Source organism: Olea europaea, chromosome 10 (assembly GCF_002742605.1).
Source record: "Olea europaea var. sylvestris chromosome 10, O_europaea_v1, whole genome shotgun sequence".
NCBI lineage: Eukaryota > Viridiplantae > Streptophyta > Magnoliopsida > Lamiales > Oleaceae > Olea > Olea europaea.
In genome coordinates, this window is record NC_036246.1 from 39,439,101 (window position 1) to 39,511,189 (window position 72,089).

A 72,089-nucleotide genomic window follows, 5' to 3' on the forward strand; every position below is an offset into this window, starting at 1 on the left:
GATTGAGACAACCATGAAGCTTATTATACTCTTTATAAATTATAAATAGGATTCATAAATCAACAGAAAATATAAAATCACGTAACTCCAGAAGCTCGACATTTTTTGGGGTGAAAGAATCACCTTTATACTATACATCTAAGAAGTAGCAATCCACATCTGAAGTATTAAGGGTCACTAAAACATTTCTCTAAGCAAGAAGCATTAAAATTAGGTCTCCAATTATTAGCAAGGTGTCATAAACACCAGAGAGGGAAAAAAAGCTAAGAAGCACGCATCCAAACCTGGATATGCTTGGACACTCTTCAATACGTATCGGATATTTTTCTTTTAAGACCCGTGGTGGTCCCCCCCCCCCCTCCCTCGACCACCCGGATCCCACGAGTGAATTGAAAGTTGGTTCTACATTGGATTTCACCCGAATCGCCCCATCTATCCTCTTGAGGAAAGGTTTGGTTTCAAACCCCAGTTCTTATATTTTATATATTTGCTAAATTTCCGATACGTATAGACACCTTAGGACAAGTAAAGAAGAAAATTTTCATAGGTTTTAAACTATTTTAAAACTCAATATATTATTATTGGCAATAAATGATGGTTTTTTTTTATTTAATAGATAATTATTGTTATTATCAATAGCTCAATGAATATTGATAATATTTATTAATTAACAAGGAATGCCTGCTCTTTCGTGTACTACGTACACTTTATGAGTACGAATAAAATAACTCCGTCATGTTCACAGTACATCTTATGCTTGGAATATGCTCATTATTTATGCTAAATCAATTTATCACCTCAGACAGAAGAAAAACACACAATTAGTGCTCGTCAACTAAACGATATACCTGATATCTGAAACAGAGAAATAGGTGTGATATGCAAATGTAAATGTAAAAGGCTTTCCATCAGTGTTGGTATTCCTGATACGAGAAGTCAGCATAAGATCTCCAGAAGGTCCCAAAGTTACCCGTAAGCGGAACTCAAAACTGACAAAAAGCAATGGAACACCAAAGATAAGAATCCAAACAATAATCTCAGTAAAAAAAAAAAAAAAAAAAAAAAAAAAACCAACCCAGATTAGTAAGCATCCCACCAATAAAAAGACCTCAAATATCTACCTATGAGGCCAGATTTTCATGTCCTCTTCAATGGGCTTGAGAATCAAGTCAACAAACGTCTTAGTGGAGGAGTTGGTTGGAAATGGAGGGGGATTAGTGTCAATGCTCCAAAACCTGTTTCTAGCAAATCCATGCTGCTCAAGAAAGCCATAGTTGGAGAACTGCAGATAGAAGTTCAACTCATCAAGACCAAAGAGTAACACATGCAAGTGGAAAGGAAAGAGGTTGTGGACATACTTGGGGAAAGCATATAGGGATCCCTCCACGAATTGGCTTTGGAGGTTTGAAAATGGCCTGCAAGATATGAACAATGCCACTACTTAAACTAAAATTGACACTATAAACATGACTTTGATCCGTCAAATACTTCATTCAACAGAAGATAAATACTGTAGTAGGTGTATCTTTGCCCGAGAGATTGAGGACCAAATGATTATATTGCCTCAATGAAATTCCGCGTCATCCAAGTGACAAAAAAATTGGAACGAAAGTTGTATTACAACTGGCCAGGAATTAAAACTGGATGAAGGAAAGATGGAGGACTGCATAACATCTTGCAGTTAGTACAATGTCATAGCATTGCAAGAACGGACAGCTAATGAGAATACCATGTGAAAATTATTACAGTAGAAAGCTCGACTTTCTACAACAAAATCAGATGCTAAATCATTGGAAAGTACTACACAAGTAATACACAAATAACAATATAATGGTTGGGCATGCAATCTGTAACTAAACACCATTTTTAAGTCTGGGAAACACCTTACTACTCACGAAAAGCAACTCCTCCCCATGATCATTCTTCCATGATGTTATGTGACCTCCATAAAGATAAACCTGTGAATGAGATTAAGATTATAAAGATAGCGGCTCTATAAACACAGGCAAAGTGCATTTAGAACAAAAAATTTGATTATCGAATACTTTGTTTTAAAAATAAATCTAGAAAAGCATTTAAGTAATCACCCAAACACATCTGCACACGGAAGAGTGGAATTTCAAGGGCTCGATAGGGAGAGATTATACCCAAAAAAAAAAAAAAGAGAGAGAGAGAAAAGAAAAAAGAAAAAGAAATCTTCCGAGTCAGAAAGTTTTCAGGTACTGTGAAAAACCACTGATGAGATATCTTGTTAAATTCATCACTTTATAATAATATTTGTAGAAAACTGAAGGGTTGTCATAGATTAAATGAAAAATCTTTATTACCGTGAGAGACTAATAAACGAAAGCAAGAAAAACACATGATTTAAGGCACTTCACTCTTCATGCAACGGCTACATCTACTTGTAGAATTGCACTATATCAAAAAAGAGAATTACAATGTCTTTTGTACTCATTCCTTTTTATTTTCTCTACTATGATACACATAAAGAAGACTCGCCCTAATAACCTTTACATACGAGGAAAATATTAGAGCGACCTAATACATGTGAGAATCTCCTAACATACCCCTATGAAACAAAAAAAGGGGGCTCGTCCCAGACCCATCGTCGACCTTACCACAGACCAGGGGAAAAGTGTACAATAAATTATGCTCCACAAAACCAACAAAAGTATGACTAAGGCAAATCACAATATTTCCCAACATTTTCCTTTTTTATTATAAAATAATGCTCAATGTACTTTAACCTGTTTGACAAGGACATTCAACTTTAGAAGGGGGATAGTTATGCAACCTCTAACAGATCAAACATCTTAGATAGTTATCTTCATGAAAATATAGGACAACGTGAGATCAACCCTTGTTAGGTGTCTAAGGGTAGATACTTCAATGCATGTAGTAGTCTGTAACTATTTAAGGTAATAGCTAACACAAATGGCTCATAGGAATGTATATTAATGATAATCAATATAAAAAATTAATAACAATATGCGATGGACTGTGCCATCCAAACTTCAAACAATTAACAACACTGAACTTCAAAAAGGAAATATTAGAAGTACGCCTAAATGTCTAAGCATTCTCCCCTCTATAACACTGCCAAATTACACTGCCCATCCAAAAGGGAGCTGTTGTACATGCACTAAAGCACAAAGCTCAACGATGATGCTGTTGCGCTTTATTCTGTACTTGTTGTGCCATGCTCTTGCATTATCAAAAGAACCTCAAATTACGAACAAATGTCTGATGAAAACGAATGATTCCTCAGTTGATTAAAGAGCATATCTGTATCCAAATAAACAGCCACAGGAAAACGCACGCACATATCTGTGTAAATACTCATGTATAGGGATCCGATTAATTAGACAGAGCAGATCAAAGGATATAAAAACGGAGATCAATAAAATTCAATAGCTCTTCACATCATTTCCATTTTGCCAACAAATGCAGATTAAAACTCAATAAAATAAAATATCACACTAGAGAAGGTGAAACCAAGATACGGCGTCGTTTATATAGGTATACATGTACCTCGGCGGAGCTTCCGCGGGCTTCTCGAAGGACGACCTTCTCAAGGCCATTCATTCCCTTGCAAATCTCAACGGGCACCCTCTCGATCGCTGCCGTTACCGCCGCCGTCGATGACATCTTGTGACGTTACTAATAGACAACTATCAGTATCTATGAATATCTATATATACACGTATTTTGTCGGTTGCTGTTATTTCTAACGCATTTAATCAACAAATATTCCAATTATGCAAACTCGTGAAGAATTTCAGTTTCAAAATTTTCCAACGATATTTTTAATTATCAGATTATGGTACAGAGCGTGATAAGAGTGTGATTTCACACGTTTTCTGTGGGTTTCAGTTTTTCTATTTTGTGCGAACGCTGAATGTGAATCCGTTTCACGAGTTAATTGTTTTAATGGTTACTGATCTTTTGATCATTAAAATTTAAAATGTTGAGTGTTGATCATTGAAGTTAGATTCAAGTTTTCGATTATTCATTGAAATTTAAAATATCGAGTTTTAATCGCTGAATTTTGAAAAATATTATACATTGTTTACTAAATTTTGAAAAAATATTGTACATTACTCAATGAATTTGAAAAAAAATACTATATATTACTTACTGTAAACTTGATATTTTTCAAAGTTCAACAGTTACACTAGTAAGTAACATAAAGCATATTCCAAAGTTCAGTGGCCAAAACTCAACATTTTAAATTTCAATGAGCAATCTAAGACATATACCCAACTTCAGTGAGCATTCGAAAACATTGACCTAAGTTCAATGACCAAAAATAGATATTTTAAATTTTAGTGACCAATTAAAGATATGGATCAAAGTTCAGTGACCATTGGAACAATTAACTCAATGTACCACACGATTCTGTTTTATTTAGTAATTTTTCATAAAATATTTCATTATTTGCATTGTATTTTAATTGCATTAAAATTTTCAGTTTTAGTACATTGTAATACTTATTTTCAATTTTTTATTAATCAGTAAATCACATCTCTATTAAGGATTTTATTTAAAAAGTTCAGTGGAATGACATAATGACTTATTTGTCCATCATATTTCTTACAAAAATAATACATGCAAAAGTGTCAAAGATGAGAAAAAAGAATTACGAGCATAAATGTTACAGTGAGAAAGATTGAAGACCTTACATGCAATTATTAAAAATTGCTGTGTGAATTTAATTACACATTAATTAATTCTCTAATTTTGAAAATACAAAAATACCCTTGTGGGTAATTACTAATTACGATTTATTTTTTAAATAAATATATTCACACCATAAGTTTTATTAAATGCACCATATTTTAATTGCATTTCCAAATTTTGTTAATTTTTGCAATTATTTTTCTCAACTTTTTTATGTTGCATTATTATTGTTATCCTTCAATTGATTTGTAAATTTTGTCCCTGATGATAGCATACGTACAAGTATTATGTTAGCGTGTTAAAAACTATTTTTATTATAACTGATGATGTGGACGTGTTTCAAACATGATGTATTTCACAAATATTATGAACGGTAACGTTGATGAGACAATCACTCCATGAAGAAATGTTGCAATTGAATTCCCTTATTTTATTTTGTGCTTGATTGGTAAAGATTTTGATAATTGATTTTTTTATCGTTAGAGATAAAGTGGATTCTATCTGTGAGAGAAAAATTCAAAAACGACCGCGTAAATAGTGAAATAACGGTCAAAAAAATTGATTTTAATTGGCTTAAAAGCTCTACCATACAAACTCTTAATTGTTTCATCAATAATTAGAGATGGACATGATTCAATTAAATTCAATATCGAAGAGAAAACTATTGAATGAGATACCAATGATAATTATTCATGCGCAATGATGGAAATGGGCTTGGAACCGATTGTTCCCGATCTAATTCTTTTTATGTTTCGGAATACTATATGAATTTTCTTGTTTCACTTTCATACTTTCTATTTCAGGACAATTATTTTTTTTGAATGCATATAAATTCATTTACTCAGGTGTGAGATCCGAACTGCAATGGTGGTTGTTGGTTCTAATACCCAAAATTAGTTAAATTTTAACCTCCATTTTAAAAAATTTATAAATTGTCAAACTTTATTTTTCAATCTCACCATCTAATGGACCCACAACTTATTTCTATTTATTTATAAATTAAACTGTTTATAAATTCTTCCGAAATTTTCATCCTGTTCCGATTCCGATCCAGTTAGGTTGGTCACACTAAAAATGATGATCTTGATGCCATAGAAGCAAGTCAATTTGTGATATCAATCTATTTCACAAGAATTTTGTTGAACTCATTGACAATCTTTTATATTTGTGGATGTGGTAGGTGATTTCGGGTTCTAAGTTGGACATTCAATCTTCCAATGAGTGTGTTTGCTGGAAATGCCGTCTGTCAAAAGATATTGTGTCAAGAGCATGTATCTCATAGCCAGCCGGAAAATAAGCTCTCACTCACAACCACGTAGCAAACACTACTTGATATGTCAAAAGTCGAATATAACATTTAGCATAAGATTAAACCCGGAAACAAAGATTTATAGTGGAAAAAATGGGTTACATGAGATGTAATCGTAATCTAAAAAGATCCAATGATTGTGCAGAACTTTCAGTGGACACTTTGAAATACACAAAAACCAAATTTAACATATTAGGAACTATGGCTTCCTGTGTGTCTTAAAAGTTTCATCATGGTTTGATTTTGAAGCCTGTTCCATTTATGTAAGAATCGTTCGGATTCTTTAAACAGTGTAGTGCTGCTGGATAGTTTCAATATCCAGTCCTTTCAGCTTCACGACTGACTCCACATGACCCTTGAGTGTGTGCAGCTCCCGAAGCCTATAAGAATGGCGAAAAGATGTTAACAGTCTTAAGCAAGAATGGTGCTTAAACAGACGGTACAATATTAACGAAGCCAGTTCATACCTTGCAATCTCAGCTCGCCTCTTGGCCTGTTCTGCAATTTCAGACAGCTCTCTATAGCCATTCTTCTCGTTGAAAAGATTAGTATTCTCCGTTGTTTGGAGGCCGTGTAAGGTCCTCTGAGCAAGAGCCCATTGAGCTTCTCTCTCTTCTTTTCCATAATCCTTCTTCGTGGTGAAAGCAATCTGTTCCAAAAAAATCATCGTCATTAGGTAAATAATACGACTTTTTAAGTGTAAACAGGCTTGTGAGAACTCCAAGGCATAGCCTTCGAGGTGGTGATGTTTGGCCAAATTCCATCATTAGACTATTAAACGAGCACCCTTTATTTGTCTGCAGTACGTCAGAATTTGTAAACGTACCCTGTTTTCATACAAGTTCTGCCATGCTTTCCCGCTCAAGATGTATCGGATAGCAAACTTCATTAAGTCGAGAGGCACATAGAAAACTAAGCTGTAAAGCCAGATTACTCCGGCCCATCCCCAACCACATCCTTTAATTCTGGCGAAACCCCAGTCAGCATATACGGCTATTAGAGTTGCAACCTAGAAGATCAAATCGGTTTTCGCATATTAGAGCTCTAAATACATCTGGAATCAATCTTTCTTACCAGTTCAAGAAAATGTAACTTTTTCCATAATGTTCAAAAAACAGTGCAAGAAGTTTTCAAGCAAAAATAACTAAATACGCAAAAGAGACGTTGAACTTTTACCATTTGTGCAATGAAGAAAGCAGTCAATAACAGCAGTCCAGGGCGTTCGATAAATGACCAACTGCGTGATCTGGTTACGAAAATTAGAGCTTGACTAATGATACTAACTTGAAGGTATAGAGCAGCCATCATTTCGTCCTCACTATTTCTAATGGACCTAACACCAAATTTGTCCTGCATTTGATATAAAATGAAAATTTGTATATTAAAGCACAATAGCAATTCTTGTTTCAAATGGAGAAGCATTAAGAGATGGGAAAAGGCACAGAAGCAAATTTTGCCAGTCCTTACAGAGAAGAAGTCAGTTCCCTTCATGATCCAGAAGAATATAACAGTCATCAATGCTTGGTAACCTCCGAGTACTATTCCAGTGGCAAAAATCTCTTTCAACTTCCAGCTATCTGGCAATGGAGATGGCTTAACTCTATCCTTCGAGATTGTCATGATTGTTCCTGAATAGAAAATATAATTTGAAATATTAGAGCCAACGAAGTTTAAGTAACTGAATAGAATATTTAAGGTACAAAAAATATTAGGGAGAATCATACCATCATTGAGGATGGCAATGATCAAAACCATGAATGGAGAGAAATCAAACTTCCAAATCAAAGCAATGAACATAAAACCAAACTGCAAAACAAGAAGGGAACGTCATAAGAATTCAATTGAAATAAGTACTATAGTAATCGTCTCTCTTTTTTCAGTGCAACAGTCAACTTACCACAATACGGATAGTGATCGAGACAGCATATATCTGCCAAAACAAAGATGAAAGATGTAAAGAATTAAACCTGTTTCAGCCAAAAACTACAACTTCAGAACAGACGTAATAAGGAAAAAACTAACTGTGTAGTTTTTCATTCTTTGGAAAATAGCTCGACTTGTCAACACTGCACTGATAATAACACTTAATCCCGGTTCAGTGAGAACAATGTCAGAAGCACTTCTTGCGGCATCAGTAGCATCAGCAACAGCAATTCCAATATCTGCCTTCTTTAAAGCAGGGGCATCGTTTACTCCATCTCCAGTCATTCCAACAATGTGCTTCCTCTCCTGCAACTTCTTCACTATCTCATATTTGTGCTCTGTACAACGAGAAAGACTTTGAATTTTCCTTCCATGGTTGAAAGAAGATTTGGGAATTTTCAGATTTGATACGATATCGCAGATGCAAGAAACTAACAATGCCTACCTGGAAAGACTCCAGCAAAACCATCCGCCTTCTCAATCAACTCTTCAATGGGAAGGCCTGCTATAGACTCATCCTTGTGTTGCCCAAGCAAAGAAGCAGATGGATACATATTTGTTCCCATCCCAAGTCTACGCCCGGTTTCCTTACCAATGGCAAGTTGATCGCCTAGAATTTACACACCGATATGAAGATGCATTTGGTTATGAAGGTAAAAAAAAAATGGTATGAAGGTTTCATTTCGAGGGTAATGAAATATGAACTTACCAGTAATCATCTTTACATTTACCCCAAGGTTGAGAGCCCTGCGGATGGTCTCTGCACTATCGTGTCGAGGAGGATCAAACAGGGATAAAAGCCCAACAAACTGCCATGGACCACCAGGGGCGTCTTTTGATTTCTCTGGCACTTCCTGCATATATATACATCAGCCTTAGTCACGGGAATAATTTTGCTAGAGAAAAATCGAACTTAAATAAGGAAGGGAAACTAACAAAACAAATGTTGGAACGCATACATTGAACTACCTCATTTAAGGCTTAAACTATTAGAGAAAGACACTCCCCTTTCACATGTGTACCAAATTCGTTTTATTGAAACAGTATTTCCATAATTGGGTAGTAATGAGACATGAACTTAAGACTTCTGCATGTTTTGCTAACTCAATCACCATTTCGCCTAAAAGTTTAAGTTGTTTGAGAGGAGGATGATTTATTTACGAATATTTAAATCTACGATACACATGGATGTAGGAGAAAATATCTAGCAGCAAACATTTGTATAGCAAACCTGTCTTGCAACAGCCAATGACCGAAGCCCGCGCTCAGCAAATTTATCGATTGTTGCATGAACCTTTTTCTTCAAATCTTCCTTGCAGTTGCAGAGCGTTAAAATCTGATTCCAGGCAAAGAGTTGATAGATTACCAAAATTTTGCTTAATATTCATTTATTCATTTAGTACAGCAAGAATAAAAGAAATTTAGAATTAGAAAGAGCACCTGTTCAGGAGCTCCCTTGCTAGCTCGATGCCAGTTTCCATTGGAATCAATGTAAGTCAAAGCAGTCCTCTTGTCCACAGGATTGAAGGGCAAAAAATGGACCTCCCTGATACCAGCTCGTGCCTAAGAATCAAATACATGTATTTTGAGCCCGTGTTTCACCTTTCCAAATTTACTCAGTGTGAATAAAAGGGAGAAATACCTCCTTCGGATCAGCTAGTGTACCAACAATAGCTGCATCAATCGCATCTTGATTTTCAGTTCGAGAAGCCCTAGCAGCAGTGAGCAAAACATGATCGGGATCTACTCCCTTTGCAAATACCTCAATCAAGCTTTTATCGACAGTTAACTTATTAAGTGTCAAAGTGCCGGTCTTGTCACTACAGAGGACGTCCATGCCGGCCATCTCCTCAATCGCTGTCATTCTCTTAGTAATGGCACCCTGCTGCGATAGCCTGTGGGATCCGATAGCCATTGTGACCGACAAGACAGTCGGCATAGCAATTGGAATTCCTCCGATCAAGAGGACAAGGAGATTATCAATCCCCTTCCTGTACTGCCTGTGCTGAATCGGGTACATGACAATTATCTCGACCAGCATTCCAATAGCAATGGAACAAATACAAAAGTTACCGATAGCAGTGAGCACTTTTTGGAAGTGCCCAACCTGGTTGGTACTATCCACAAGATGTGCTGCCTTCCCAAAGAAAGTATGAACACCAGTGGCAATAACAACAGCTTCGATTTCACCTTGTTTGCATGTCGACCCGGAAAAGACTTCGTCATGAGGATTCTTGGTTACAGGAAGTGACTCTCCTGTGAGAGCAGATTGATCAATCTTTAACGGATCACCTTCGAGAAGACGAGCATCAGCAGGAACAATATCTCCCAGTTTAATGCTTATAATGTCTCCAGGAACCAAAATGGCAGCTTCCTCCTCACTCCAGCGACCGCCTCTAAGGACCTATTACAATAACACAACAAATTTTATACATTCTCAGAAAAATTATTGAACTACACGGTTAGCCTCGTTTACACTGAATATGTAAAAAGTTTTACACCTTTGTTTTAGGAGCAAGACCAGCCATAAGTGCTGCAGCAGCATTTCCGGCATTGTTCTCTTCAATGAAACTGATAGTCGAGTTGATAACGAGCAAGCAAACAATACCGACAAAGTCTTGCCAATCCGGGGGCTTTCCACCTCCATTAGCCAGTGCAATAGCCATTAAAGCTGCAGCTTCCATCACCCATGAGAGTGGATTCCACATAAATCCAAGAAACTTGAGTATTTTGCTTTCCTGTAAATTCCATCACAAACAGATCATCAAACATTGCACATTACAATTGAATAAAAGACATTAATCATTAGTGGGTGTACCTTTTTCTCTTCCAATTTGTTTGGTCCGAAGATTTGAAGCCTGTTTGCTCCTTCCTCGGGACTTAACCCCTCCCGGGTACATTTCAGCTGTTCGAACACTTCTTCGATCGGAACTTTTTCCTATTAGTAGAAGGAACATAAACAAGCAAATTAACATTCTTAATATGTAAACTGCTGCTTGAAACTATGGCCTTAATGTTGCTTATCATAGAGGAAATTTTTTTGTGAAACATACATTGGAACTTGGAAGCTACAAGATTGAATTCATTTAATAATTGTATGATAAAACAAATTTATTGAATATAGATCAGAAAATTAAATTAAATTTATAAGCAATAATCCTCCACTTAAGCAGTGATTAAATGGTTAGACTAAAACAAGAAAATTAGTAGTTTTTTTTAATTTATTTATTATTATTATTATTATTTTTTTCATTTACCTAGTTAGCTAACCATCTGATAATTCCATTCTATGACATTTTAAATCACCAATTACTCACAACAAAAACTTCCAGCTTGTCAAAAAATTTAAGTCAAAGCTTGAAGTAAGAATCGACCTAAAATATTTCATTAAGTTATGGTGTTGTATTAATCATCGAACCACCTCGTCTAAAGGATATACCCCGTTAGACATAATTGATTGAGAACAATACTCTTAGTCTTTTTAATACACAACGAATGACCTTTCAATGCTTTTATGCAGTGGAAACAAGTGAAAAAAGAAAAACATGTTATTAAACTTACAGTACTTATGATACTCTACTAGCTTAATATTATTTAGTCTCACTGGAGCTACAACTCCAGTTTAGATGGTATTAATGTGATATTAAATGATAGATAACTTATTATCTAATGCTATCTAAATTGGGGTTGTAATCCAGTGGGATTACATAGTATTATTCTTAATAAAATGAACATGTATTAATTCATTTAAATTAATCATTAATATTAATAAAAATTTACAACACAAATCAAGAAAAATTTATTTCTTCCGTGTTTGTGTCTTGGGTAGAAGTATATATTTTGTCAAAATCGACGAACCAGTCCGCTAAGTGTATAAAATCCAAAAATAATAGGAAAAAGCCCAGTGTACAGGGCTTTTTCCTATAGGTTTTATACAGGGTCCTCACTGTAGCGAGGGCCCCACATGTATAAAAAAAAATTAACGCGAGCCCCACCAATGTGAGTACATGTAAAACATCTGGCAAAAAAGCATGTAGGGTGGTCCAAAATAATAATAATAATAATAAGAGAAACAAATTTAAAACCGTTGAAAAAGAAAGCAGTGAGCCGGTTCACCTAGAATTTTTTTACTTCTTTTAATTTTTATTTCGGGTTTCGATCCAGTTCAGTCCTTTATCCGCTACCGTTTTCGGATTAATTATGTATTCCTGTGGTGTTCTCAACTGTTTGTTCACATGAAGAATAGCATCTAAAGTTGACTTTCCACGTGTGATTTGGCCCATCTACCAATTTCTACAAATCCCAAAAAGAATGGTATTGGTTTCTCAACCAATCACGACGCATTAAAGTGCTGCACATTTTACGCGGTGGAAAATACACGTGTATCCACGCTCCAGGAAGAAGAATATGCCCTAGCCACATTATTTACATAAAAATACATTTTTAAATAGTATATTGATAAAAAATATGTAAGTAAAAAATAAAAATAAAATTTAAATTTACATGTACTATTATTTTATTAAAAAATATATGATTAAAATAATATCAAATCACCATTTAAGAATGTATTTTTTCAAAAAATGTACAGGGACGTCCAGTGTAAATAACTTTTTTTTAATATGGATTTATTCGGTAATGTCAATATCAAAAGCGTGCCAGCAAATAAAGGAGACAAAAGGTACCAAGTACCACGGAAAATGTACCATAACAAATTCCAAAAAGGAAACTAACAGCATGGACTAGTTGATATAAAAAATACTTTTTTCAAGCAGACGGTGTGGATCGTGTCACTTGAGATTACATTAATGACCCCAAATTAAACATTTTCTAATGCAACTATTAAATGATTATGTCAGTTTATCTATCACAATCACAGGAGAGGCTAATTACCTCAACATGTTAGGTTAGACTAGAAATTATACTTTTTCAAACTCATTTTTTTAATAAAATAATTTTGTACGTTGACTCATAAATTTTTTCTACTTTTTAATAAAACGTTTTTCAAAAAGTATATTTACATAAAACATGCTCTTAATACCAAAATGGGATATTCTCGCTCATCAGAACTTTGGCATGGTTAATTTAGCGCAGGTTTAGTTTAGATAAATATTAGATTTTTAGTAAATTTTGATAAAAGTTGATAAAATGTAGAGTTGAAAAAATATAAGTAAAGTTGTACGTTCGTAAAATATGTAATTAAAAATAAATTTAAGAAAATAATTAAATTTTAAAACTGGAGGCCAAACAAAAACTTACCTCTTAATAATTTGTCAGCCTGACATGGTTAATTTAGCGCAGGTTTAGTTTAGATAATTATTAGATTTTTAGTAAATTTTGATAAAAGTTGATGAAATATATAGTTGAAAAGGTAATTAAAGTTGTACGTCCGTAAAATATGTGATTAAAAATAAATTTAAGAAAATAATTAAATTTTAAAACTGGAGGCCAAACAAAAACTTACCTCTTAATAATTTGTCAGCCTGAAAATGATTGACCAACTAGTCCAACATCAGCATGTGAAACCGAAATTTGTGCATAAGAATATATTCATCTGTCTTGTTAGTTTCTTTAATTTTGCCTAAATTATTGGCCACGCGAAGCTAATATTTGGGTGCCAATTATACCGAACAAGTTCTCTATATAAAAATTGAATAATTAAAATAAGAAACGAAGAAATTTGACTCTCTGGAACCAATAATCAATAAGTCTTATTTTAAAAAAAAAATTAAGATGAACCCGCTTAAAACGTGAAAGTGGAAAATGAGGCAAGTAATAGTCTTTTATGAGATTCTTGCCCGAGTTGTTGGTTTCTACTTTTCCTTCTTCATCTTATACCAAAATGGGAAAGGAAAGCATCTTATTCAACTCATAGTTCAAATTGAAACTTTTATAAATATCGAATAGAATTAGACACAACAATAACTAAAAATTTTCGAATACATGGATACATGACAGTCGATAAGATTCTTATTTTTCTTAACGTTAATGTTGTTTGGTGTTGTATAGTCTAAAATTACCAAATAAGCATAAAGTAAAAACTTTTATTTACTCTTAATAACACTCAAAGACACGCGGTGCTGGTATTCATTATTAGTCTGAACAATAAAAGTTCTCATAATTTTATAGCAGTGCCGATGCCGTGCAATTTTCTTACCGAACAAGTCATAACTGGTGTGCATATATATACAAACCAAAAATTTAGAAATCACTTTTTTTTTTTTTTAATTTAAATAAGCAGCAATAATCCTCCAAAGAGGCTATTTAACAGAACAGTCAAAAGAGAGACAGATCTCATTTTGTTAATCTAATTTAGTAAATGAAAAAAATAAATAAATCTCGCTTCAAGATGAAATTAAGCAGAAAAGAAAAAAAGTAAACTGATAAAAAAGTAGAATGGTGTATGTATATATCTGTATAGTTACCAGATCAACAGTTTCATTCTTGATCTCTTCAAGACTGATCCCGCCCATGGTGGTGGCTTAACGGTGGCGACTGAACTCCGGCGAGGCAGATCAGAGACAATAAGAGATAGAAAATGATGAGAGGGAAAAAAGAATAAGTTTAGATAATCATTGAATTAAAAAGGAAAATGGCTCTCTCCACTACAAATGAGCCTTCCCAATCCCTCTTTTTATATCTTGTATGCCCGTCTTATGTTTGACTCCAACTTGCTTTTTCCTCTCTATATATTTTATTTTTATATATTTATATTCTCTACGTCTCTAGTGGTACATAGGGATGTATCTAAGCATGTACACCCCACTCACGTGGGATGTGGGATCCACCACACTTCAATATGTACCACTATATTAATTGAATGTGTAATACACATTTATATGTGTATTTATTGAAATTACATCAATAAACTTCTAATTATGTGCATATTTTATTAGAATATTATCTCTTTTCTTTTCAAAAATTTGCACAGACCTTACATATTTCTTAAAGAAGAAAATTCGATAATTTTTATTGCAATTATCGTTATAGTGGAAATTCAATAAAGGTAGAAATTTCAATAATTCTAAAGAAGAAGAAATATTTGCATATCATCAAATCCTATACATGAACATAAGTGCATTAGCCTTCCGGGGCATAGTCCAGTGGTGCAAAGGATAGAAGTGAGTTAGTCTCAACCTTACTGACAGTCGCAGTGTGAGAATTCGATTCCTGAAATATGGAATTAGACTCTTTGTGGGTATCAGTGTACAGGCAAACACTTTTTTCCTGACCTACTGGGGCACAACTCCCGATTTAACTTCATCACGATGCTCCAGGGATAGGGTCGTGGGAGCCCTCAAGGTTAGGGTTTAACCTTTATTTTTATTATTTTTATTTTTTTTGTTGTTATATATAAGTGCATTAACTCCTGCGTTTATTGACCTTTGAATTTTGCGTTGGGGTGGTGCCAAAATTAACCCATCCAAATTGGGAGTCTTTAACTATTCATGGGTCCCACTTTTGGTGTAAAATTACCAATTCCTCGTTTGATGAACTTTTTTTTGTTTTTTTCAAAACTTTTTTTTTCTACGAATTCATTTTCAATCACATATATACACAGTAAACATTATTTATGTAAATTAAAAAGTATTTTCCGAAAATTCACAATTCAAAAGAACTGTACAACAGTTGTGTCAAAAGCTCAAAATTGAATACACAATTCACAAAGACCAGTTATGTGTTTTAGTTGACTATTTTTTGTTTACATATACAAAAATGTCAACTAAAAATTATAGGAAATTTTTTTATCCAAATTAAATAATAAATATCACCTCATAATTATAGGGAAAATTGTGTGTCATTGGTATAATTGTACAACAATATGAAATATTAACACCCAGCTTTTTCTCAAAAGTTAGAAAATAACCTACTGGTAAGGCAATAGGTTATAGAATCTTCCCATAATTTTATGAACTCTCAATTCGTATAATTACCAAAAACAAATTCGTCAAATCGCAATCCGTTCTTTTTAAGTCTAGTAAAATTGTATTGTGATAAATACTCTTGGTTCTTTCTATTTTGAAAACTTTCTATAACCAAATAAATTAATAAAATTCACTACTAGCTGGCAGATAACACAATCCTCGTAATAGCATTTTCAAGAGACTATTTATTTTTAAAGAACATCTTGATATTTAAATTAAAAGAGTGAAATTTTTTATACTCTACAACAAAATCTTTAGTTTTTGCTCTTTATATTACTTTTTTCAACAATCATTTATTGTTTTTCCTTCATTTTCAATTTATAAATATATAAAAAAGGCACCTAGAAGCAAAGTGAGCCAAAAATTCCCATCTCGTGCTTTTTCACGCTTTTATTATTTTTTACACCTAGCTTTTTTTTCTTTTAATTATTAAAACAATATATTAATTTATAAGATTAAAATAATAATTAAATAAAATTAACATTTCTTTATGCTTTTTTACGCTAGATCTCGCCTAGTTTGAAACTTGGCATCCAAACCTATTTGAGCATAATTTCACGATTTAACATTTTAAACTAAAAAGCATCTCAATTTAGGGGGTCTCTTGGAGAGTCTCTAATATGTTACAATCCACAATGACAAAGAGCTAAAATTGAGATCTCTAACCTTCTAATATGTTTAATTTTATTAATTAACCACAATTTTTTTTTTTTGTCTATAATGTCACAATTACTAAAGCCAAGTCTTCTTGTGTAGATTTATCGATCAATTTATGTTGATTTATATTCCTACTCATAAATTCTACGATATGCCAAAGTGATTATTTATATTTTGGACATTTATAAATCCAAGTCGTCGTTTTTGACATTTAAATATAAATATTATATCTTACAGTATAATTATTTTTATAGCAATAAATCAAATTTCATGATCTAATAGGAAATAATCTAAATTCACCTTTAATTTATCCCACAATCCCAAAATTGACGTTTGACCCTTAGCGTTGACTTATCTTTAAGAGTAATTAACTGCACGATTGTTGTTGGAACGAGTCAACTGAGTTATTAATAAAAGTCAAAGCAAAGAATATTCACATTTCTGGAAATTGAAAGTGAAATATAAATCTCCCAATTGAAAAAGAATTAAATAAATGTCATAGGGTGTAATGTCATGTCCTTACCTGTACATAATATGGAGTAAAATTAGTAATTTAGTGATATTCAACTGAGTAACTTTATATATATATATATATATGAGCATGATGTAAGCTCTTTAGATTCAATATTTACTTGTCTAAGAAAAGAGAAAAAAAATGGGAAATAAGAAATTATAAATAGTAAAATTTGTCTTTTAACATAGGTAAATTTCCTATAGAAATATATTTAGGAGGAGAGATATAAACTAGTTGAGTAGAAGTCATGTTTGTATATCATCCAATATTAGGGAAGTTAAGAGGAGCGAGCAAATTGTCGGTTCGACTTGTCTTGGAGGCAAAATAAAAAAAAAACAAAAAACAAAAAATTCGAAATTCGAAATTCGAAATTTTAATAGAAAAAAATTAAAAAATGCACGAGTCGAGCCTTTGTTTTTAAAGCGAGCTAGCTCATGTTTCCCTATTTGCAAGCACGAGCGGACTTACTAGGTGAGCTGAGCCCGATTGTACCTCCCATCCAACATCTATGATATCGTAGGTTAATATATAAAAAATTTTAGTCATGTTGAAGTAAACATCGATAGCCAAAGCCAAGTGAGTTGCATGGATCCCATCTCCTTGTACAAAAGTATTAACTTGATAGGGTATCATGTCATCGAGATGTGATCAACCTTGAAATTTTTTTACTCATGTACATTAAAAATTAGATTGCATTAGATATGTAGTGGTGAAAAAAAAGGGATACTACTCACTTTACGTTCTTATTTTCATGACTCACATCATTAAGTATTAACTGACATACACAATTTTGCTTCGCTTTAATGTTGTGTCAAAATAAGATCTTTAAACAATTAAGAAATACACAATTCTCTGTCATGTAGACCTTAAAAAGGAGGGAAATTCCACTTGTACACTCTAATGTACAGTCTACTCACATGCAACAACCTTGACACTTTATTTGACAGTTTCAGACATTAGTCCCTTCTGCACCAATTCTTGGGTGCTTGCCATGTGTATGAATGTGAGGTATCCACATGGACCTCTCTATATTGATTAGTAACAAAAATAAATACAAAATCGCAAAGTTTTGATAAGAACAAATTCCAATACAAATATCTATTACTCGAGTTTGTAAAAATAAATGTTATAACAATCGAGTTGAAGTTGCCAATTTAACTGGAATAATAGGTAATTAGTTCGATTTATATCTAAAAGAAATAGATATTTAGAATCCGTTAAAATCTCCTAAAATCAATCGGTATTGGTTCACTTCTAGATTTTTGACTTTACCTATTTATTTTCATTTTTTTAACAAGTGTTCGGCCTTTAAATCCTTTACCTCTTTCAGGGTCAATGCTTAAACCAGTTTTTCAAATAATTGTAAAATCTGAAAACTGAAACTGGTCGAGCAAGATAATACGATAGAGGATTTAGTGTTGTACTTATACCTTTACCTTTTTTGTCAAATCTTATCCTTAATCCTTCATTAATTGACATATTTTGGTTCATAATAATGATTTGTGTCCAAATATTTTGCTAACGTGCTTTTAAATGAATAACAAATATTCTGTAATATTATTGTATTTATTTTGCCTTTTTCTTATTTAAAAATCTATAGGCCAAATAAGTATTTCTACACACTCTAATGAACTTATTGGACAAAAAATATTACAAGGATAATAAATGTTAATTAGTAAAAGGTTGAAGAGAAGGATAAGAGAAAAAGTTGAATAAATAAGTGTAATAATAAATAAAGATACAAACATCTTTAATAAATTTAAATGTAATGGAACCAAAGAAAACTATAGTAGCAACAAGCTTGCTACACGTATAGGAAAATTTTTCACATAACATTTATAGGAAAACTGTTGTTTCTAGAGTTTGAATTCACTCCTTCGAAAACAATCCGACAGAATTACCTGAATGCAAGAATTGATCAACAGGATCCATGCCCCTGTTACGTGGGGATTAACATCAATTTTTAGTAGATTTTGATAAAAAAAAATAAATGAAATGTGTGGTTGAAAAGTTGTGAATTTCATAAAATGTATGATTAAAATTAGTTATTGACTTTGATGAGATCATGTGCTGTTCCAGCAACTCACCCTTTGGTGGACCTAAAAACCAATATTTTAGAACAAAAATAATTAATAATGAAGTCAATAATACGTTAGTATATGGGAATTGGGATGCTTCCATTTTATCCTTACAATACTCAAGTTTTCTTCCATTTTCTGAGGATATAATAGATTCATGTTTGGATAACTTCAAAAGCCACAAGTTACTTTTAAAATTTCAAAGCATATAAAATCCCCTTTTAGGGCTTCAAAGGTGTAATCTAGGGAGTGAAAACAGAGCTTGATACTTAACTACAAGACAAGCGAATGGTTCACCAAACTTTGTTTCAGTGTTACACATTCTTTTAAGTCCAAGAATTTGAGCAGACCATCACTCAATGAGGGGACCTCAGAGATGGCAATCAGGCTTGTTTGTTCAAAAAAAGCTTGAGCCTACCCGACTCGAGGCTCGGGTCGAGCACAATTTTTGGGTACTAGGCAAAGTTCGAACCAACCCGTGTGACTTATTGGCTCAAGCTAAAAAGCCTATATTTATATTAAAAAATAAATTAAATTTAAAGGCAGCATGCTGCTGCCTTAAAAAAAAGGCATATTAATAAAAAAATAAAAAATACCAAAATCAAAACAAAAATCGAGCCTGCCCGACTCTACTCGGCTCCTTGACATCTCTAGGGGACCTATAGCGTAAGAGGTTGGGCCCCGAAACAAATAGTTCTTATGATGGATTATCGGGTTTTATATTGAGTGATATATGGTATGATTGTGCCTATCTTTTCTTACATTAGTTGGTATTTGTGTTCAATTCGCTAAGGGATGTAGAATGACACAGAGTACCTTTGACTATGACCACCAAACGTATAGTGCTTAGAGTAGATTTTTGTGTACGATGAATGAGTTTGATTGTGCTTCTCTTATTAGTTATAGTCTATAAAAAAGCGATTACATCTCTTTACATCAAATTATTGAGCTATTTATTTTCAAAATTGATGAAAACAAATATATATACATATATATATATATATATATGTTTTACAATAATCTTATTTAAACTTTTTAGGTAAATTATTGAGCTTACCAAAACAAGCACTAGGATTGACTTTCTATCACATCATCTCCCTACAGAGTCTTAAACAGTCACACCCATTCCATTTAAGAGTAAAGCATGTTTGAGCTCTAATTTATTTATTTATTTATTTTTTTGGGCTAAAAATGTATTTTAAAAAAGTAGTTTGACAGAAAATGCATGGTTAAAAGATAATAAAAATTTTGAATTTGCTTTTAATATTATTTCATTGAAGAACGTGTAATTGGAAAAAAAAAATAGAAAAATATATTTTTAAAAAACTATGAGTCAAACTAGGGCTTAATTTTTAATTTTACTTTGGAGTGCGGGTGGCGTGGGGTGCTTTTGGCCAATGGTGGGCCGTGGGGCCATTCGTAAGTGGAGAATTTCATTTGCCCCGGAACTCCTCTCTTCCGTGATCCGACCGTTGAATTCTGTCAAAAGGTGTTCAAATTAATTGATGCTTCATTTTTTTTATGGCAAATAAAGTCATATTCAGTGGCCCCAAATAAGTTCCTAACATATATTGGACATGTATGGAATTTAAATTTAAATTGAACGAATAACAACAAATACTAAGTTGATAGACATATCGCAGCAAATGTTTTACATAATCGTTGTGACAAGTCGATTAACCATTGCACTACATCATAAGAGTATTAAAATAAAAAATTTACACTCTAATATTTTATATAAAAATATTACCATAACCTTCATTCTACTATTTCTAATAGGGTTGCTTCATAGTGATTATACGAAAGATCAACTATAGTATGACTGTTAATTAAATAATTTCAACAATTTGGAGGGCAGTGGGTGAAAAAATTGTAAAATTTGAAAAAATAAAAATAAAAAATTGAAGTTAAACGATCCAATTGAGACAAAAGAACATTTAATAATCCAATTTAGATTTCGTTTAAAGTTCAGTGACCACGAAAGAATTTTACCAAATTCTGTTTTGGTGTGTGTGTTTGATCTTGTTATAATATTATTGACTGGTTTGAAAAGGAGCTCCGCAGTCTAAAGTCATGTTTGACACATTTTTTTAAAATCATTTTTTTTAAAAAAAATAAAAAATCGTCCTCTATCATATATTCCATGGAGCTTACATTTTTTCCTACTTTTTAATCACGCATTCTCCAAAAAATTATTTTCAGTTTAGAAATCCTATACGAAGCAAGCTTTAAATCATCTTGAACTTCCAAAATTATTTTTAAAGTACTTATAATAAGTACCATTAAAAATTTCAAACAAAATCTAAGGACCTTTGGATTTCAGTTGGATATTAGGGATGGGCGGGACACCCTATCCCCGACTCGATCCCGAACATTCCGTTCACATTTATATATATTTTTAATTAAAAAAAATTACAGCAAATTTTTGGATAATTTGGCAATTGAGCTAGTAGACTTGGAGTACTCGACTAGGGTTGTGGCATTTAAAAATTGGTTAAAGTTATTTTAAACAAATTTTATCTCGAGTTCCTGGATTCAAATTGCCATCCCTAGTGCTTTAAACAATAAAAATCATGGTGATTAAAATTACATTATCTAAGACCATCTCTAACCCTGCACCGAACTAAAAATCATTTCAAACCTATTACATCAAAAGTTGCACCAAATGAATAGTATTTAGCCATTTTCTTCATTTCTTTTATTTTTAACAATTTATATAGTTGAAAAAATATTTATTTATTCGATTTATTACTACATTAATTACTACATACACAGCCCCTATTTGAGCCCCATTTTTCCCACAAAAATACATTTTAAACAGTATTTTGACATCATTTCAATCACATATTTTTCAATAAAATAATATTACACGTAAATTCAAAACTCTTCCTTATTTTTTAAACATACATTTTCCATCAATATACTATTCCAAAATTTATTTCCCCTCCAAAATGGGGCTCAAACAAGGGCACAATTATGTTTCGTTTATGAAAATATGAAATTATATAATATATTTTTAAAATGTAGTACAATTAATAAAAACACCACAATTAAGAAAATATGAAATCATGTTATTGAAAACAACATAGTACATTTCGAATATCGAAATTATGGTACGACAAAGTCGACCTAATGTCGTAAATTAATTATCGGAATTCATATATTCATTCCACAGATGTTCAATTAATGCATTTCGAAGTGCAATTTGAGCATCTTTATGTATCGTTCAGTGATGTTTGTATTATAGTTTCGTTTTAGTTTTAAATAATCATGTATGTTGCATTTTAATCTTTTTGAGTACTTTTATTTTAATTCTTGCATCTATTATTATTGATTACGTGATTAAAGTTTATTACAAATGATGATTATCAATAATAATAATAATAACAATATTATTATTATTAACTATTTAATTATGAATTAAAATTTATGTATGATGTAAAATGACACAAATACCCTTCATATCAACTTGATCATACATGAAAAAGGGCAAAATTGACTTTTACTACATTTGGTGCAAAATGGTGCAAGATTTGGTGTTGGGTTGAAGTGATGTTTTTGGTGAAAAATGGTGAAATTTGATGGAAAATAGTGAAATGGTGTATGGGTTGGAGTTGCCCTAATCAATTAATTGTTCCCTCCAATGTTTGTGGATTGTTTACAAGGAGTCCAAAAACATTACTTAGATTAAAATATTGATTTTAATCCCCACCGAAAAAAGGGGCTTAGTCTTACTTCCCTAAACAAGCACTGGACATGTTTGCATTGAACTAGACGAAAGATATGCGTATAGATGTATGAATCAGATTGTGTTTGCCAAGGGGTCTACACAAATATTTTTTTTGGCACATGTACAAGTTCTATTATAGCATAGGCTCTTGTAAGCTAATTAACTTAGTGTGGACTTTTATAGTGGCATAACCCGATCATATAGTCATATCGACTCATTGATCAATTTTTTACGAACATGGCCATACCTAGAACGTCGAGCTTGGACGGCACAGTTCATATGCAAATGCGCAATGATAATTTATTAACTATCACATTTAATCAGGTCTGATCTTACATGTAAAATATTTATTGGTGGACCGACTCCGAATAAAACACACACACACACACATGAAATAGACAAGTATTGCCCATGGTTGTTGTATTTTAAAAAGTGAATAAAAATTTAAGTCAAAGTCAACAATTGATTTTAACTACACTTTTTATTATTTTTTATCAGAATTTACAAAATAATCTAATTTTTAACTATGCCAAACAGAGGCATTATACAACACCAATAAATGATTAAAAATATATACACACAGATACATTTTATTTTATTTCTTTCGCTAAAGTTTCAACGCTGTGTAAATAATTGAAATGCACACACATAATTACATGTGCTTTACATTATTGTCCATTATTTAGTGAGATAATGAAATCATCATTATTATCTTAATACTACTAGATTAATCATACTATGACTTATTTTATCCACTACTTTGTCTATTCCATAGAATTGAACTTTAAATAAATATATAATACTTAGCTTTGTAGTGTGAAGAACAACTCATCTTTGCTTGATTTGCAAATGTCTATTGTTTATTTAAACTAGACATAATAATCATCAATATAAATTGTAATACTATATCGACAACTATAATCACTCCGTTAATTGTTCAAATTTGTCTTCGTAAAAACAGTCTTGTTAAAGATATGTGAAGATTTGGGAAATAATTTAAATTTTATAGTTATAACTACAACAGTTTAAGAATACATAGTCAATATTAACATATTAGTTAAAAATAATAATAATAATAATAAAATGAAGTGATACGTGTGACTGTGACCGTGACCGTGACCGCTTGATTTAAAATAATAATAATAATAATAATGTCTGATTATTGAAATTAAAACTTAAAAACATAATTTCAGTAGGTAATTTTCTCAAGAAATTTTTACCGCCTTCCCATCTATGATGTATCTAGTTTGTCATTTTTAACGTAACTACTTATTATATACTTCATTGTCACGGTAAAGATAGAATTGCTTACAAATATAACATCACATAAATTGGCAACCAATACCATGTGGTGTAGTTACAAGTTTGCATCAGACTACAAAATTTTCCTAATAACGTGCCTTTGAATCTGCATCGAAATATTGATAACGGAGAGTGCATGATTTCAATTAAATTGGCTTTCCTAGTCATAAATCTTACCTTCCACGGCAAAATATAATTAAAGATTTTTTATTTGTCCTTTTGGCCTCTAAAAGATTGATCTTTCGGCAATTCAATGAATTAATAAGAAATTATGTGCTTAATAATATTATCTATAAGTGGTCCATGAACGATCACTTGCATAAGTTCCTCTCAAGCTTACAATTTTTCATCATTTTTTTTTTTTATAAAATAAGTGGTAACTTGCATATTGAGGAAGTCTAAATTGTTTGGTCTAAACTAAGGAAAAAACTCGTAAAAATTGTTGACCTTCAAAAATAGCCAATAGGTGTCGTTGAAGGACAATGTGCACGTGAGCGTGCTTCGTAGTGTGTTAACTGTAAAATAGATATTGTTGTGAGAAAAGATGAATAGTAGGCAATGGAAGTATTGTATTTCCCTCTTTGTATTATTTTTTAGATTTTTTCAATTGATACAAGTATTGCCTATTTATAGTAATTAGGCCGACGTGGTCACCATTGGATTGGGGATCCATGTGGTCTGATCTGTCGACCCTAACTGTTACATAATTACATTGATAGACATTCGACAAGAGGTCAACCACTCTATAAATTAGGTTGACATTCTTGACACTCCTTAATTGCACGTCACATCACTCAACTCTGAAGACGTGCTTGTTCGACCCTCTTTCGGTTGTAAAGGACTCCGGATAGTAGAGGGTGAATTATTTTGGCAAAACTTAGGGTGTGTTTGATTACATTTATTTTCCATGGAAAATATCAGTTTTCCATCCAAATTTTCACTTTGAGTGTTTGATTGCTATTTTTTTCCATGGAAAACATTTTCCAACTTTTGAAAATATGCCTTATTTTCCTTATTTTTAAGGAAAATATTTTCCTTGGCTAGAGGTGGTTTTTATTTTCCACAAAAGATGGAAAATATTTTCTTTTCTAGGTAATATTTTCCATGTCAATCAAACACACTCTTAGTGCAACAACCTTGACACTTTATTTGACAGTTTCAGACATTAGTCCCTTCTGCACCAATTCTTGGGTGCTTGCCATGTGTATGAATGTGAGGTATCCACATGGACCTCTCTATATTGATTAGTAACAAAAATAAATACAAAATCGCAAAGTTTTGATAAGAACAAATTCCAATACAAATATCTATTACTCGAGTTTGTAAAAATAAATGTTATAACAATCGAGTTGAAGTTGCCAATTTAACTGGAATAATAGGTAATTAGTTCGATTTATATCTAAAAGAAATAGATATTTAGAATCCGTTAAAATCTCCTAAAATCAATCGGTATTGGTTCACTTCTAGATTTTTGACTTTACCTATTTATTTTCATTTTTTTAACAAGTGTTCGGCCTTTAAATCCTTTACCTCTTTCAGGGTCAATGCTTAAACCAGTTTTTCAAATAATTGTAAAATCTGAAAACTGAAACTGGTCGAGCAAGATAATACGATAGAGGATTTAGTGTTGTACTTATACCTTTACCTTTTTTGTCAAATCTTATCCTTAATCCTTCATTAATTGACATATTTTGGTTCATAATAATGATTTGTGTCCAAATATTTTGCTAACGTGCTTTTAAATGAATAACAAATATTCTGTAATATTATTGTATTTATTTTGCCTTTTTCTTATTTAAAAATCTATAGGCCAAATAAGTATTTCTACACACTCTAATGAACTTATTGGACAAAAAATATTACAAGGATAATAAATGTTAATTAGTAAAAGGTTGAAGAGAAGGATAAGAGAAAAAGTTGAATAAATAAGTGTAATAATAAATAAAGATACAAACATCTTTAATAAATTTAAATGTAATGGAACCAAAGAAAACTATAGTAGCAACAAGCTTGCTACACGTATAGGAAAATTTTTCACATAACATTTATAGGAAAACTGTTGTTTCTAGAGTTTGAATTCACTCCTTCGAAAACAATCCGACAGAATTACCTGAATGCAAGAATTGATCAACAGGATCCGAAATTGTAATTCGAGCCCACCGACTTCACGATGTGTCCTTAAAACGAATTTGCTGCCTTCAATGGTGCTACAGGCGTCCAGCAATCGTTTCCCAGGATAGAACGAATTTTTCGTCTCCTACGGAAGCAGCACTGCAGTCTGTAGGAGTTCCAACGAACTCAACGAAGTGTTTTTTCTATGTAACTACAAATACACCCTCAAATAATAATAATAATAATAATAATAATAAAATAACTCTTGCCCTCCCATCTAAACTCTATATAGCATTTTCTCCTACCTAAAATCCTTGATTGAATACTAGACGTGACAATCTTTTTGTGAGATGCTTCTTTCTTGAACTATGTCTGGCATTGTTTAATTCTGCGTAAAAAATATATTATTCTTTTTTGGTATGTTTTACTATTCAAACATGTATAAGTTATAACTCAATCATATCAGATCTATTCACATGTTATCATAAAACAAAGCACACTCAGAATGGCAATGTTATATAGTGGGGGGGGACACACACATAAGATTGCACTATGCACAGAAGGGATCAAACCACCGTCCCAAACCTATCATGCTATTTTGTGCTATATTAGAACAATATGCTTCAACTTGTGGGCACTTTTTGCAAGAAAAAGTGTGGCCTCCATATAAATTGCGCCAAAATCTATGGTCCCACCTTCAACTTTCAACCCTAGGAAAGATGGAAATCAGGCCACCAAGTGAGAAAGAATTGGATTTATATGCAATTTGTGACTTGTCACAAGCACTAGGACCAGGACTTTTGAGTGTATTCTTGCCATTAAAAACCATCATTCTTTTATTTTATTAAGGCTGCAGGTATTTCTACCCATCCCTGAACAATGCTTCTCTGTATTCCTGTTAAATTGTCCACTCTCATGGACAGTGCCTTCTGAAATTAGGCCTCAACTTTTTGAAAAATTTACGAACGAGTCAAGTGGGAGAGGATTAACAAGAAGTATGAAACTTTCTTTTCTTTGATCCAATAATGGAAGAGAGATACTAAGCCTCCGTTTGTTTCCCATCTTTTCCTCATTAAAATGAAAAATATGACCGTTATTCATCACATCAAGCCACTAAATTTAAATTTCTACATCTTGTATGAAGCCCATAACGATTATATTTTTCATTCTCATTCTTACAAAAATAAGAAACAAACGCCCCCTAAAGAAGTTTACTTCACATACTCACAAGTATACAGAGTAAAATCATCTCGCCATGTGCTCGACTATCGTAATGAAATCCTTGTAAGAGCTACCAACGTCACACATGGCACTAGCGCCCCCCTTTGTGTTAATACTTTCAATTTATCATGGGTTCATACAATCCTTTGACAGCAAAAAATATATCAAAATTATCAAATTGTCCTGCCGTTTTCATCCATCTTCAAGCGTGCCAAATGAATCGTCATATTTAGATGGGAACGAGTTTCTATCATTTTCTCTCTCATTATTTATTATTATTATTATTATTATTATTATTATTATTATTATTATTATTATTATTATTTGGGACCCCTTGAACAAACGTACATCAACTTTGCCACTAGAAGTCTTGAACAGACCTTGAATGGGAAACCTTGTTAAGCCATAATTTCAAACATGAAAGGCAATATTAAGCAAAACCACTCGTCATTCACCATTAATGGGAAAGCTAAGAATACTTGACAGAATATACTTAAAAAACTATGCTCCATAAAAGTCAATATCTTTGAAGAGCCATGGCCATCTTGGTTTCCCATTGACCCGTCTAGGTCAATGAACTTGTTTTCAACTCATCCATTAGGGGTTCAAAGGGCCACGAGAAGTACTGAGCTGGCTCATTTTTAGTTTTTTTCCATTTTTTTTTCAAGAAAATTCATGAATATCAAAAGCAAAAGGGTAAATTAAAGTATTAAACAACCCTCCTAAATTAAATATATAAATAAAAATAATGGAACGACTCGGTCCTATTTGATACCCATATCCATTTATCTGAAGGTGTCCATACGAGCTCAAATTCATGATCTTGTTCATTAAGATATTGTGTACAATCACAAATGCTTCAAATAGAAAACAGAGCTACGTGCTCCTTGTACATCATAGACTTGCCAAGAATCAGATGAGATGATGATGTCAAGCGTTCTGTTCTAAGTTCCAAGTTAGCAAAGATAAAAAATAAAAAAAAGGGTTTGGAGATTGTAATGCATCGTCTGATCGAAACAAGTCAATCCCTGCCAAAGAGACAAACAGTAGGCCACTTTTTACGAGTGCTATACATTTACCTCACAAGAGGTATGAGCAGGTACTCTGCGTAAAAGAGCTGCACAACAGAAGAAGAATGTTACAGCTACGGATGATTCAACAAATGAGTCAAATGAAAGTTATTTGGTGCTCTCTACCCCTGACAGACAGTATGGGGGCGGGGGTGGGTGCGCAGGTGTAATTATAAGTTACTCCAATAATATGTCACATCATACTGAACTCAAAAGTGCAAGCACCGGACAGTAAAGTTAAGAAAAAATGCCTCTAAAATATTTGGTTAAGCAGGCGTCAAGTTGATATGGATTTCAAGAGTCGATTATACATAATAAATATAAGCAAGATCTTGTGAAACTGTAATACACAAGCTAAATCCTAAATGATGAGATATTTTATACAGAAGATGTAAGGGCAAATAAAATTCTATCATAAACTGAGTTTACAAAAGAATTAGTGCCAAAAATTAGTTTTTGAAGTTATTGCATTGTATCCAGTAAAATAAATTACCTTCCATATGAACATGTAAAAGGATGTTATTGCAGTCTTGCTCTTCAAATCAACTGAATTGGCGCGATTCCAAAGTAATGAAGCCAAAGCAATATGACCAATAACCTAAACAAATGCAAAGAAAGGGTTTAAATTTTAAACAGATGTCTGGTGTTAAATGTATAAACTAGCTTTAGTGCATTTGTTCTTGTTACTACACATAATACCCAGATGACGAGCATGCCCATCTAGTAGTAGCTTTCGATTTCAGGTAGGAAGTATTCTGAGCTCTAGAAGAGATACTAGTCTCAATGTCTGCATTTATTAAAAAAATTCTATTTTTTCTGCAAATTATTTTGTTAATTTTATCTTTACATCTAGATTTTGGGAACTTACTATAAAAAAAATTGACCTCAAATTGTTATGGAAGCCTATTGCATCATCAAATATAAAGAGTTATTCCTTTCTATTCGTAGGACACACGCTACATCATATTCTGAATGACTAAACTCTTGAATCATGTATCATTCGCAGTAATAGATAGGATTGGACAGTACATTGAACAAAATTTTAACTTCTTTTCATAAGTTTCTTTTTCTTTTTTCTTTTTTTCTTTTTTATTTTTTTGGTTCTTTAATATTGTCTAGTATTATACAATCCACCTTTCCAAACATGTTATTGCAGTTTCTCTGCAAATTGAATGTAACAACCCTTTATTGTGAATATGTACAATATTTGAAGAAGAGTGAATTACTGTTATCCATTTGCTCCAGATGCTGGTTGATGTTACTCCCACTAACAAAGCAACAAGATAAGCCATCTCAAGAAGCGAAATACAAATCCAAAAGACCTACAAGAATGACTCAGTGCAATCAGAGAAAATACACAGTAAAGAAGCTTGTTCTAGAATTGAATTTGACAATAACCGGTAACTAACCCTCTGCTGGCCCAATCGGACGGTAAAAGATCTAATACCATATATCTTGTCCCCAACAATATCAGGTATGTCCTGCAAAATCAATCTTTTATGTTAATAATAAACAAATTTCTCTAGATGCAATACTTCACATAAGCACAATCAAGCAAAGGAGGGATGTATTGCCCATAAAATATATAGGAAAGTTTATCTGATTTTATAGTTAAGATATTATTATCTCTCCAGCAAAAAGTTCATTTGATAGTTGGGTTTTGAATCACCCAACAGAAACAGTGATATGGTTCAAAGATTTCATAGAACTCATGATGGCTCTGTACATTAACTTCACTTTTCTGGAAGTCAAAAATACCAAAAACAGTTTGATATTTTCAGCTAGAGAAAGACTTAGATGGTGTTCAACAATGAAGCCTTAATTTGAATCTTATTTTCTACGTTGTTGAACTCCATTGTAATTTACAATCTAGTCCGAATTCAAGTTACGAATTAGAACACTCTGCCCTGTAATTTTATTGCTACACTAGTTTCTGGACGCCATTTAGTTTTCCAACTTCACCTTTCCATGTGGCAATACTCCTCCATGCATTTGCACGAAGTTTAAGACAAAATGTATACTTATGCAAAATACACACTGAGAAACTAAAATTGCAGAAGTTTAGAAAAAAAAAAAAAAAAAAAATGATTATAAAAAGATAATTATTCTTCAAATCATATCTCCTACGTCTCAAGAAATGTAGTTCACTTGAGAACAAAGGGGGCAGTTGATGCGTGACAAGCATTTTGCTCTGACCATCTTCATTCACTTCAAACAATCATAAACATCAGAACATAACACGCTGAAACTGCAAACATAAAAACTACAGACCAAACTTCGTCAACCTGATGGATGATAGAACCAACCATTACTAATTCCCAAAGGTTGTTGGTCTATAAACTAGCTGAAGTTATTTATCTACGTTGATTCAATTATGACCTTTGTTGATGAAAACTGGCCACTCAATGAGATAAAGAAACCCACACTACTCCATGTTTAAGCAGTTTGACCTCTTGAACCATCACATTTAAAAGCTTAAGCTTTTAGAGAGGAAAATTTACTGAAATATAGTCTTCAATGTGCCCCTGCATGTGCAAGCTGGGTTAATTTCACCAAAGGCATGCCTAATTTTCATAAATGAATGGCAGTGGACTTGAAACCTTGCCCACTCTGAGTCCATGTTAAACCCACTTCATCAAAAAGTTTAAACTATTAGATAAGATATCTATTTATTTATTTAAGTTTAACCTTCAATAAACACCTCCACATGGAGGCCAGAAGGGGGGAGATTCAGTATTAAATCTGGCTTTTGTAAAAAAAAATCTTGTAATTCTTTAGTCTGACTTCTTTGTACAGCAGTTTTATTAGGGGTAATTTAATACACTGTACAATCATTGAAGAGTTCAAGTGCTGCATAGGGTTACAAGCACCTACTGACATTCATCATGTTATTACAAATATAGAGCAATACCCTACTCAAATTAGGTTTGCATTGATGATATAAATACACATATACAGGCATTCAATAAGAAAATCCTGCTTCCACAGATTTAATTAAAATTCATAAGATAAACATGTTCGGTGTGAAAGAAATGTAGTTTACCTTAAATAAGGCTATGACGACTGAAAAGAAGCTCATGAAGGCAGTTGCAAAAATCACAGACTTTGAAAGGACAGCTGGTCTTCCATAAACATGCATCTAAAAATTGTAAAATAAATTAGTACCTAAATGAAGCAGCAGCAGCAACAGATAACATAATCAAATATACCATAAGAAACGTGCAATCCCTTCCCAACCTCTTATTGAGGCTACAATAAATTGTAAATTGAAATTTTCACAGTCAAAGGTTAGAACTGCGATCCTAGTCAATTTTTAGGCTAGATAATACCTTTCATCCACAACCTTTAACCCTCGTTACACTTTTACCCCAACCTTTTTTTGTAAGATTTTTAACCTTAACCTTTCATTAATTAATGCCATTCGTCATCAATGACTGATTCCATGAGTCTTTGCTGTTAACAGATGCAAGTGTTATGCACGCATGGATGTGGGCTTTTAAAGCAATATTCTAAAGAAAGACAAAAAGATAATTTTTCCATAACTTTTACTTAAAAAAAAATGATAGTACGAAAAAAAAATTAAAAAGAAATTAAAAAGAATAGAAGGTGCCTTCTTCAACCCAGCGCACTCCTAACCCCTTCACCCACCCCAAAGCTTCAAAACCTCCTGCCAGCATCCACGGCCACCTCTGCAATCAATGTCTTTTTGCCCTTCGTTAGAGTATCACATGAACAACCCACTGCCTTGCATGCACAACGCTTGTGTCCGTTGAGGTTAAAAGTTTACAAAAAAAGGTTGGGATAAAAGTGTAACAAGAGGAGGAAACTTGGGGATGAGACGTATAAATTAGCCATTTTTTAAGGGGTTGCCTACCTCTTGTTATTATGTCAGAAGTATGTTCACATGGATAACTAATAATAGCAAAAAGTCTCATCTCTGATAAAAATTGGAGTTAGCAACATGAATCATTTTCACCATTCCTATTCAAGTCATTACTAGATGTACTTTAAAGTAACTAGATCCTTAACAACTATAAATATCGTGTTAGTTTTGGTCTAACGATCTCTCTTTAAATTGCTCTAGCCAATTACTCTTCTTGAGCCTTTTTAGATTGATGCAAAACATGCCTTGACGTAGTAAATAATCATGATTAGTAGTTTCCTACTACAATTGTGATTTATCTTTTCTAGTTGTGTTTATTTTTCCTAGTTCTAATAAGTTTTATCTTTTAATTCTTATTTCTTGTTTAGAATAGGTTTTCCAATTTCCTTTAGATTAGGATTTTATTTTAGTTTCCTTATATTAATAGGATTAGGGAATAATTTTTTTGCCTATGAATATAGAGCTTTTGTACACTTTTTCAAGACATCAATTATTATTCAATAACATACAAGCAAATTCTTCCAATATCCGTATTAGTTTATTACATAATTCTTATTACAAGAATTTCATAAATGCTTTCACACCATGCCTATACCGCTAAAATGTCATTTTCTGAAATTACCGCAATCAATGCCACCTCCACTTCTTGATGTAAATTCTGACTTTTTATCTTACCCATTTAGTATGATTATGCATCCACTTTAGCATCATAGCTTCTTCTGCATTCATCTTATAACAATCCTTTTTTAACACCCCAACAATCCAAACCATAAAGCATAGCAAGTTTAATTGGTCCCTATATGAATCTTCCAATCACACAGAATCCCAATACCGTCTTATGTAGTCGTCCAAAACGATATGTTGTACTTATAATTACCAAAATCAGTGCAGTCTAAAAATTAAGTCAGAGATTTCACAAGTCAGTAATATAGATAAAAATTCTGAACAAGCCTTTGGACACCATTTTCCTAAAATCATAGACACGAAAGTGATAAGCATGCAGTCAACGATCTTTTTAAACAGTCATACTAAATTTATTTACATCAAATATCATATAATAAAAGTACATCAATGTACAGAAAAATTAACACCTGGATGTGCAGAAAAAAGGCTATTTGAACAATCACCGCTCGTACAGCCAAGATGCACATTGCTGCGACAAATGCAAATCTCTTCCATCTCAAAAGTGGTAGCTGAAAAGGTACAAAAGTATTTAGTATCATTGAGGAATGTATGTGGTACTACATATAAATTGAGCATCACGATCATGATAAATATGAATATAGATATCAAAGGTTCCGTTCAAAATGATCTACATGTACCAGTAATTTTGATTTGCAAACTTTTTATACAGTAAGCCTGAAATGGCACTAACAACTGCAAAGTTGTGATAGGTATAGCCCTCTACATCTCCATAATCTAGACTTTTAAAGACTTCTTTTAAGTGACTGAGTTTTGTAGAGTTCAAGGACTTTTATTAAATTTTGTAGATTCTACAGAGTTATAAACTTTACTTTTAAAGACTTCCATAAGCTTTAATAGAATTGTATAAACTTTTATAGACATTAATTTAAAAGATTTTTATAGAAACTCCTTAAAACAAAAAAATCTTGTATATAATCGTCAAAGTACCACACTCTATAGATTTAAAACAAGTGATATAATTGAAGTCAAATCAAAACAACTTTACGAGAAAAAAGGCACTCCATGCTTATTTTAATTAAAAAAAAATCCCACAGTATGCCATTGCAACAAAAGAAAAAAAGAAAAACCACCCCTAGTAAAAAATAAAAAAATAAAAATTCAGTGATAACAGATTAGTTAACATGTTGAATTTCATTAATAAACTACAATCAACCACAATATAAGAATTCAAATACAAATTTATCTTCTTTTTAATGAAGAATGGAAAAATGATGAAAAATAAGAAAGATAAAAATGGTTGAGGGATATATTGAAGAGAGAAAATATTAATCATTTTTCACAAAAAGTTTGAAATGAATCATGGCTTTGGGTTTGTAGAAGGAAGAAGAAGAAACCAAAAGAAGAAAAAAAAAGAAGGGTTCGTAGATGGAAAAAGGGAAGGTATATTGAAGAAAAAAGAGAATCGTTGTGGGTTATTTTTTTTTTTTTTTTTTTTTTTTTTTTTCTAAGAGATTCACAAAATTGATTTTTTCTAAATTCCAATCTAAATGCATGCCAAACGTGTCCTTTAAGTCAGCAACCGAACATAATCAACAAATTGCAGGGGAAAAAGCTCATTGTATAGCATACAATTTCTACCACCCAAAATATATGCTCACGCCTCAGTGCATTATAAAGGCATCAATTACAACTTTAAAACCATTTTAATGATAGTACTCACTAAAAATGTCCTTTTGAGTTCTTTTTTTTTTTTTTTTTTTTTTACCTTGTGCTTAAAAGTTATTACATGGAGAATTTCATAAAAGTGTCATTAAGTGATTGACATTTCGAATATTCCTTAATTTTGTAGGATTTTTAAAAGTCAAGATTGAATATCACGTGACTTTTGAAGACTTTTTAAAAGTCTATTGAACAGCATCTCCAAGAAACTCTTTAAATATAAAATGGTCTATATTTTAAAAAGCCAACCCTTAAAATCACGCTCCAATAAATTCTTTAACTTAATATTTTAATTTAGACGGCGATTCTTTATAATTAAATGCATTCAAAGTATTTCAATTTTCAATGTAGGAAAATAATAAAATAATCAAAAGAAAAGCTAATTAAAATTAAAGATGGAGAAAAATAATAAATATTTTGTGAGCGAAGTAAAATTAAGGCTCTGTTTGACCCACATTCTTTATAATAAAATAAATTAATTAATTATTTAATTAATTAAACAGTGATTTGACATCGTTTCAACCACACATTCTTTAATAAAATAATATTATACACAAATCTAAAACTTTTTCTTATTTTTTTACCACGCATTTCTCATCAATACACTATTCAAAAATACATTCTTATAGAAATAATGCAACTCAAACAAGGGCTAAGTGTTATATATAAAGAGTTTGTTAGAATATTTCAAAATTTCAACTCTCTATATTATAGATACTCTATAAATGATAGTATATACTCTTTAAAAATAGACAGCATCTTCAAAATGCTTCAAGTCTAGTAAATACACCTAAACTTTCAAACACCATAAAAGTTTTTAAAAGTCTAAATTAAATACGGTAAGTAGTCCTCCAAAGCTCAAGGTTGAGAACAAAAATTAGGGGTTTGTTTGAGTCCCATTTTTTTGGAGAATAGATTTTTAAATAGTGATTTTTTGGAGAATGTGTGATTAAAAAGTAAGAAAACATTTTTTTATTTTACGTGTAGAATTATATTATTAGGAAAATGTGTTGTTGAAAATGAGTTTGAAATAAATTTTTAACGAATGAGGGTCAAACATGTGCTAAATAAATAATATAAAATGGCAAAAAGAGCGATCATGTTCGCAAGCAACCCAATGAACAATTTAGAAATCACTCTCTCTGACGTGTTTTGAGCAATCTCTTAACGGTTGAAATACACCGTGTAATCTGGAGCAAAGGTTACCATAATTCACCTCCCCTGCAATCTGTGCACAATATAGCAGCAACACTATTCTTTTTAATTACAATTTACAGGTACAATCTTGCCAGTATTTTCACATATTCTTTAATTTTTCTACCTTCCACTGAATACATTAGATTCCTCGAGAGTAGTACAACATTTTCATTTTGAAGCTTGAGAGTGTACAAACCAAGAAAATAGTTTTCCAGCATCAGTAAAAAGCTTAGAAGGATAAACACTGCTTATCCAACATGTCACATCCTTGCAGGCATGATGACATATAACACGAGACTAGTGGGGAAGCATCAGTTTCATATTTTTATTAACAACATACTGTAATAAATTGTTATGTCCAATGACATGAAGAATAAAAAATGGTGTCTATGAAAGAATGCACTCACATTGATGGAATATGCAGTTCCAAGTACAAAACTGATGAAAAGAGCCCAGAACAATGGCCACGAACCAACAATCCATCCAAGTGAAAAACTCTGTCAAATAGAAGAGAAAATCTTTGTAAGTCAAGTGATAACCGTGAATGAGCTTTCACATAGAACATACAAGTCATAGTCTCACACAAAAGAAATTATATGATTTTCCCATACGTTTTTTATTCGCTATTCTTCTATATAATTAATACATAAATGAATTCAGATGTTCAGGATTTCTCTGATTAGTTTTCCTACTTCCTTGAACCTGCCCTCATCGAATTGAGTGTCTAAACTTCCCGCATTTGGAGACAGATTAATATTTAACACCTCATACTTTCATAGTTTTGTACAAGTCTTGGTCCCTTCCCCATATATATGATTAACCAGTCATTTTCCCCTATCCCTAATTTTACGCAGAGTTTTCTTTTCCACCACTATATATGTTATTTTCTCCATCTTCATGTGCTACAGTATAATTAAAATAGTTTTTGGTAACACTTAAGGTTGGACAAAACTCTCGAAAAGAACCGGACCAGAACCGAATCGAACCGAGCCAAATAGTTTTTCTTCAATAAAATACCCGAACGTGTATTCGAATCGAGAATTGACGAGTTCGGTTCAGTTCTTAGTTCTAGACTGAGAACCGAAAAATCGAATCCCCTTAATTTTTTTAATTTATTTACTTAAATAAGTCAAATTCTTTTATTTTTTCTAAATAAATTAGCTAATAATTAATTTTGCTCAAATCCAAAATATGATTTTCCACAAGAGTACAGCCAAAAAGATATATTAGGGTGCGCTGAAATTTAAAATTTTTCAATAAACTCATGCTATAAAAGATGCTCCAGGTCACACAAGATTTAGTTTAAAATGTTAAATTCACGACGCTCATGACAAAATGCATCGAAATATATCTTAAACACTCGTAACAAAGCTTTAACAAATATATTTTTAACTAATAAAATTAAATATAGAGTATATTACTTATTTTGATAATAACATCTATTTCATGATCGAAATAAATAAATTTTTAAGTCACAAGTATAAATAAGTAATATATGAAAAATACATTAGAAAATATTTAATTATTTTTAAGCTTAATCAAACATGTGGCATCTCATATTGTTAAAATAAGTCATTTATCTTTACTTTAATCAATAAAAATTATTTGTTATATAATAAACTAATTCGATTATAAGTGAACTCTTTAAACTTAGTTAAATATATATGAAATAAAATATTTAATTTGATAACAAGTTATTTGTGTATCATGAATGTGAATAAAATAAATATGTAATTGTTGTGAAGTCTAAAATTAAATTTGAATAATTAAACGTTGGGCTTGGGTTCGGAATGAAGTTAGTTAGGCTAAACTTAATTTTTTGGCCGGGCTAAATCTCATATTCTTTTTTCATTTCATTTTGAATTTGGGCTAAATTTTCCATTTTTTAGAAGCTAATTTGCTTTTGGGCTGGCCTGGGCTCTATTTGTCTTAGATTTTCCTACTTCTAATTTTCCATCCAAACTCAACTTAATTAAATTGACCTAAATTTTACCCAAATATATTATCCTACCATAGTGTCGTTTCTACGTTTTTGAAGAAATTGAATTGGAAGCTCGACTACGCTTCTCTTCATTATTGTGAGCTCGTATCTTCCTCTTATAATTTTAACAATCAAATCTATGAATAATTCAAAAAAGAGAAGCGCAAAAGATACATATGATTGAACTAGGTTATTCTGCAAGAGCTAAGATTGAATATATCCTTAGTTGAATTAATGCAATGTTGTAAATATTAAAAAATTTAATTACTATATGGAACTCAGGAATCGAATCAAACTAAACCGAATTCGAACAGTACTATAATTAAATTTGAACCGACAAATATCCGAATATTCGACCGGACCATGTCCAACCCTGGTAAGTATATTATCTCAGTAGTTTTTATCTTTTTTTGCTATATACAAGTTCCAAATGTTAGTAGTTTTTAAGTTGCTTAATTTCTTCAATCGTTACAAGATTAAGTAATTAGAAGGAAAAAAGAAAATTAATTTGGCAACTCAACCATAGAAATAGAACTAACTTTTGGATTAGAGGGAGAATAACAAAAACCAATTCTAGATAGTAAGAGACTATAAATTCTTGAGTTGAGTTGGTACAAAATTGGTCATTTCTTATATTAATTCTCTTTTTTCTCAATAGTGTTTCAAGTACAAAAAATATATAGTCGAGCAACTCCGCAAACTCAAAGATATTAAGATCAAATCATCCTACTAAGGGTCGGACATCCCACTTCCAGAAAAAAGGGATACGAAAGAAATAGTTGTCATAGAACTTGGAAGAACTAGACCCCGAAAGCTAGCCATTGAGGTTGAAGAACCCAAACCTATTTAAACCATACAAAGGAAGCTCATACTTCCGATGTTAGATTCAAGTGCTCATACACCCCAATGGGAACCATGACAAACCACCAATCTTCCGACTCAGGGTCCACGTCGAGCAAGTGCCCATACACCCTAAGTGGTAACCGAGACCAGAAGATAAGGTACCTGCTTTGATTTTGATACCATTGTAATGGTTGGAGAGCTAAACTTCAACCAAACTAGCTAAATTCCCCTTAAAATCAACACACAATTTAAGATACTAAGCAGGGATTTGATAACCCATCTGGGATTTCATCATTTGACTAAAATTACACAGAAACAATGTAATGTAAATTGTGTTCCATTGATTGATAAGTTCTATTACAATGTAGGGATACAAGTAAAAGACAAAAATAAAAAGAAGAGAGATCGGTGGAGGAGCAGAGACAGAGAAGGAAGAAGAGAAAGAACAGAAGAAGAGGAGAAGCAGAACCTAGAAGGATAAACAGGGAAGAAGCAGGAGAAGGAGAAGAGGCTTACCAGAGGGGAGAAATGCAAAAATCAGAGGAAAGAAGAACACGAGAAGGGAGAAGAAGATGGTTTTGGGCAGCAAAGCCACAATTCAATTCAACAACTCCTCATCGTCTTCAAAGTAAAACCATATGTAGAACAAAATAACCCTGAAGGGCTTGGGCTAGCCCACTAACAAAAAAGCCCAATTAGATAAAATAACAGTAATGTAGTTAACCATGATATTCTATTTCCCTTAAATTAACCTTGTCCTCAAAGTTCAAAGTGTTAGATAGGATTATTCCTCCAAATCATACATATTCTAATTAGCATAATTAGTATTTTGTATATAGAAATAATGTATTTTTACTATATTTAGAGTGCAGTCGGTGGGTAGTCGGTACACTCTCGATCTTTGGAAGATTCTGTGGGTCGATTTCAAGTGTGTCGTGGAATTTTTTAGCCGCCTTCTCCTTCAGATCATCTGTTCCCGAAGTTAATCGCAAACTTCATTCTTGGGCTGATTCGGTGCGTGAGTTCAGGGTGTCGTTTCCAGCGTTTTCAGATTTGGGCTCTAGGATTTGATAAAATACCAGATTTGGGCTTATCTATTTTGGACAGGTAATATCTTGGATTAGGCTTTCAGTTGTTGGGATGGGTATTATTAGACTCTTGTGCTTAAATCATTTGGGCATTCTATTGGACTACATATAACATTTTGGACTTGGACACAATTTAATTGCATTACTACTTTATTGATTTGAGTAGTAAATTATTTGCTTGTTTTATCATGTCATGAGAAAATTCTATTATTCGTTTTAATGGAAAAAATTACTCGAGTTGGGTCAGGATGTCTGTGAAAGGAAAAGAATTATGGAGTCATTTAGATGGATCTTCTACGGTACCGACTGATGCCAAAGAACTTAATTTATGGGAAACCAAGTATGCTAAGATTGTTTCATGGCTACTGAGTTCTACTGAACCACATATGGTCAACAATCTTCGTTCTTTCACTACCGCTAAAGAAATGTGGGATTACCTCAAGCGTATTTACTATCAAGGCAACAGTGCTCGAAAGTTTCAATTGGAGTTGGAAATTGCTAACTACAATCAAGGTAATCTTTCTATTGATCAATTTTATGCTGGATTTCTTAATATGTGGAATGAATACTCTGGGATAGTTCATTCCAAAGTTCCCAAGGAAGCTTTAGCAGCACTTCAAGTTGTTCATGCTGAGAGTCAGAGAGATCAATTCTTGATGAAGTTGCGACCAGAATTTGAGACTGTGCGGGCTAATTTACTAAACCGTACTCCTATTCCTTCTTTAGATGTATGCTTAGGAGAATTACTAAGTGAGGAACGTCATCTTGCCACACAACTTGGGATGATTCCAGAAACTACTACTAAGATGGTTAATGTAGCGTACGCTGCTCAAGGGAAAGGAAAGCTCAAGACACAAGTACAGTGCTACAGTTGCAAAGAGTTTGGGCATGTTGCGAAAAATTGCAGCAAGAAATTCTGCAATTACTACAAAAAGAAAGGAAATATTATTAAAGACTGTCGAGTATGGCCGCAAATTAAACAAGATATGGCCTTTCACACTGCTATCCAGCCTAATTCATTCGCTACACCTCAAACTGGTTTTTCCACTAATCTTACACCTTTGATGGGCCAACGGATGATTGTTTCTGCTTTCACTGCTCTTGGTCTTCAAGGTAATAAAAATCTAATTATCTCTCCTTGGTTGGTTGATTCGACAGCATCCAATCATATGACAGGTAGTACAAAGGACTTGCATGGTATTCGTAAGTATGAGGGTAATCAACATATTCAAATAGCCAATGGCAATACTATTCCTATCAAAGCAATTGGAAATTTGGGATCTTCTTTCACCAATGTATTTGTGTCACCGAAATTTAATTTCTGCTGGACAGTTGGTAGATGACAATTGTGAAATTCATTTTAATCGTTCCGGTTGTTGTGTGCAAGATCAAGTATCGGGAAAAGTGATCGCGAAGGGGCTTAAAGTGGGACGTTTATTTCCTCTTCAGTTTTCGATTTTTGATTCATTTGCTTGTAATGCTATTGCTATTGATAATAATGTTTGGCATAAGAAATTGAGTCACGCCAATTCTAATGTCTTAGCTCATCTCATAAAAAATGGTTATTTGGGCAATAAAGATTCATTTTCTCATATGTCTACCGATTGTAGTTCTTGTAAGCTTGGTAAAAGCAAAAATTTACCTTTCCCATCACATGCTAATCGAGCTTTTACATGTCTTGAGATTATTCATACTGATGTGTGGGGTGTAAGTCCTGTGCCTTCTCATGCTCATTATAAATATTTCGTAACATTCATTGACGACTATAGTCGCTTCACTTGGATATATTTTCTTCGCTCTAAAGATGATGTGTTTTCCAGGTTCAAAAATTTTGTTGCATTTGTTGAGAACCAATTTTCCACTCATATTAAGATATTACGCTCTGATTCATAAGGAGAATACATGTCCTATGAATTTCAAGAATATCTCAAAACAAAAGGAATTCTTTGTTAGCGTTCCTATCCTTACACTCCCTAACAAAATGGGGTTGCTGAGCGTAAGAATCGTCATCTTTTAGGTGTTGTTAGTACTTTGTTGATTGAATCTTCCGTACCCCCTAATTTTGGGTAGAAGCTTTATCCACAGCTGTGTATTTGATTAATCGGGTTCCATATCCAAATTTAGAATTCGATTCTTTAGATCCTCATTTGTTCGGTGTTGCACCTAAGTATAATTCTCTTCACGTATTTGGCTATGTTTGCTTTGTTCACTTACCTTCCACCAAATGTCACAAGCTTACTGCACAGGCTGCTCGATGTGCATTTCTCGGGTATAGTAATATACAAAAAGGGTTTGTATATTATGATGCAGATACTAACAAGCTACGTGTCTCTCGAAATGTGATTTTCTTTGAAACTCAATATTTCTTCCAATCTCATGTTGATTCTCCTTTTACTTTTGTTCAACTACCTGAGTTTGATGATTTATCTTGTACTATTGAACGCTTTAAGCCCGAACTTGTGTACCAGAGACGTCCTCCATCGTCTCCACTGCCCCCTTCTAACACTGAGCCGATGCCTAATCCTGTCTTCATTGCACCTCGACGGTCTTCTCGAATTTCCCGACCTTCGGATAAGTATGGCTTATCGCATACTGCTCATCAAGCTACTCTTGATACTACTATTGTGCCCAAATCTTACTCTCGGGCTTCTAATCATGCGTGTTGGCGACAAGCTATGCAAGAAGAACTCCAAGCTCTTTAGGATAATCATACATGGAAAATCGTCTCGTGTGCTGATGGAATAAAGCATATTGGCTGCAAATGAGCATATGCCATTAAACATCGATCTGATGGTTCTGTAGAAAGGTATAAGGCTCGATTGTTGGCACTTGGAAATTGTCAAAAATATGGGCTTGATTATGATGAAACATTTGCGCCTGTGGCGAAGATGACTACTATGAGAACTATTATGAAAATCGCAGCGTCAAAAGAATGGTCTCTTCGACAAATGGACGTAAGGAACGCGTTCTTACATGGGGACTTGAAGGAGGAAATTTATATGAGTCCTCCCCCCAGTATGTTCACTCACTCTTCCGCTGAGGTATGTCGGTTGAAATGGTCTCTATATGAATTGAAGCAGGCCCCACGTGCATGGTTTAAAAAGTTTTGTACCACTCTACTTGATTTTCATTTTACTCAAAGCCAATTTGATTCCTCTCTATTTCTTAAGAAAACTACCTCTGGCATTGTTATGTTGTTAGTGTATGTGGATGATATTGTCATCTGATACACAGTTGATTGAGGAACTACAGCAGTATCTCAATACTACCTTTCATATGAAGGATCTTGGATCTCTTAAGTATTTTCTTGGTCTTGAGGTACATCCTTGTTCAAATGGTCTCCTTCTACATTAGCACAAATATACTCAAGAGATTCTTACTTCTGCTGGCCTTCAGTCAGGGAATTCTGTTCTTACACCACTAGAGGTCAATGTAAAACTTAGTTAGAATGAAGGGGAGCTTTTATCTGATCCATCTCTATATCTACGACTTGTAGGGAGCTTAAACTATTTGACGATTACTCGACCTGATATTTCATTTGCCGTGCAGCAGGTCAATCAATTTATGCGGAGTCCTCGTCAACCTCACTTAGCAGCTGTACGACGAATTCTTCGTTACCTCAAAGATACCTCTGGTCGTGGATTGTTTTTCTCTCCTGTCAACTCCTTATAGTTAATGGGTTATAGTGACGCTGATTGGACCGGGTGTGTAGATACTCGTCGTTCAGTTACCGGCTGGTGCATGTTTCTTGGAGATGCTCTTATTTCTTGGAAAAGTAAGAAGCAAGATAGAGTCTCAAAGTCCTCCACCGAATCTGAGTACCATGCCATGTCATCCGCCTGTTCAGAGATCGTTTGGCTTCGCAGTTTGTTAGGTGAACTTGGAATTTTCCAAATTACACCTATTCCTCTTCATGTTGATAATACCAATGCTATTCAAATTGCTGCAAATCCAGTATTTCATGAACGTACCAAACATATTGAAGTTGATTGTCATTATATTCGTGAAACCCTTGATCAGGAAGTGATTACACTTCCTCACATCTCCACCAAACATCAGACTGCTGATATTTTTACCAAAGCCTTTTCTCGCCACCGCCATCAAATGATAATTGACAAATTGATGCTTCTTGATCATCCAGCATCAATTTGAGGGGGATGTTAGATAGGATTATTCCTCCAAATCATACATATTCTAATTAGCATAATTAGTATTTTGTATATAGAAATAATGTACTTTTACTATATTTAGAGGGAGACAAATTGATGTAATTACCGGTATGTCAGCCATGTATCAAGCCACGATTTTCTATATATTGAAATGAAAATCCTCCAGCGAGAGGTAATTGAAATCAATTTAACACAAAGTTGGGATGTCTTCTTTGAATGTTGTTAGCAACAGCCTCATTCTCTTCATCACCCTTGGATTAAGCAAGAAGTGCAAGGTGGCATATGTCTGGTTCATATTATCTGCACTACTCTTTCCATCCTTAAACCAAACTGTTGGTCGGGTTGGAATTGGACTACCAAACTCCACTTTGGTTTTGGAGGTTGAAATCTCCTCTATATTCACCCCTTATACGGCTTCTACTCTCCTACCCATCAGACCCTAGTAGAGTTACCCCACTCCAAGATCTCATGTGTGTAACAAACCCTTCTACTCCTTTATTCTTTTGGTCTGCTTTCAAATCAGATGTCAATTGTGCCACCATATTCACTAGTTTCTCATATTTTAGGTTCATATCTAGAATTGTACTCTCCATTTTCTCATGTCTGTGCCCAAATACTTGTAGATTTTGCTCAGTGGAATCTAACTTCCTCTCCAGCCTATTGGTGACTGCCTTGAGTGCAGTTCCCAAATCAATTATTTCCAAATCAATTTTCTTCAGGTGATCATCAACCAATTTAGCTCTAGTATCCATGATTTCACTTACCCAGTTACTCGGCTGCTCTGATGCCAATTGTCATCAAACTTGGAAGAGCCAGATCCCTTAAGTTAGTCATTGAGGTTAGAGAACCCAAGCCTATATAAACCACATAAAGGAAGCCCATACTTCCGATGTGAGATTCATGTGTCCATACACCCCAATGGGAACCACGACAATAATATACTTCTCTTTTTTGCGGCCATTAAGCTACTAAGAATTGCACGTTACATTTTAGACTTAGACAAGAGATAAATGAATGGAAAAAGTGCATGTGAAGTACAATGCAGTGACAGATCATGAACTCGTGTTTAAACTTATCCTCCATCTCAACAACTAATTCAGTGAAAAATAGAAAAGGTAACAGGTAGAGATGCATAATAATAATCACAATGACAAAAACCACAGCAGTTGAGCCATGAAAACCTATGGAAACTAGACATGATCGGATACCTAAACCCAATGAAATCTCTTCAACTTACCAACATGGCAAAAGATGAGATAATCATCACTCCAGTCGTGACTGAATATTCTCCCGATGCCAATGGAAGATATGGCTTGTTTACCTGAGAAACACCAAAGAAATTTCTTATACTAGTAGACGCAAGAGATAGTAGGAAAAAAATGACAATTGAACAAGTTTTACATAATTTCCCTAGTATCAGATAGTTGTAAGTATCCCATACCTGATATCTATACCAAAAAAAATTTAGAACACTTAAAAAAGGTGATACAGTTGAAAAGCAGTGACAAAAACCAGATTTTACATAATATCCCCTCTTCAGTTCATAAGGGAAATAAACACATAATTACTAGTAATCTTCACCTAATCATCACATATGAACAGATGAACTCCATTACTCAGTGTAATGAAATGCAATACAAGAAAAGAATTAAATCTTGGTCGTCTAACCTATAAATTTTTGACAAGGGAAGTTTCTTTAAAAATATAAAACAGTAGTCCATTTTCACAAAGACTTCAATCTTTCATTTTAAGAGGACAGCCCATATCAGGGACAGAAGTAGCATAATTGGGGGGAATATATTACCTCATGGGCAAAGAACTCTATACTGCTAGTTCTGGTTAGATTCTAAATTGCACAAGCCTAGTAGATCCAAATACCTGCTGCCGTTAATTGTATAACTGTCATTTCAACCTCAGATCCTAGGTCTTATCTCAGATCATTGTCATTTTGACTCCTAAATTGGGTTATTGTGTAGTACTTGGCTTCAAAAATGAAAAACAAAATTCGTCATGTTTGACCTCACCCATTCTAAAAAGTTATGTGACAAGAATACTATATATCATCCACTTGAACAGGTTCAATAAATAAAAACAATCAACATTGTTCAACTTACATGCATGAAAAAAATAACTCATGTTCAGTAGGTAAGTTTGTTCTGCGCCAGAAATGCTAAAAGATATAATTTGAAAACTGTACTCTTCTAGTAATGTCAGAAAATCTTCAGAAAGAAGTATATTTATTGCTATTAAATTTTCCATTCACAGAACAATTTATAGATGACACATAATTTTCCTAGTTTCTTCATACACAGAGACAAACAACTACAATTATTTCACATACGAACCTTATCTATTTCAATGTCAGACAGCTGATTCAAACCGACTATGTATATGTTCATCAAAAGGGCCGCAGCAATGGCCTGCAATAATAAAAATATTCTTTTCATAAATATAGCATCAACCAACTTCACTTTCAATTTTAACTGACACAAACTTTTCCATACCTCTATCACCCCAGTGACAAATAATGGAGAAATATCGGAGAGATTTTCTACTGCAAGGAGAGAAACTGAAATTATGCTCAATGCCTGCACAAAAAAGAATTGCAGCATGTTTTCCTTTCTTCAGAAAAATCCACAGAAAAAAAAAGTGTAAAACCATACAAATCTATAACTTTGCTCAAGAAAAAAATACAACTGACTAGAATATTGAACCTAACTGTTCCTATTACTGTGTGGGGCCGTGAAAACCTGTAGAAAGCATCTAATGCATGTTGAATTGATCTCCCACGGCTCTTGGAAGGTTCGGATTCAAGATTGTGTTCAGAAGTTGCACTCACTAGATACTTTGATCTGCATCTTGGACTTAATGCAACTATTCTTTCACTATTATTTCTAACAAACTGCTGCATTGCAAGCTGCCTGTGCAACTGTAGTCTCATCGGTATGGCATAGCTATTTTCTGGGTTGTTCAACGCTTTGCACTTACAATATTGCGCTTCTACACGAGAACCTATATTTTTTTGACATATTGAGCATTAAAAGGATTGATTTCAAGAGTCCATTCCAGTAACAAACATGTATCTGTCAATTACTCAAATATTATGTACATAAATTTACAGAACATATGCATAGCACGAAATGATTAAAATTTAATGACACGAGAAAATTGAATAATAAAATGAACATGAACATACAGAAACATTAGCAGACATTCACATGAGCCAACGGTAAAAGCCCAGAATAAAAAACAGAAAAGTTTAAAATCTTACATTCTTTCAGAGAAATAAATAAAACCCATGTAGTATTGTGTAACATAAACTCGGTGAAAAACCTTTAATCAGAGAAAAATAAGGCATGCATTACAGATTAAAGCCCAAAACTTATAAGAATTGTTGTTGGGTGTGTAGCGCATAGATACACACGTACCAGTGAAGAGTGAATATGGTTCAGCAGTGGCAGGAAATTGAAGTGAAGATGGAGGCTTCTGAAAAGAGCAAACAAGCAAAGACTCCATTTTTTCCTTAATCTCTCAGAAACCCAAGAAACAGCTCGACGGCTCTACCTCTCTCACACACACAACGCCCCGTTTTATTTGGGGACGAAATCTGAAACTGTCTATTTCTCTCTGTAACAAAAGGTAGACAAAGAAAATGTCCATGTGAAAGATGTGAATTTTGAAGCCGTAACAAGATTCACCATTATCGTTGACCAGTGTTGCGCGCCAATGCGAGGTGGACAAGGCGCCAAGCAAAGGCTGGACGCGAGGCGAGTTAAGGCTTCAATGCGCGTCTAGGCGCGCATTATTAGGTTTTTTTTTTCTTTTTTTTTTTTCCTTTTTTTTTTAAATTAAAATTTATAATTATTAAATAATTTTTAATTATGAAATAATTTTTTATTAATTAAAATTTTGAAATAATATTTAAATAAAAAACATTTTTTTAAGCATTTGCCTCGCCTAATTTCGCATTGTCCTTAGCTTAACATCAATGAATCGTTACGCATTACGTTTTTTTAAAACATTGTTATTGATCATGAAGTAAAATTGAGATTAAGGCCCTGCTTGGTAGCACTGGTGCAGAGATATTTTTGGTGAGGAAGCTCCCAGGGATTAAATTTATAATATATAAAATTTTACTGAGTTGTAGATGCACAAGAAAAAGAGGGTCCAACAAAGAATGAGAACGAAGAGAGAACAGAAGAAATTTTCGTATTTTACTGATATATCAAAATCCCATATGATATTACGAGATTAAAATTTTTTAAATAGAATTATAGATAATAGTTCTAAAAAATAAAAACTTTTCACAATTTTTGCTTTCAATTTCAAATCCATAATTCCCACGTTACCTTACTAGACACGGACCGTTTATTTGTTTCTTTGCCAACGTTGACTACTTTTCGATGGCAACATCGCTTTACGTGTGGCCTTAAACGCTTTCTATACTTCTATTGAGTTAATTTATCAATGGTCATTGAAGTTTCTGTAAGTTTCCACGTTGGTCATTAAAAAAAATTTCTTGCCTATTTAGTTAATAATGTTTATAATAATTTCACTATTGATTACACGATTAGTGGAAATAATGTATAATCTAATGTGTCGTTCCTTAAGTGACAAACTAAACCATGCACCATTAAGCCCCGTTTAGTTCCCATTTCATCCAAAAAATGCATTCTTTCTACCAACGTGGGTCCCACATGATGACATCTATTTTTGAATTAACTTGTACAAATTGTCTCAAAATACCCCCATTTGTCTTCAACAACCACCCTTTTTTGACTTTTCCACCTCTCATAATTGTTGCTCACTTTAGAGGATAGTAATGGAATTGGGAAATAAAATATTGTTGTAGACTATAACATATCCGTGAATTGTCAGTTGAAAGGATTGGCAACGGGTGAATTTTTTGTAAAATGAGAGTGCAAAATGGGTAACAAACAGGGGCTAATTCATCTGTCAAACTCAATTAGTTGGGGGGGGGGGGGGCAGAGGGGTGGAATCCATAGACTATAAGGTTAGGGTTAAATAAAAGATAGATTTGCAAACTTTTGTTTTTTCAATAACTAGTAATTTACGAAGACGATCGTTAGTTTCAATAACTAAATTTTCTACTATCACATTGTGACTTCAAATATTGATAAACTCGAAAAATCAATAAAAATGATATAAGAAAAGACATGACATAAAAGATTCTTTCCCATGTGCCCCACTTAAGACGGGGCACAATGGGAACCCGACCACACAAGACGGGCCAAGGAATTGTTGCCCCAAACCCAACCACCATTTGCAGCCAATATATTAGGGGTTATTTGTGCCAATTCTATTTAGCATATTTAACCATGTTCAAATTTCAAGAGTATAATAGCAATATTTTAATCTTAATTTTCTTTCTAAATTTTGTCACATGCGACTTAACATTCCTTGCCAATACATGGCAACATGCGTTTGCCCCACATAGAGAGGTCTGTTCCTCAAAATTGAAAAGACGTTTGGTCTCGTCATGTGCCAAGTTATCATGTACAGCAATCGATAGTGATCTTGTAGGGTTAAGTTTTCATGTGAAGATTGACTTACTTACACATCAAAATATTGCTGCCAAAAGTAGGACAATACAATAGAAAAACCCAACCAAATTACATGCACACACGAGACTTGGAGATCGAGGCACCTTATCAGTAAATCAATCCCAAGTCAAAAGGTCGATAGGCTCCCGTCAATCTTGGAAAAGAAAATTGAACCCTGTTGGGTGATAATTAAGTCAAAGTTAATAATTAATTTTAACCACATATTCCATAGAATCCAACATTTATCAAAATTTACTAAAAATCTGATTTTAATCCCCACTAGAGGCTAGATTTTCCATAGAAGAAATGCATGCAACCGCAACCGCACCCGCACAATACAAAAATGTAACTTGCACATAGTTTGAAAATTCTCCTTAGCTCACGAGTATCCAACATTAAATTATTTCGAGAAATATATAGCACGTTGGACGTGCCAATACCAACATACGCATCGCAGTAATGAAATCAAAACACAAACAAATAATTTTCACAAAAATAAAAAATAAAAAGAATCACAGAAACTCGCACAATATACAAATTAACTGCAACAACATTAGCCCCATAATATTGATCACGCAAGATATTAAGCCGAGTAAGATGATGAAACATTAGACGACCAATTTAGCCAAGGGTAAATTATATACCTAATAAACTCTTACAGGCATCCCAACATGTGATTTTTTGTTTTTTGTGATTTTCCCAAATCTCGACTTATAGAACATGGAAGACAACAATGCGACCGTACATGATGGAAACAAACCAATATATATGATTACCTACATTTCTACTAAGTACAAACAGCCTCAGGAGGAGCAAACATAACAAATTTCATACATAACTCACAAAACTAAACTGGGATCACGCCATGAGCTCAAGTATTCCCAAGAGCCTTAACAAGGAAACGAATTTAGGAACAGCTGCTGGCTGGATCGTAAACCATATTACAACAGTACATGTTAAGCAAGACCAGATTGGGAGGGACAATCTCTGCGAATTATTTACTCAGGATCAGTTACTTTCTTCAGCCTCCAACTGAAAAAAAAAAATATGATTATGTGCCAAATTTCAGAATCTTCCAATTTTTTCCTTTTAGATTAGATGACAGCTTGCTAAAGAGAGTTCATGAAGTTCACTCAGCATCCATTCTTCCCCGGTTTGACCTCCAAGGACTATGGCCCTCGTGCCTCCAACAACGCACGTGCTATGTCCCCAGGCAAATCTTGGAGGCCGTCCTGGTACATTTAGTATTCTCCACATTGGCTTTTCTTCAGTAGGATCAAGTATATATACCTGGGATGCAGAGTGAAGACCAGCCACAGAGCCACCAAATATGAGGATTCTACCACCAGGGAGGCTCACAGCCACGTGATCAAGTCGAGGGGGCGGAGCTATGCCTCCTGGATTTCCAGCTCCAGGCATCCCACTTCCAGTTACAGATCTCCAACATGGTTCATCCTCACTCAGATCCATAGTAAACACGTCGCTAGACCGAAACCGCAGAGGACCACTTTTGGCAAGACCCCCAAACATCAAAATTTTTCTACCACCATAAACAGACAGCGTGTGGCCCAAACGAGAAGGTGGAGTCCACGATACCGGTATCTCTCGCCACACTGGTTTCTCCATTGAAAGATCGAGCAGGAAAGTGTCACTCAGAAGCACCCCAGAATCTGCACAACCGCCAGAGACTATCAGCTTCGTCCCATCCAGGGTGCAGGAGCTATGCCAAGATCTAGGAAGTGGAGGAGCCAAACTAGAGATTTCCCGCCACGTAGGGTGTTTGGCATCCAAATCCAACACAAAAACATCATTGAGTAAGCCTTGCCTCCCACAGCCTCCAAACAAAACAAGATGAGATCCATTGACACAAGAAAGTGTATGACCCCAACGCCCGGGAGGTGGAGAGCCCACTATGACATGTTGCCACTCTGGATTGCTGGAGTTCAGATCCAGCACAAAGGTATCATTCATGGGTTGCATGTTAACGCCCTCCCCCCCAAACAGAACCACACGATTCCCGACAGCACACGCACTGAAGTTGCAGCGAGAGGGTTCAACGATACCTCCAACAGTTAGCTTGCTCCATGCTGCTGCTTCAAGTGTGGTAATCTCTCTTGCCAATCTACCCCATCCTAATCGTTTAGCACCAGGCACCGTCTCTAATACTCGAGTTGTTTCACTACCCCATGCATTCTGGCAGACCATTCGCCAAAGATCTTCATTCTTTGTAAGGTCATAAAGCTGCCGACAAACAGAGCTAACAGATGCAATATCTCTTGGAGTCAACCGTGAAAGAATCTTCAGAACAAGGACTTCATCACTTAACTGCATTAATGCACAAACAACACAACTAGAATTATGGTTCACATTCGATGCTATTCCATGAGGAGAAGAATTAAATCTTAATTTCTGCGAAGTTTGGGTAAATTTCTTTGTTAAAGATCCCGGAAGTGGACCCAGATCAAGATTCGCATCTGCAAAGTACTGTACGCCAAGGATATGTGTTATTGTATCATCGTCACCATATATCGGGGTCATTCGCAATCTATTCATCAATGGGGATCCATCTTTTCTAAAATTTAACAATTCGCCTTGAAACTCAATTCCTTCCTCAAGGCATCTTCTTATTTCAGCTACTACTGTGGGATCCACCAGTGGATGCCTTCGCTTAGCAAATGGACCTCTGCATTGCAGAAAACGACTGCGAAAAAATTCAACATAGTCAGATATCAGTGATATATCATGCTTATCAGCATTCAACCACATAAAATATAGTCAGTTCTCAGCAGCTCTGACTGCATTGAAAGAAACAACAGATAAATGATAAAGAATCCACTTGTCATAAAACACGCACAGTTCTTAGCAGCTCGAACTGCAGTGAAGGTAACTGATGTAGAATTAATTGAAAACACTCAACCTATAATTAAATCATAGGCAGAAAACAGCAGACAAGGAATTCCAGCAAGAAGAAGAGCAGAGGAAGCAGAACAACAGCAAAGAAGGAGAGGAGGAAGGGAAGAAGCAACGACTGAAGGAAGGGAGAGGGGAGGAGGAGAAATCAGGGAGAAGGGGAAAACTTACAATCCAAGCATATCATTCATTTCATTCAATCATCATCCCCAAATTACACAAAAAAACCAAGTATAAATAGCAAGGCAATAAACCTAGAGCATAAGGGCTTGGGCCAAGTCCAATACATAAAACATAAACAAGAGTCCAAAACATAACATATATAGGTGATGTCCTCATCAGTAACAACAGAAATTAATAGACTCCACTGAACTTTCTATTTGGTTACGAAGATCCAAACTGTTGCAGAGATAATTATAAAGTAACTTTGATATTTGACCCTATATTTTGCTATCAACGATTCAGCAATGGCATAAAGACCAGGTGCAGTGCCTATAATTGGTTGCGAAGAGCCAAACTGTTGCCGATATAATTATAAAGTAAAATTTGATATCTGGCCATATGTTTTGCCATCTTCGATTCAGCAATGGCATGATCAAGACTCTTAACATTATATGCCAGCAAGTTTCTATTTACCATGCACCATATATAAAATTTAACACATAATTGAGTTTGCCCACAACATTATCTTTAAGGAAAAATGTGTTATCCTCATTTCAAAGGAAAATATCGTACTTTCCGCATTGTTTCCAAGAATTTATGCTAAGAATATAAACATTGTTCATCTTGTTTTCTGGGCAGATAACAGAACTGATTTCAACTCAATTTCTAGCTAATTTTTGGTGTTCTCTTAAGCTTCATTGCTATATCTTCAACTAAAAAGAGCTTGAACAATCAAACAATATTTTCTCCAAAGAAAAATTTGAGCTTCTGTTGCTACATACCTTAATAAAACATCTCCAAGAAGGGCTATAAACCTTTGTATACTCTACACCGTACTGATCTCTGAAACTATCTGCCTGACTTACTTTTATTTGACTCTACACTTGTCTTAATCATGCAACTAAGAATAGAACTGATCTGAAGTCAATTTCTAGCCAATTTTTGTGTTTCCTTAAGCTTCTTGATTATATTTCTACCCTACCTTCAGTTTTCATATATCCACAATTTCTCCCTATCCCAAGGTCCGAAAAAGGAAAAAAAAAAACTTCAAATCTATTCCCACCTTGTCCACCTTCAGTTTTCATACATCCACAATTCTTCTCCGCTATCCCAAAGTCAGAAAAAGAAGAAAAACTTCAGATCTAGTCCCACCTTGTCCAACAAATTGTCAAAAGGCACATGCTCAAAATTCATGCCTAAAATCCTGGATGTTTTTTAGATTTCCATTATATTCAATTCTTTACATATATCATAGTACGTTCACAGACAACTTGCCCCTTTTCTAAAGACACAAAATTTAGTTAAGATTAAAATCTAGTCAAGTGTCACACTCAAAGTAGGCTAGAACTACAACAAAAACCAGCCTATTACAAACTATCTTGGAAATGCGCAATTCTATATACCCACAGAAAAAATGTAAAAGGCAAAATTCCAATGAAGAACTGACCAGTTATGACCAAGAACTTCCGCTGAGCAGTATCCAGTAACCATATCAAACATGAAATTTACATAAATAATGGGATGCTCAGGCTCCAAAGCGTGACAGCAAACATGCAAGGAGCCAGCTGCAGAAGTGTGTCCATGTGAAACGTCCGCCCTTCCTCAACCAAAAACCCAACCCTTCTCCTGCCCCCTCTTCCTTACCGCTCAGATCAGACTCCGAGTCACTGTTCCACTCCATCCAACTTTATCAAAAATATGAAACCAAATTTCCCCAACTCTTCACCTCGTAACGAATGGCAATGAATTGATGAAAACAACAGGAAAAGTTGGGTATCAATTCTTAAATTATCAGTTTCAGACTGCAATCACTCAATTGTAATCCCCTTGACAAGATAGCAACAAAAACAATAACTTTGAAGCTCAATTTGTGGGTTTTAGGGTTTTCACTTTTGGGAAATTAATGATAGGCAAAAACAAGAGGGACCAATCAAGACAGGAAAAGGGGAACAAAGTTACAAAACCTTTTTTTTTTTTTTTTGGGGGGGGGGGGGGGGGGGTTCAAAAAGTTAATTTCTAGATGCCATCTGAATATATATGGATATGTATATAGATGAAAAAACAAAAATATCTGTGGCTGAAGAAACGATATGTGGGGTTGGGGTGTGTGGGTTGATGTGGAGTGGAGATAACGCTGGCAGGACGACTGCTTTGTTGTTTAATTTAAACACTCCTCATAACTCTCAATGTTATACATCAGCAAGTTGCCAATTTACTATACACCATATGTCAAAGTTTGCTGTAAAATTTAACACATAATTAAGTTTTCCCGCTACATTACTTTCATGAAAACTTTGTAAGCCTAATTTCATAGGCAAATATCACCTTTTCCACATTGTTTCCAACATCCAGCTATATAAACATCGTTCACCATGTTCTCTGGTGAGATAACAGAACCAATTTCAACTCAATTTCTAAATAATTCCTAGTGCTCTCTCTTCAGACTTCATTACTCTATCTTCGACTCAAAAGAGCTTGAATTGTGAACAGGATTCTGTCCACATAAAATTTTAAGCTTCTGTTGCTACATTCTTCAAGAAGGGCTATAAAACTATGGATACAAAACTGTATTGATATCTGAAACTATCTGCCTAACCGAACTTCATTTCATTCTTTATACTTGTCTTGACCATGCAACTAAGAATAGGACTGATTTCAATTCAATTTCTACCAATTTCTCATGTTTTTTTAAGGCTCCAGGTTACATCTCCAACCCACCTTCAGTTTTCACGCATCCACAATTCTTCCCTATCCCCAGAACAGAGAAAGAAGAATAATTTCAATTCTACTCCCACCGTGTCCGCTAAACTGTGGAAGGCACAAGCTCAAATTCATGCAAAAAATCTAGAGGTTTTGTAGACATTCATTATTAAATTATTAAATTATATCATATTACGTTCACAGTCCCCTTGCCCCCTTTTTAAGGACAGGAAACTTATTGAAAATATAATCTAGTCAGTAGTCACGTTTCACACTCGAAGTAGGCTAAAACTACAACAAAACTTCACTATTTCAAACTATCTTGGAAATACACAATGCTATATACCCAGAAAAAAGAGAAAGGCAAACAAAACTCCAACGAAAAACTGACCAGTTAAGACCAAGAATTTCCTCTGCGCGATATCCAGTAGCCATCTCGAACACGGAATTTACATAAATAATGGGATTGCCAGGCTCCAAAGCATCCGTGACGACAAACCCGCAAGGAGCCGGCTGCAGAACTGTGTCCAGGGGAAACGGCAGTTCACCTGGACCGCTCTTCCTCAACCAAAAACCAAACCCTTCTCCTGCATCCTCCTCCTCCGCACTGCTCAGATCAGACTCCAAGTCGCTGTCCCACTCCATCCAACTTTATAAAACAATATCAAACCAAATTTTGCAAATCTTCACCCCATAACAAAAGGCAACGAAAATTGATAAAAACAACACTAAAAGTCGGGATTTGAATGCTTAATTTATCACTTCCAGACAATCAATTGTAACCCCCTTGACAAGATTACAATAACAACAATAACTTGCAATTTCTAATTGTGGGTTTTAAGGTTTTTACCATTGGAAAATGAATGACGGGCAAAAACAAGAAGGACTAATCAAGAGAAAAAGCGGAGCCAATAAAGTTACTTTCTATATGCCGTCTGATGATAAATGTATTGTCTATATAGTCCGTACCTACACCGCCTTGATGAAAATTTGAGATGAAAACCCAAAAAATATCTGCGGCTGAAGAAATGGCTTGTGGAGGTTGGGGGGGGATGGAGATGGCGCTGGCGTAAAAAATCGTTTGGAAATTAGGTTGTACCTTTTGCTTTGTTTGTTGTGCCGTGTCCGTTTAATGTCGTACCTCGTGATGTTTCGGCATGTAAACATGGTTAAGGTCCATTTGGATGAATTATTTTGAGGTGATGCACGTGTAACTAACATCCTTGAATTTTAAATTGAATTCTAATACATGTGAGATTTAGCCCTTTTTTAGCTCCATTAAAATGAATTTTTAAAATAGTAATTTTTTTAGAGAATGTGTAATAAAAAAGTAAGAAAAATTTTAAATTCACGTATAATTTATTTTTTTTAATAAAAGTGATTGAAAACGAGTTTTTAAAAATATGCAACTTCAATTCCAGTCACACATTTCATGAAATTCATATTTTTTAAAACTTTTTTACTACACTTTCATCAGTATAGACCAATTGTTTACCTATCGATCGTGCTCCTCATTCAATTCAATACCAACAAACAATCAAGCAATCTCTGTATTTATGCTAAGCAATCAACAATAGTCGAACACTTCAATACATCGTGTTACTCTTAAAACTTAAAGAGACGTTACGCCAAATTGATAAAAACAAACCATGATCTTTACACATATTTTCAGTATGATCCTTTGGCCATTTCTTTGACAAAATTGCACCAATGTGCCGACTCTTATTCCAATTTTTAGTAAATTAGTATACAGCCACTAAGACGAACGTTTTGATCCCGAACCACCTCAGCAATATTGCACAAGTAGTCCACGCAAGTTAATTATAGAAAAACAAGTACATCCTTATTAATGCTAAATTAACGACACCAGCCAAACTAGATTTATAAAAAACACGAGATTGAATCGATGCTTAACAACGTCAAAATTTTAGGTGTGTTTAAAAATTTGCAAAACTCTATATATGATGATTATTAATTATTTTATACATGATAAAATAATTCTTTTATTACACTAATTAACCAAATACTCGTACTTTAAGATCAGCTAAACATTAAAATTTTAATGTATTTTTCTTTCTTTTACTTTCAAGCAAATACTATCCAATAAAATAATATTACACGTAAATTCAAAATCTTTTTAAAACTTTTTTACTACACTTTCATCAGTATAGACCAATTGTTTACCTATCGATCGTGCTCCTCATTCAATTCAATACCAACAAACAATCAAGCAATTTCCATATTTATGCTAAGCAATCAACAATAGTCGAACAGTTCAATACATCGTGTTACTCTTAAAACTTAAAGAGACGTTCGTGACTTCTAGACGTTACACCAAATTGATAAAAACAAACGATGATCTTTACACATATTTTCAGTATGATCTTTTGGCCATTTCTTTGACAATATTGCACCAATGTGCCGACTCTCATTCCAATTTTTAGTAAAATAGTATCCGGCTACTAAGACGAACATTTTGATCCCGAACCACCTCAGCAATATTGCACAAGTAGTCCACGCAAGTTAATTATAGAAAAACAAGTACATCCTTATTAATGCTAAATTAACGACACCAACCAAACTAGATTTATAAAAAACACGAGATTGAATCGATACTTAACAACGTCAAAATTTTAGGTGTGTTTAAAAATTTGCAAAACTCTATATATGATGATTATTAATTATTTTAGACATGATAAAATAATTCTTTTATTACACTAATTAACCAAATACTTTAAGATCAGCTAACCATTAAAATTTTAATGTATTTTTCTTTCTTTTACTTTCAAGCAAATACTATCCAATAAAATAATATTACACGTAAATTCAAAATCTGTCATTCTTTTTGAACCCCACATTCTTCAAAGATCAATATTCTAAAATATATTTTCCCAAAAATTGATTTTAATGGAGCCCAAACAAGGGCTAAATTCACGTCATGGTTTTGGTTTGTTATACCACATTTAGCCCCTGTTTATTTCTCATTTTTTCCTCATTAAAATGAAAAATATGATCGTTATTCATCATATCAAACCACCAAATTTAAATTTCTTTCTCTTGTGTGGGGCCTATAATGACTATATTTTTCATTCTGATTTTTACAAAAATAAAAAACAAACGCCCCCTTAAATTTTAATTAAGGTCTTCAATTTTATTCATTATAACACTAGTGTCTTCAACTCTTTATTTAATTTATTTCCATTTTTTATTTAACTTTTCATTAATTAATATATCTTGCTCATTATAATGATTCCATCCAAAAAAATAATAATTAGAAGTGCCTATTATTTTGTCCCTTGTATTTTAAATAAGTAAAAAATAAATATAATAATCCAACAAAATATTTGCCTCTCATTCAAACCAAGATAATTGAATATTTGGTTAGAAACCATCACCTATGATAAGGTGTGTTAATTAATTGAAGGTTATGAATATAAATACAACGAAAAAAAGTTGGGAACATAAGTGCGATAATAAGCAAAGATTGAAAACTTCTTCAATTAAAGTGTGACGTAACAAACAAAAAGTGAATGTGTATGGATGAAGTCCATGCAAACAAGCCGGTGCATTGCACCACTAGCACTCAATCACTAAACAATTATTGAAGATTGAAAACTTCTTCAATTAAAGTGTGACGTAACAAACAAAAAGTGAATGTGTATGGATGAAGTCCATGCAAACAAGCCGGTGCATTGCACCACTAGCACTCAATCACTAAACAATTATTGAAGATTGAAAACTTCTTCAATTAAAGTGTGACGCAACAAACAAAAAGTGAAGGTGTATGGATGAATGTGCATTGCACCACTAGCACTCAATAACTAAACAGTCAAGGGCCCGTCTGCTAATGTTTCTATTTCTATTTTTAAAATTATTGTAGCATGCTCGAAGTCGAACAAGAAGTAGACATTCAATTTTTTTGTATGCTCACAAATAAAAATAATTTTAAGGGTTGGAAGACCTCTATCTTGTCTTCCATTATATTTTTTTGGCATCACTTTATTTATTATTATTTTTTTTATTTATTTTTTTGAAAAAAACAAAGGAAAATTGGATTTTATTGAATGTTATCTCCTATTTTTGCTTTCGTGTATCCTAACATCAAAGTGGTATCTAGAGAAAATGTAGTAAAAAAAATACTCACAGTATCATGTAAAATGCCTTGAAAAATTCTCGAAATAGACCAAATATTTTCTATTTAAATCATACAAAAGTTAATATTAATTATTTTAGACATGATAAAATAATTCTTTTATTACACTAATTAACCAAATACTTTAAGATCAGCTAACCATTAAAATTTTAATGTATTTTTCTTTCTTTTACTTTCAAGCAAATACTATCCAATAAAATAATATTACACGTAAATTCAAAATCTGTCATTCTTTTTGAACCCCACATTCTTCAAAGATCAATATTCTAAAATATATTTTCCCAAAAATTGATTTTAATGGAGCCCAAACAAGGGCTAAATTCACGTCATGGTTTTGGTTTGTTATACCACATTTAGCCCCTGTTTATTTCTCATTTTTTCCTCATTAAAATGAAAAATATGATCGTTATTCATCATATCAAACCACCAAATTTAAATTTCTTTCTCTTGTGTGGGGCCTATAATGACTATATTTTTCATTCTGATTTTTACAAAAATAAAAAACAAACGCCCCCTTAAATTTTAATTAAGGTCTTCAATTTTATTCATTATAACACTAGTGTCTTCAACTCTTTATTTAATTTATTTCCATTTTTTATTTAACTTTTCATTAATTAATATATCTTGCTCATTATAATGATTCCATCCAAAAAAATAATAATTAGAAGTGCCTATTATTTTGTCCCTTGTATTTTAAATAAGTAAAAAATAAATATAATAATCCAACAAAATATTTGCCTCTCATTCAAACCAAGATAATTGAATATTTGGTTAGAAACCATCACCTATGATAAGGTGTGTTAATTAATTGAAGGTTATGAATATAAATACAACGAAAAAAAGTTGGGAACATAAGTGCGATAATAAGCAAAGATTGAAAACTTCTTCAATTAAAGTGTGACGTAACAAACAAAAAGTGAATGTGTATGGATGAAGTCCATGCAAACAAGCCGGTGCATTGCACCACTAGCACTCAATCACTAAACAATTATTGAAGATTGAAAACTTCTTCAATTAAAGTGTGACGCAACAAACAAAAAGTGAAGGTGTATGGATGAATGTGCATTGCACCACTAGCACTCAATAACTAAACAGTCAAGGGCCCGTCTGCTAATGTTTCTATTTCTATTTTTAAAATTATTGTAGCATGCTCGAAGTCGAACAAGAAGTAGACATTCAATTTTTTTGTATGCTCACAAATAAAAATAATTTTAAGGGTTGGAAGACCTCTATCTTGTCTTCCATTATATTTTTTTGGCATCACTTTATTTATTATTATTATTTTTATTTATTTTTTTGAAAAAAACAAAGGAAAATTGGATTTTATTGAATGTTATCTCCTATTTTTGCTTTCGTGTATCCTAACATCAAAGTGGTATCTAGAGAAAATGTAGTAAAAAAAATACTCACAGTATCATGTAAAATGCCTTGAAAAATTCTCGAAATAGACCAAATATTTTCTATTTAAATCATACAAAAGTTAACCAAAAATGAATGGATTAAAAGGCAGAGGATGAAATTTTATCAATTTTGAATTGATTTATTATCAAATACATAAAAGTTGTAACTTAAAATTCGATTTTTACTATTGAATTCATAAGAATTGTAGCTTAAATTTTTTATTTTTATATATGGCATGAATTAGTATCTTTAATAGAAATGTAAGAGTATTGTAACAAAATAATATAGAATATGAGAACAAAAGTATCTACTGAATATTTCTCATATATCTACCCATTTTATATATGGTACATTATATATATATTTTTTTTATTAACGATTAAAAAAAAACTATCTTGTAAAATGACCTCCTTTCTTTATTTCACGATTATACCTAATTTTTTCTTTTAAAAAAAAAAACACACACACACACACACACACACACACATATATATATATATATATATATATATATATATATATAACAGGAAATGCCCTTAAAAGTGATTAATAAAATTGATTTAAATCATACTTTGACCGGTAATTCGTTCCCAAACCTTTCCATTTACCTCTCATTAATCAAATGTTAAACCAATTTTTCTCTAAACCTCAATGGATGCATGTAAATTATGGAGATTTATCTATCAATAAATGTGAAGCTTATTGTTATTAATAAAAAATTAAGGGCATTTTGATAAAAGAAAAAATATGTAGGGGCAATAGTGTTAAGCAAATGTTTCCCATGATCGACACTTTTTAAACCATAGATAGGACTAAATCGGATATTTGACTTCAGCTTAATGAATGTCCTTGTGATGAATGAATTATCTTCCTTTCCACCCTCATTGCTTCCATTTCATAGAGATATGATAGATGACTGAAAATTTCGCCTATATATCACAATAATAGCTAAGAGTATTAGTTCTCAAAATCCTCTTTTGTCTAGGCAGGGACGGGCTCACATGGGGCCACGTGGGATCAAATGACCCACAATTTTTTGGATTTTTTTTTTTTTTTTGCTGAAAACTTAATATTCTTCTCCAAAAAGTCCAAATCATAAATCTATATCCATATCACATGGTCTATATCCATTATTTAGTCCATAGATATATCATATAATTCACCAATTTCTTCCCAAAATGCAAATATCGAACATGAACAGCAAACAATCGATTTTTCATTTTTGTTTATGATACATTGTTAAAAAAAAAAAAAAAAATTTGACCCCACAGTTCGAACTGTCTGGGTCCGCCCCTGTGTCTAGGCATTATGTTAACGATGCATTAGATACACCCCTTCCATCATTCGGAGGTAGAATAAGGGATTTCTCTTTATGTAATAGGTGGGAAGTACCAACCACATTGAAGGGATTTGGTTACAGTTTTTCATTTTTCCTTTTCATGGATGACTAGCTGAAAACACCCTGGCAGCAGTTGTCTGCTCTACTGGATCTAAACACTTCCATTTTCCAAATTTTAAATATATTACTCATTGCTGAACTGGGCTAAGCTTAGAAGATGATAAAAAGCTCATTGTTTGTTGCCAATTATTTGGAAAGTTAAAGAGTTTTGAATAGTACTTTTTGAAAAATGTGTTGTTAAAAAGTAAAGGAACATTATTAATTTGTGTATAAAATATTTTATTATATGAATATGTGATGGAAAATGATATTATAGCAAATAATTTAAAATTTTAAAGAATGTCAAACATGGGCTTAATTCGGGGAAATACATAGAAATGACCTAAACAAAGAGGCTATTTTTCCAAAATGACCTTTGACCAATTTATCAAATAAAAAAACCTAAAATACCCCTCCTTTTGAATATTGCATAACAAGTTACTATAATATAGAAATCTTCCAATTTAATCCTTAAAATTAAATATTACTTGAATTTTGATAGATTTAGTGTTTATAGATTTATTTGCTTTTTGTTCGCTCAGAGTAGCACTCCTTAATTGACAGCAGAGTCATAGAGATCATGGAAATTAAAATAAGAAAAAAAATAATTATTCGCATTTAGAGGAATAAAAAGAAAGTTATATATTTTTAAAATCTATTCATAATAAATTAAAAATAATGACATTAATAATAATTAAAGAACTACCCAAAGAAATAAAAGAACAAATATTTGAAAAATTAATAATAGGATCAATAAAGGATATATATATACACACACACACGAAAAAATTGTTAAAGTATATGAAGATGAAGAAATTAATTTATTATAAAGAGAAATATGAGTGTAAGTAATAATACAGATTTGAAATTGAATAAATTACTTATAAAAATGGAAAAAAAATACAAGATATAATGTTAATACCAGAAGGAATAAGAGTATCAAATAAAAGACAATTAATAAAATTAAAATGTGAAAACTTAAGATTTGAGAGTAAATATTTTAATATAGTAAAAGAATAATTAGTAAATACAGATATAGCTAATAAAATATCTGGAATAATAATAGATAAAAAAAAAGATAAAATATGCAAATTAACTTATATGTTAAAAAGATAATTAGAGAGATTTAATATGTCGGTAAGTGAATATATAAAAGAATTAAAATCATTAATAAAAATGTTGATAAATGATGTTCAAGATTTGAAAAATGAAATAAAAGAAATAAGAAATGATATAAATACATTTAAAAAGAAAATATAGTGATAGAAAGATGGAGTATGGATGATAAATTTAAAAATCATATATTACCTAAAATATTAGAAGAAGAAGAATCTAGAGGAAAAAAATGTTAGAAAAATTAAAAATAGAAGAAGATCAAGAAAATAAAGATTAGTGAGGTATTAGATTTACTTATAGAAATTTTTGATCAATTAAGTTTAAGTGATATAAGTGAATACCGAGTTTTAATGAATACTGGATGAGGACCTAATCTAATAGGAACCTCTAAACAAGAATTAGAAGATTCAGATAAAAGTTATGCACCTGTATATAATAAACTATATAGACAATTTCATGATAAAGTAAGAAATAGAGAACCACCTAAAGAAAATAAATATGAAGATAAGTTTGAATTAAATGATAATTATGATAAATCAATTAATCATGGAGGAACAAAATTAGATTTGAATTGTAAAATAGATACTAAAAAAGTCTTATTAACTTGGATAGATTCAATGATATTATTCTTTTTATATAATAAAGATGACACATGGGAAAGTACTAAAAGAAAAATCGATTACTTAATAGCATCCTTTGAATGATATGTTAGAAATTGGTATGAAAAGAATAAGTAATAATACAAAAACATTAATAAAAAAAATGTACAAACAAGAATAATAAAATCAGATAGACAACGTATAGAAAAGTTAGTATAATATATTTCAGATGAGTTTTTAGGAGAAAATTAGATAAGAAATGCTGAAGAAGAATAAGCAATAAGAGAAAAAGACAATGCTATGATTAAATTAATAAATTTAACAATATATGATATGTGTAAAACTAAAGATTATACCTGTGAATTTAGAAATTATTATTATGTTCAGTTCTATAGTAATGAAAATCAAGAAGTATACCGAGACATGTATTATAATAAGTTACAAGGTTTATGGTAAATATATTTTAAAATAGAATTTGAAAAATATGTCAGAGATAATATTGGAATATCTAGAACTTTCAAGAATAAAATTTTTATTTGAAAGACTTACATATATATGTCAACAAAGAAAATTATTGAAAAATCAGGAAAATTAACTAGAATATGTTGTGAAAATATAAAAACCCTTGTACAATATGGATGTAATCCTGAAAGAAGGATTAATAAAAGGAAATATAAAAATAAAAAGCTTAAAAAATTTAGAAATTTTAATAAAAAAAATACATAAAATCTAGAAGAATATATTATAAAAAAAAATATCCCATATTATCAACAGAAAAATAAAAGCCAATTAAATGTTGGAATTATGGAGAAATATGTCATATAAACTCTGATTGTGATTAAAAAAATTAAAATATTACAAAAAGAATATTTGAAAATAAAAGATGAATTAAGTGAAATATCAGATATTGGACAATATTATAATCAAGAAGCATATATGAGTGAAATAGAGGATGATGAATCAGAATCTGAATAAGGAAATAGAGGAAATAGAAAATAATAATATAAATATACAGGATTATGAAGGAATAGAAGGTTATGAATTAAAGGCAACCTTTGATAATAATAAATTTAAGAAAATGCAAAAATTATCCTTAGATTTAAAAATAGGAAACTGGGAAGTTTTAGATAGAATTTGGAAAAGAGAAATGATAGCAATAAATGAATATCATAAAATTGAGAAAACTATAGATGTAAAAACAACATGTGGAAATCATAAATTAAATCTTTTAACAAAGAATACAGTTGAAGAACTACTAACAAAGGCCAGTAAAAACCAAAGTGAAAAAATTCAATACGTTTATCTAGCAGGAATGCAAATAATGTTAAAATCATTATTTAGAGAATGGATAGACTCACCCAACCTTATATGATGGATGAATAATAAATCTAAAAGATAGTCATTTAAAAACAATAGAAGAAAATTTAGCATATCAAAAAATAATGTTTACATACTACCCAAATTATTGTATATCATTGAAAGATATAAATTGTAATGAAGTTTTAGGATTGCATTTTAAGTTACATAGTGATGATATTATGCAACCAGGTGATCAAATTATGACTATAGAATATAGAGCTTTATAAACATTTACTAATTCTAATTATGAAATTATTTATTCCAATAAATCATATATTGAAGTATATAAAGAATGTAATGATATTAGCAAAATAATATAATCAAATAAACGAATAAGTTTAATTCTAGAAAAATATGAATTTAGTATAACAAGAAATAAGCTTGAAATAACAAAATTAAATGAAGGAGAATATTCTAATAATATAACATTTAAGGATAAAAAATTGATTAAAAGATCAAAAAGTCTTAAAATACCTAACAAAAGCAGTTAAAAGAATTTAGTAATATAAAAGAGATAAAACTTTACAGAAATGTTGAAAAATATGAAAATAGAAGGAGAATATTATAATGGAAGAAAAATATATAAATGGGCCAAATATATTAATAAATATGGGAGTTCATGAATGTCATATAACTTCAATCAGAAATGAAGGATTAATAACTCATAAAACTGATCCATATAGATATGCAAATTTTGATGGACAAATACATATTTCAGAATTAGAGGTTATGAGGAATAAACATATTAGTACCATATTATATAGATAAGAGTATGCATATAAACCCTCATATACTTCTAGGAATGAGTTTTCTAAATGGATTAGAAAATTATAGTATAAAAAGAAAATGATTATACATACTATATAATGGACAAACTATGTTATGTAAAAAGAACTAAATAAACAATCAGATAAGTTTTCCATTAACTGCATATATACAAGTTACTATTGTAGAAACAACCGTAACAACTTGTGCTTTAATAGATACGGGAAGTGATATAACAGTATTTAAAAATTTTATGATAAAATTATGGAATAATAATAGTAATATAAAAATAACTAGAGTCACAGGAAAAAACACTCAAATAATTAATAGTGCCGATAAACTTTGTATAATTCTTGGAAGTAAATAAGTTACAATAAATAAAATATATAAATATGATAAATTAGAGTGCAATATATTATTAGGAAATGATTTTATACAACAATTTCAATATTATAAACAAAATAATTATGTGATAATATTACAAACACATTGTGGACACTTATTAAAAATTCCAAAAGAATTTAGACTTTATAAAGTTCAGCCAGGCCCGCGCGGTGATAAATAGAAAAAAAAAACCAAACATATTTAATGAAATAAAAAATAAAAGAATATTATATAAAAAAAGTACTAAAAACGGGAATAGAAATAAGTATAGAAAAAAATTATTGAACAATTAGAAAAAATTTATTGAGAAAATTCATTATTATTTTGAAAACCACATCACCCTAAAGCCAAAATAGAATTAACAGAAAATATTATAATAAGAGTTAGACCAACGATGTATGCTATAGAAGATACACAAGAATTCAAAAATCAGATAAAAGAATTGTTAGAACAGAAACTTATTAGACCAAGTAATGGACCTCATAGTAGTCCAACCTTTATAGTTATGAAACATTTTGAACAAGTTAGAGAAAAAGCAAGAGTGGTTATAAATTATAAAGAATTAAATAAATATGCTAAATTTGATGGATATTTTTTACCAAATAAAGAAGTTTTAATAAATCTTGCAAGGGGAAAACAATATTATTCTAAATTTGACTGTAAATCGGGATTTTGACAAGTAAAAATGGAAGAAGATAGTATACAATATATTGCATTTAGTGCACTTCAAGGAAAATATGAATGGTTAGTAATGTCATTTGAAATAAAAAATGCACCACAAATATATCAAAGAAAAATTGATAATATATTCAAAAAGTTTAATGAATTTCTAATTGTTTAAATAGATGACATACTAATATGTTCTAATAGTAAAGAAGAGCATAGAAATCATTTATTACAATTCATAAATGAATGTAAAAAAGAAGGAAATATATTTTCTAAAAAGAAATCTATAATAGAAAAACAAGAAATATATTTTTTTGGATTATTAATAGATAAAAGAGGAATAAAACTGCAGACTCATATATCTAAAAATATAGAAAGTTTTCTAGATAAATTAGAATCCAAAGAACAAATACAAAAATTCCTAGGATGTTTAAACTATACTAAATGATTTATTGAAAATCTCTCTAAAAAATATATAAAATACAAATTTTGCTAAGAAAAATAAATACTAAATGATGGAATGAAGAACATACAGAAATAGTTAAATCATTAAAAGAAAAATGTAAAAATTTATCAAAATTAAGATTACCAGATGAAAAAGATAATTTAATTGTTAACACTGATGCCTCAGATAAATATTGGGCAGCAATATTAAAAACAGATTTAAATGAAATTTGTAGATATTCAAGTAGAACTTTTAATCAAGCAGAAATAAATTATACCACTCATGAAAAAGAATTACTAACAATTATTAGAGAAATAAAAAGGTTCTCATTATTCTTGTTATCCAAGAAATTTACTGTTGAAATTGATAATTCTCAAGTTACAGAATTAGTCAGGAAAAAAGTACCATCAGAACCTCAATACAGAAGGTTCCATAGATGGCAAGTTTATTTAGTATTTTATAATTTTGATATAGTTCATATTAAACGAGTCAATAATTTTCTTACAGATTTTCTCAGTAGAAACATAGAATTTGCTTATGGATAAAACTAAGGTCATGAATTTATACCAATCTATCCAACATATTCAAAAAAGAATAAATTTTCTCAAAGAAGAACTTGAAGACATAAATACTGAAGTAATACAAATTTCAGAGATGTTCAACTCAAATATAAAATTTTTGTTGAATATCACTATTGAACGACAAAAAGAGACCATAGAACTCAAAAATCAAGTTGATGTTATTGCAGCACAACTAAAAAATATACTGTTTGAGACAGATATAACATAAAGCCCAGAAATGAGTTCACCTGGAAGCAGTAGTGGACCCAGACATGACAACATACTAACTGATAAAAAAGGAAATTCTACTACTCAGTATCATCAACCAAAAAAGTGATGATACATGGAGATAAAAGAGATTCCAAAACTATCAGCATCATAGACCAAGACGATACAATCACTTTAGATCCAAAAGAAGAAGAGTATGCTAAAATAGCCAGAATTGCTTATGAAATAAAAATAAGTGATTCATATTTCATCACTCCGAGAAATAATGTTTACCCCAGAATAACAGTCATGGAAGGAGGAGGCCCTTTGTTTGAAAAGATTATGGCAGATTATGAATTTATCGATTTAATATATCCAGAGAAAATTTTGATTGAAATTTCAAAATTTGATGATATATTCATAAAAGAAATATCCAAATTTGCCAAAAGATGAAAAATATATTTGAAATTTTATTCAATAAGTCCTCAATATGATGAAGTTGTTTACTAACCAGTTGAACGTATAATAGATGTGGTGGAGAATGATAGAAAAGTTCCAACAATGACAAAGTCATGAATCAGACATAGAAATCACTTGTAATTAAAGCTATAAACAATATTGCTATAAATTTGTTTGATAAAAAATTCTCATACTTGTGTCAATATGAAAACTATATGCTAGTATCAAATGGAGGACATGAAAAATTAGAAATCTTGAAGGACTGCATTACAAAATTCGAAATACATCAATTTTCAGAATGTCTTACCACTATAAAAGAATACTGCCAGCTAAAGGAGTGCCCCGCTACATGTGAAGACATAAAAGATAGATGACAATAATAGAGAAAGATGCACTTTTGATAAAAAGTTGAAAAAGCATGTGGAGAAATAGAAAAAAGGAGGATAATAATAGAAGCTCCTTTAATAAAAATTAGATGCAGCATGTGAAGATGTAGGTCCAAGGAAGACAATTATAGAAATACAAGTGTACCTTTGCCGATGTATTGAGTGACGTAATAGATTAATAATAAAGTCTCATATATTTGTATAAATAGAGGCATTGTAATAGAAAAAATCATCTGGAAACCAAAGGATATTCTCTCAAATTCTAAACTCGATTTGTAGTAAAGAATAAACTTTTCCAAAACTAGTTTTCCTGAAAATCCCTTTGTACCAAATAGAAGTCTTGTATAAATTCTGATAGAAATAAAATTCCAATATTTTGATATCAATACGAGTTTCTAAATCTTTATTTCCATAGACTCTTGAAGGATCTAATAGAAAGTTTCATTCTTATTTTAGCAAAAAGAGAGTTTTTCTTTAACAGAAGTCTCAAATTTTATTCTTTAGAGTTGATACAGTGAGAGCAAGAAGTTAAAATAGTAAATATTCTATGAAGGCAGAAGGTCATTTAAGGAAGCAATTTACACATTCAGAGCTCAAAGGTCACTCGATTCTAAGAATAAAGATTCAGATCAAAATTAAGGTAAACTATTGAATTTTTGCTAAAATTAGAATGATTTTTTTTAGATCGTAGAGAATTAAAGGGATTAATTGCATGATTTAATAATTATTTGAATTAATGTTAGGATATACAATTGAATGATTAAATAATTTGTTAGAAAAAATGTTAGAAGAAATAAAAATTATTATTTTTCAATTAAAAAATATAAATGCATCTTCTGAAAAATATAATATACTTAATGAAAATATGAACAGTATGTTACAGATTATTCCAATCACTTGATCAAAGAATGAATTTATATGCTAAAATTCAAAATAGAATAAATATAAGATAAAACAGTTTAAAAGATTAGGATATATGTTGCAATATAGAAAGAATCATTACATTAAGAGCAATATAGACTTTTTCATAAAAAGGAATAGTAATGGACCAAATAGAAAAATCCCCCTTAATTCGTACGAGCATTTAATGATGTTGAGCTTAGGTCTTTTCACTTGATTTGAAAATGAGATGAATTAATTCAAACCCAAGTTAAAAGTTGTAAAAATTAAGTGCTTGTTTGGTAGGAATTTTGATAATTGATTTTTTGGCCGTTAGAGATAAAGTGGGTTCTATCTGGAAGAGAATAATTCAAAAATGACGGCTGTAATAGTGAAATAACGATCAAAAAATTTATTTTAATTCGCTTTTTAGCTGTACCAAACAAGCTCTAAAGTTGAACTGTAAACATACATAAATTTTAGTCATAAGTGTTTGTAAATTAAAGAACGAGGAAAGTAAGGGTCCGTTATCTTTACTATTTTCAGGTTATTTTCAATTTTTTAATTTTCAAAACATTGAAAATACGTTTACTTACCTATTTGCAGAAACAAATTTTCAAAAACAAATTTAAAATTTACAAAGAAAATAGAAAACAAAAAGTCGTTTAAGTTATTTTCAATTAAACCCTGGCAAAAATTCAAAAACACGAAAAACGACTTACTTTGCAAATAGTAGTATAGCTTAGTTGGTTGAGTGACGGATTTCTTGAAAATCACGGATTCAATTTTGTTTCACTGCAATTCAATACAAATTATTTTTTCATATGCACAATGCAAAAATTTTATAATAAATTTGTAAGCGGTTGAGATTCGAACTTGAACAAAAAACTCGTTTTCACTATTTTCCGTTAAACCTAGGCAAAAATTCAAAAACTCGGAAAATAGCTTATTTTGCAAATGGTGGGATGACTTAGTTGGTTAAGTTACCGATTTCATGGGTTCGATTCTGTTTCATTGCAATTCAATACAAAGGATTTTTATTTTTTTAAATATCGAGTACAATTTTTTTAAAATAAATTAGTAAGTGGCTAATATTTGAACTCAGGTCATCACCATGGAATTCACTGTTTTAACGACAAGGGTAATTACTTTTCTTTTTCTTTAAAGTAAAAGAACTATTATATATATATGAGATTGTTAAATACGCGTTCTTTTTATCATTTTAAAAAAATTGCTTTTAAAAATAAAAAAACGAAAAATTCATTACCTTTCTAATTTTGAAAAACTAAAAAAATGATATATATATATATATATATATATGTCATTTTTCTTAGTTTTTGAAAATTCAAGACTAAGGCCTTGTTTGTTTTCCATTTTGGTAAGAATGTAAATGAAAAATGTAATCATTATAGGCTCCACATAAGAGATAGAAATTCAAATTTGATGATTTAATGTGATGAATAATGATAATATTTTTAATTTTAATAGGGAAAGAATGAAAAACAAACAAGAAAAAACTGAAACACAATCACAACGGTCCTAAATTTTTTGGTTCAGCCGTCTACTCCGCCTCAATGTCGTTCGACAGCAAACCTCACTTAAAAATGGCACTTTGGATTCTTCTAAAATCCCAGAATTCTGATCATCTCTACGTTTGACGTAATCATTATTTCTTCGAAGAGTTACATGTTCGCAATGTTAAAGAAAAATGTGAAACAAAAACTATAAGGCAAAAAAAAAAAAAAAGATGGAAAATTCTTCATCTGCATAGAAAAGCAAAGCAAGAAAAGGAGAATCTTGGTTTCTGCCATAGGGTTTGGAGAGCAAGATGAAACGTTTCGCACTGAATGGTATGTTAATTTACGAGTTTTTTTGGGCAAATTATATTTT

General features: G+C 32.1%; 4 protein-coding genes and 1 pseudogene across 5 annotated transcripts in view; 1 reads left to right on the plus strand and 4 right to left on the minus strand.

Annotated features, from left to right (window-relative positions):
- The window catches only part of LOC111402202 (putative glucose-6-phosphate 1-epimerase), a 6,274-nt gene extending 2,390 nt beyond the window's left edge, over nucleotides 1-3,884 (minus strand). The window contains exons 1-5 of the mRNA XM_023030362.1: nucleotides 3,535-3,884; nucleotides 1,884-1,958; nucleotides 1,359-1,415; nucleotides 1,122-1,282; nucleotides 849-989 (exon numbers count right to left, since the gene is read on the minus strand). Coding sequence (XP_022886130.1) covers nucleotides 849-989; nucleotides 1,122-1,282; nucleotides 1,359-1,415; nucleotides 1,884-1,958; nucleotides 3,535-3,651 — 551 coding nt within the window. The 5' untranslated portion in view covers nucleotides 3,652-3,884. The remainder of the gene's footprint in view (nucleotides 1-848; nucleotides 990-1,121; nucleotides 1,283-1,358; nucleotides 1,416-1,883; nucleotides 1,959-3,534) is intronic.
- A 2,134-nt stretch (nucleotides 3,885-6,018) lies between these two features.
- On the minus strand, nucleotides 6,019-14,385 carry LOC111402201 (plasma membrane ATPase 4). Its single transcript, XM_023030361.1, has 16 exons — nucleotides 14,338-14,385; nucleotides 10,734-10,853; nucleotides 10,417-10,653; nucleotides 9,558-10,319; nucleotides 9,356-9,478; nucleotides 9,147-9,251; nucleotides 8,625-8,769; nucleotides 8,361-8,525; nucleotides 8,015-8,253; nucleotides 7,890-7,922; nucleotides 7,717-7,798; nucleotides 7,460-7,620; nucleotides 7,169-7,342; nucleotides 6,819-7,001; nucleotides 6,460-6,641; nucleotides 6,019-6,372 (listed from the first exon to the last, which is right to left on the minus strand). The coding sequence occupies exons 1-16, from the start codon at nucleotides 14,383-14,385 to the stop codon at nucleotides 6,276-6,278; spliced, it is 2,856 nt and encodes a 951-aa protein (XP_022886129.1). The 3' UTR covers nucleotides 6,019-6,275.
- A 13,814-nt stretch (nucleotides 14,386-28,199) lies between these two features.
- LOC111402203 (homogentisate phytyltransferase 1, chloroplastic-like) lies at nucleotides 28,200-47,805 on the minus strand. Its single transcript, XM_023030363.1, has 12 exons — nucleotides 47,475-47,805; nucleotides 46,766-47,058; nucleotides 46,551-46,634; nucleotides 46,392-46,466; nucleotides 45,284-45,367; nucleotides 36,373-36,462; nucleotides 33,496-33,597; nucleotides 31,565-31,660; nucleotides 29,931-30,002; nucleotides 29,748-29,843; nucleotides 29,015-29,119; nucleotides 28,200-28,568 (listed from the first exon to the last, which is right to left on the minus strand). The coding sequence occupies exons 1-12, from the start codon at nucleotides 47,560-47,562 to the stop codon at nucleotides 28,527-28,529; spliced, it is 1,227 nt and encodes a 408-aa protein (XP_022886131.1). The 5' UTR covers nucleotides 47,563-47,805; the 3' UTR covers nucleotides 28,200-28,526.
- A 2,401-nt stretch (nucleotides 47,806-50,206) lies between these two features.
- Nucleotides 50,207-56,484, minus strand: LOC111402204 (adagio protein 1-like). Of its 2 annotated transcripts, none has more exons than XM_023030364.1 (2): nucleotides 55,774-56,484; nucleotides 50,207-52,311 (listed from the first exon to the last, which is right to left on the minus strand). In XM_023030364.1, the coding sequence occupies exons 1-2, from the start codon at nucleotides 56,025-56,027 to the stop codon at nucleotides 50,700-50,702; spliced, it is 1,866 nt and encodes a 621-aa protein (XP_022886132.1). In that variant the 5' UTR covers nucleotides 56,028-56,484; the 3' UTR covers nucleotides 50,207-50,699. The 2 variants fall into 2 exon arrangements, with proteins under 2 accessions (XP_022886132.1, XP_022886133.1); XM_023030365.1 differs by lacking the exon at nucleotides 55,774-56,484 and adding an exon at nucleotides 54,130-54,592.
- Nucleotides 56,485-71,955: 15,471 nt separating this feature from the next.
- The window catches only part of LOC111402768, a 9,415-nt pseudogene continuing 9,281 nt past the window's right edge, over nucleotides 71,956-72,089 (plus strand).

Excerpts from the sequence above, each read along its gene's own strand:
- LOC111402201 (XM_023030361.1), bottom strand. The coding sequence starts at position 14,385 with ATGGGCGGGATCAGTCTTGAAGAGATCAAGAATGAAACTGTTGATCTG. Across the intron at positions 8,254-8,360 it reads TTTTGCTGGAGTCTTTCCAG|AGCACAAATATGAGATAGTG; the intron begins GTAGGCATTGTT and ends CTCGTTGTACAG. Across the intron at positions 7,799-7,889 it reads CGATCACTATCCGTATTGTG|TTTGGTTTTATGTTCATTGC; the intron begins GTAAGTTGACTG and ends CTTGTTTTGCAG.
- LOC111402203 (XM_023030363.1), bottom strand. The coding sequence starts at position 47,562 with ATGGAGTCTTTGCTTGTTTGCTCTTTTCAGAAGCCTCCATCTTCACTT. Across the intron at positions 29,844-29,930 it reads TCCGATTGGGCCAGCAGAGG|GTCTTTTGGATTTGTATTTC; the intron begins GTTAGTTACCGG and ends TCATTCTTGTAG. Across the intron at positions 29,120-29,747 it reads TCTGGAGCAAATGGATAACA|GTTATTGGTCATATTGCTTT; the intron begins GTAATTCACTCT and ends GCATTTGTTTAG.
- LOC111402204 (XM_023030364.1), bottom strand. The coding sequence starts at position 56,027 with ATGGAGTGGGACAGCGACTTGGAGTCTGATCTGAGCAGTGCGGAGGAG. Across the intron at positions 52,312-55,773 it reads GAAATTCTTGGTCTTAACTG|TCGTTTTCTGCAATGCAGAG; the intron begins GTCAGTTTTTCG and ends ATTTTTTCGCAG.